This window comes from Anser anser, assembly GCF_964211835.1.
Source record: "Anser anser genome assembly, chromosome: 12".
In the NCBI taxonomy this organism is placed as follows: Eukaryota; Metazoa; Chordata; class Aves; order Anseriformes; family Anatidae; genus Anser; species Anser anser.
Window position 1 is genome coordinate 1009240 of NC_139733.1, and position 72089 is coordinate 1081328.

At 55.5% G+C, this 72089-nt stretch overlaps 1 long non-coding RNA gene across 1 annotated transcript; it reads right to left on the minus strand.

The window, feature by feature from the left end:
• Positions 1-946: 946 nt before the first annotated feature.
• LOC310880206 lies at positions 947-21473 on the minus strand. Its single transcript, XR_014571532.1, has 2 exons — positions 20626-21473; positions 947-1048 (listed from the first exon to the last, which is right to left on the minus strand). It is a non-coding gene; the product is annotated as an uncharacterized lncRNA (long non-coding RNA).
• Positions 21474-72089: the final 50616 nt, after the last annotated feature.

Consider the following 72089-nt stretch of genomic DNA (forward strand, 5'->3'; position numbering starts at 1 on the left):
AATGCACTTCAGTGAGTTCAGAGAGTGCACTTGCACCACTGGGGATGGGTTTCAAGCCAACTGCATTAACCGCTCATGCTTCTTTCTTATGAGACGTTAGTAAACCAATTACATAGCCTTGTCAAGACTAAATCACAGGTAAAAATCCTGTACATCTCATGTGGCCAACCACTCCCAACTAGGATTCCAAGAACCAGGAGTTTCGGTGAAAATAGGGCTAGTGCTATTAGAGGGGTGATTATTAGGGTAAGCCCTAAGCTGTCTTTAATGGAGAAGTATGGGTGGAATGGGATTTTGTCGCAGTCTGATACGATTCCTAGTGGGTTATTTGAGCCTGATTCGTGTAGGAAGGTTAGGTGGACTAGGGTGATTCCTGCAATTAGGAAGGGCAGTAGGAAGTGGATGGCGAAGAATCGGGTTAAGGTTGGATTGTCTTCTGAGAATCCTCCTCAGGCTCATTCTACTAGAGTTTGCCCAATGTACGGGATGGCTGAGAATAGGTTGGTGATTACGGTGGCCCCTCAGAATGACATTTGTCCTCATGGTAGGACATACCCTACGAAGGCAGTTGCTATTAGGGTGAGTAGGAGGGTTACTCCTGTGTTTCAGGTTTCTTTGTATAGGTAGGAGCCGTAGTAGAGGCCTCGTCCGATGTGTAAGTAGATGCAGATAAAGAAGAGCGAAGCACCGTTGGCGTGGAGGTTGCGGATGAGCCATCCGTACTGGACGTCTCGGCATGTGTGAGCTACTGAGGAGAAGGCGAGTGAAGTGTCTGCGGTGTAGTGTATGGCTAGTAGCAGGCCTGTTAGGATTTGTGTGGCTAAGCAGATGGCTAGAAGGGAGCCGAAGTTTCATCAGGCAGAGATGTTGGAGGGGGCGGGTAGGTCGATTAGGGAGTTGTTGATTATTTTTAGTAGGGGATGGGATTTGCGGATGTTAGGGGCCATTAGTGAGTCTGTGTGTTATTAGGATTATTACCAGGATGGAGAGGGCGAAGGATCCTAGGTAGGCCTTAATTAGCCCTGTGTGTATTGAGGTTGCGGCTTTGCTTGCGGCTACTTGTAGTTCAGCAAGGCCCTCTGGCCCTATTTTTTTGAGTCAGGAGAGGTCGATCAAGTGTAGGGCAATGTTTTGTCCCTTTTCTAGTAGGTTTTTGGAGAAGAATCGGTGTACTAGGGGGTTGAAGTACCCTAATGCAGAGGAGAAGTTTATGAGGGGGTTTGGTTTGGGGTGAGTGAGGGTGTGTGTTATGTTCGATAGTTCTAGGGCTAGGATGATTCCTAGGATTGTTATGAGGATGGCAGCGGTTTTGGTGATAAGGGGTATGGTTATTGGGGGGGTTTTGGTTGGTGTGATGAAAGAGGTAATGATTATTCCTGCTGTAATGCTGCCTAGGGCGAGTCGGGTTAGGGGGGCGGTGATTAGTGGGTTGTTTTCGTTTATTGATACTATTGGGGGGATTCGGGTTTGTCCAGCTTGGACTAGGATGGTTATGCGGATGCTGTAGGTTGCGGTGAATGCTGTGGCTATAAGGGTTAGGAGTAGGGCTCAAGTATTTAGGTATGATGTGTTTAAGCTTTCGATGATGAGGTCTTTTGAGTAGAATCCGGCTAGGAATGGGGTTCCTATCAGCGCCAGGTTTCCGATGGTTAGGCAGGAAGTAGTGACTGGGAGTATTTTCTGTAGGCCTCCTATCTTTCGGATATCTTGTTCTCCGTTTAGGTTGTGGATGATAGACCCTGAGCATAGGAATAGTATGGCTTTAAAGAAGGCATGGGTTGAGATGTGTAGGAAGGCTAGTTGTGGGAGGTTTAGTCCGATAGTGACTATTATTAGTCCTAGTTGGCTGGATGTTGAGAAAGCAATGATTTTTTTGATGTCATTTTGGGTTAGGGCGCATGTGGCAGCGAATAGGGTTGATAGAGCACCTAGGCATAGGCAGGCAGTTAGGGCTGTCTGGTTGGTGGCTAGCAGGGGGTGCATGCGGATGAGCAGGAAGATTCCGGCTACTACTATGGTACTGGAGTGCAGTAGGGCTGATACTGGGGTGGGGCCTTCTATTGCTGCGGGCAGTCATGGGTGGAGTCCAAATTGGGCGGATTTTCCTGCGGCTGCGAGGATTAATCCTATGAGGGGGAGGATTGGGGTTTGGTGGGGGTGTACGGCTTGTTGGATCTCTCAGGTGTTGAATGTTGAAGCTAGTCATGCTATGCTCAGGATCAGTCCGACGTCTCCGATTCGGTTGTAGATTACGGCTTGTAGGGCGGCGGTGTTGGCATCTGCTCGGCCTTGTCATCAGCCGATGAGAAGGAAGGACATGATTCGTACTCCTTCCCAGCCTACGAATAGGAGGAATATGTTGTTTGCGGTTGTTAGGAGGAGTATGGCGACTAGGAATGTCAGTAGGTAGGTGAAAAATTTTGTTACGTATGGCTCTGAGGCCATGTATCATATGGCGAATTGTAGGATTGATCATGTTACAAATAGGGCGATTGGAAGAAATGTTATTGAGTATTGGTCTATTTTTAGGCTCAGGGGGATTTTAAAGTTTATAATGAATTTTCACTCCCAGTGGCAGGTGACAGATTCTACTCCCGAGTAGATGAATGCGGTTGTAGGGGCTAGGCTAATTAGGAATGCGGTTTTAACAGCGCGGGTGGTGGCTTGTGGGGTGTTTTTAAAGTTTTTAAATAGAAATGGCAGGATGATTGGGGTTAGGAGGATTGTCAGCGTGAGTAGTGTGAGGGAGTTGATTAGTAGTGTGGGGTTCACTCCTTTTACTTGGATTTGCACCAAGATGGGTGGTTCCTAAGACCAGTGGATTGCTGTTATCCTTTAAAAGTAAGGGGGCTGAGGTTTTAGGCTCAGATGTAAGAGTTAGCAGCTCTTGTTGGTTAAACCCTCCCCTCGGCAGGTAAGAAGGTTTGAACTTCTATTCTTAGAATCACAGTCTAATGTTTGGTTTAAACTATACTTGCATGAGGGGATTCCGGAGATCAGTTCGGGTTTGAGGATTAGGAGGAATATTGGGATAATGTGGAGTGTTATGAGCAGGTGTTCTCGCGTGGTTGAGTTTTGCATAGATGTGATGTGGGAGGGGATTGAGCCTCGTTGGGTCATTAGTAGTATGAATAAGGTGTAGGAGGCGGTTAGTAGGGTTGCGATTCCTGTTAGGATGATCGTGAAGGCAGATCAGTTGAATAAGGTGATTATAATGGTTAGCTCTGCTATGAGGTTTGTTGTTGGGGGTAAGGCTATGTTTGTTAGATTGGCCAGCAATCATCAGGTAGCTATGAGTGGTAGGAGAGGTTGTAGGCCTCGTGTGAGTAGTAGAATTCGGCTGTGCGTACGTTCATAGTTTGTGTTGGCTAGGCAGAATAGTATGGAGGAAGTTAGTCCATGGGAAATTATTAGGATCATTGCCCCTGAGAATGATCAGTGGGTTTGGATTATTCCTGCGGCGATAACTAGGCCTATGTGGCTAACGGATGAATAAGCGATTAGTGATTTTAGGTCTGTCTGTCGTAGGCAGATTGAGCTAGTCATTAGGGCGCCTCATAGGGCCAGGGTTAGGAAGGGGTAGTGCAGGAGGTTGGACAGTGGGCCCATAAATAGAGTGACTCGTATAATTCCGTATCCTCCTAGCTTTAGTAGTAGGGCGGCGAGGAGTATTGAGCCTGCGATGGGTGCTTCTACGTGGGCTTTTGGCAGTCAGAGGTGTAGGCCGTATAGTGGGGCTTTTACTATGAATGCTATGAGCAGTGCTAGACCTGATAGTATTCCTGTCCATGAGGTGGATAGGGTTGGGTGGGTTAGTTGTAGGGTTGGCAGGTGCAGGGTGCCAATTTTCACGTATAGGTGTATGATTGTGATTAGCAGGGGTAGAGAGCTTACTGGCGTGTAGAATAGCAGGTAGATGCCAGCGCTTAGGCGTTCTGGTTGGTTCCCCCATCGGGTGATTAAGATTAGGGTGGGAATGAGGGTTGCTTCAAATGAGATGTAAAATAGTGCTAGTTCTGTGGTGGAAAAGGCTAGTAGGATGAATGGCTGGACTGCGACTAAGGTTGAGATAAAGATTCGTTTGCGTTGTAGGGGTTCTTGTTGCAGGTGGTTTTGGCTTGCTATGATTATGAGTGGGAGTAGTCAGCAGGATAGTACTAGGAGGGGGGATGAGATTTGGTCAATTCCTGTTCAGTTGGATAAAAATTTGTAGGGGTAGTAGGTTGGGATTAATCACTGTAGGCTTAGGGCAGCGATTAGGAGGCTGTATAAGGTGGTGTTAGTCCATAGAAATTTTGGTGGAGACAGCAGGGCTGTTGGAAGAAGTATGATTGTGGGTAGGATGATTTTTAGCATTGCAGGAGGTTTAGGTTGTGTAGATGGTCGGAGCCATGTGTGCGGGTGGAGGCTACTAGGATGGCCAGGCCTGTGCCCGCCTCACACGCTGAGAAGGTTAGCATGAGAATTGGTACCATGGTGAATGAGGAGACTTGGTTTTCGATGGATCATATTGATAGGCCTACGAATATCGATAATATTATGCTTTCAAGGCATAGTAGGGCGGATACTAGGTGGGTTCGGTGGAAGGCTAGTCCTAGTCCGCTGAAAATGAAGGCTGAGTAGAAGCTTAAATGTAGGGGCGACATAAGAAAGTTACAGGGTTGGCTGTAATCTGCTGGGTCGAAACCAGCTATCTTTTTGGTTAGACTAACTTTCTGTTATTCTGCTCATTCTAGGCCCCCTTGAATTCACTCGTAGGCCAGTCCGAGTGTTAGGAGAAGGAGGATCGCTACAGTTCAGGTGAGGGTCATTAGGGGGGATTGGAGTTGGACGGCTCATGGCAGGGGGAGTAGGAGGGCGATTTCTAGGTCGAATAGGACGAACAGGATGGCTACTGAGGAAGAATCGGACTGAGAATGGTAATCGAGCAGATCCAAGTGGGTCGAATCCACATTCGTACGGTGAGAGTTTCTCTGAGTCGGGGTTTATTTGGGCGAGTCAGAAGTTTAATGCGGTTAGGGCGGCGCTTAGGATTGATGATAGGGCGAATATGAACATGAGTGCGTTCATTGCTCTCCTCTGGGTTTATACCAGATTCTAGAGATTGGAAGTCAATTGTAATTAATATACTAGAAGAGCAAGATCCTCATCAGTAGATGGTTATGTAGAGGAATAGTCAGATGACGTCTACGAAGTGTCAGTATCAGGCTGCTGCCTCGAATCCGAAGTGGTGGTCTGATGTAAAGTGGAACTTGATCAGTCGGAAGAGGCAGACGGTCAGGAAGGAGGATCCGATGATTACGTGGAGTCCGTGGAATCCAGTGGCAACGAAGAAGGTAGATCCGTAGACGCTATCGGCGATTGAGAATGGGGCTTCGTGGTATTCTATTGCTTGTAGGGCTGTGAAGTAGAATCCCAGGAGGATCGTTAGGGTTAGGGCGTGGATGGCGTGTTTTCGGTTTCCTTCTGTGATGCTGTGATGGGCTCACGTTACGGTAACGCCTGAGGCTAGTAGGATGGCTGTGTTTAGTAGGGGGACTTCTATCGGGTTGAGTGGTTTAATTCCTGTTGGGGGTCATTGACCTCCTAGTTCTGGGGTTGGGGCCAGGCTCGAGTGGAAGAACGCTCAGAAGAACCCTAAGAAGAAGAATGCTTCGGATGTGATGAAAAGGATTATGCCGTATCGTAGGCCTTTTTGGACTGTGGGAGTGTGATGGCCTTGGAAGGTGCTTTCTCGTACAATGTCTCGTCATCATTGGAGTATTACTAGGAGTATTGAGATGAGGCCTAGGGTTAGTAGTATGGATGAGTTGTAGTGGAATCACATGATTAATCCTGAGGTTGTGAGTAGGGCGGCGGCTGCCCCGAAGATTGGTCAAGGGCTTGGGTCAACTATGTGGTATGAGTGTGCTTGGTGTGCCATTAGATGTTTTCTTGTAAGTATAGGCTTAGAAGGAGCACGAAGACGTAGGCCTGGATTATGGCTACTGCTACTTCTAGGATGGTTAGGAGTAGTAGGATGATTATTGTTAGGATGGATACTGCAGGAAGGGTGGGTATTAATGCAATGGAGGCTGTAGAGATGAGTTGGATGAGTAAGTGTCCTGCTGTAAGGTTGGCTGTAAGGCGGACTCCGAGGGCTAGGGGGCGGATTAGTAGGCTGGTTGTTTCGATCAGGATTAGTGCGGGGATTAGGGGTGTAGGGGTACCTTCGGGTAATAGGTGGGCTAAAGAGGCTGATGGTTGGTTTCGTAGGCCTGTTAGTAGTGTGGCGAGCCATAGTGGGAAGGCTAGGGCTATGTTCATAGATAGTTGGGTGGTTGGGGTGAATGTATATGGAAGGAGGCCTAGAAGGTTGATTGTAAGAAGTATGATTATTAGGGATGTAAATATTATGGCTCATTTGTGGCCATTTTTGTTGAGTGGGACTATTAGTTGTTTTGTGATTAGGTGAAGGAGTCATGTTTGGATAGTAGAAAGGCGGTTGTTGATTCATCGGTTGTTTGGGGACGGGAATAGTAGGGCTGGGAAGTGTAGGGATAGTAGGATTAAGGGGATGCCAAATAGATTGGGGCTGGAAAATTGGTCAAAGAAGCTTAGGTTCATGGTCAGGATCATGGTGTGGGTTTGGTAGTGAGGGAGGTCTTATTTGATGGGGGGTTGGTTGTGGTGAAGGCTAGTAGTTTTGGTTGGATGAGGAGTGCTAGGGTTAATCAGGTTATAATTATGATTGAAAATCATGGTGCGGGGTTAAGCTGTGGCATATCATTAAGGAGGGGGAAGTCCCTCTTTGGCTAGCTTAAAAGGCTAGTGCTGTTGCATAGCTTCTTAATGATTAGGATGATGATAGAAGGGACGATCAGGCCTCGAAATGTGGGAGTGGGGTTGATTCTACTACAATGGGTATGTAGCTGTGATTAGCCCCGCAAATTTCTGAGCATTGTCCGTAAAAAATCCCAGGCCGGGTGGTAATGAATGAAGTTTGGTTTAGTCGGCCTGGGATTGCGTCTGTTTTAACTCCGAGCGTTGGGACTGCTCAGGAGTGGAGTACGTCTCCTGCAGTAATGATCACGCGGATGGGGGATTCTATTGGGATAACTACGCGGTGGTCAACTTCTAGCAGTCGGAAGTGGCCGTTGGGTAAGTCTGGGGTGGGCACTATGTAGGAGTCGAATGATAGGTCTTTGAAGTCTGTGTATTCGTAGCTTCAGTATCATTGGTGGCCGATGGCTTTTAGGGTGAGGTCTGGTTCATCGATTTTGTCCATTATGTAGAGGATTTGTAGGGATGGGAGGGCGAGGAGTACCAGGACGATAGCAGGTAGGATTGTCCAGATCAGCTCTACTTCTTGGGCGTCTACAGCATTGGACGAGAGTTTTTCTGTTAGTATGTGGGCTAAAAGGTAGAGAACTAGGCTGCAGATAGCTAGGGCAACGATTAGGGCGTGGTCGTGGAATTCAACGAGTTCTTCTATGATGGGTGATGAGGCGTCTTGGAATCCTAGTTGGGAGTGGTTGGCCACATGAGATGTACAGGATTTTTACCTGTGATTTAGTCTTGACAAGGCTATGTAATTGGTTTACTAACGTCTCATAAGAAAGAAGCATGAGCGGTTAATGCAGTTGGCTTGAAACCAGCATGTGAGGGTTCGATTCCTTCCTTTCTTGTACTTGGACGAAGGCCGGTTCCTCGAAAGTATGGTATGGGGGAGGGCAGCCGTGGATTCATTCAACGTTTGTGGTAGTTAGTTCTGGTTGTAGGACTTTTCGTTTGGCCGAAAAGGCTTCTCAGATGATGAATATTAGTATGATTACGGCTACTATTGAGATTAGGGAGCCGATGGAGGAAATGGTGTTTCATAGTGTGTAGGCGTCGGGATAGTCCGAGTATCGTCGGGGTATTCCTGCTAGGCCTAGGAAGTGCTGGGGGAAGAACGTTAGGTTTACTCCTGTAAATATTACCCCGAAGTGGGCTTTTGCTCATGTTTGGTGTAGGGTAAACCCAGTGAGTAGTGGGAATCAGTGAGTAAATCCTGCTAGAATGGCAAAGACGGCGCCTATGGATAGGACGTAGTGGAAGTGGGCAACTACGTAGTACGTGTCGTGCAGGGCGATGTCTAGGGAAGAGTTTGCAAGAACGATTCCTGTTAATCCTCCGATGGTAAATAGGAAGATAAATCCTAGAGCTCATAGTATTGGGGGGGTCTCATTTGATTGTTCCTCCGTGCAGGGTGGCTAGTCAGCTAAATACTTTGATTCCGGTAGGGATGGCAATGATTATAGTGGCTGATGTAAAGTAGGCTCGGGTATCAACGTCTATTCCTACTGTAAACATGTGGTGAGCTCAGACGATGAATCCTAGGAAGCCGATGGATAGTATGGCTCAGACTATTCCCATGTAGCCGAAGGGCTCCTTTTTGCCTGAGTAGTACGTGACTACGTGTGAGATGATTCCGAACCCCGGTAGGATCAGAATATAGACTTCTGGGTGTCCGAAGAATCAGAATAGGTGTTGGTACAGGATTGGGTCTCCTCCTCCAGCGGGGTCGAAGAATGTGGTGTTTAGGTTTCGATCAGTTAGTAATATTGTAATACCGGCGGCGAGTACGGGGAGTGATAGAAGGAGTAGGATGGCGGTAATTAGTACGGATCAGACAAATAGTGTCCACTTCCACTACGTCCTATCCATAGGCGCCGTCTTTGCCATTCTAGCAGGATTTACTCACTGATTCCCACTACTCACTGGGTTTACCCTACACCAAACATGAGCAAAAGCCCACTTCGGGGTAATATTTACAGGAGTAAACCTAACGTTCTTCCCCCAGCACTTCCTAGGCCTAGCAGGAATACCCCGACGATACTCGGACTATCCCGACGCCTACACACTATGAAACACCATTTCCTCCTAGTCCTAGGACTTAGAGAAACTCCAGTACTAAAAATAGTAAACACAAGCAATAATTTCATATACTTCACTCTCACTCACCACTCAACTATCAGCTAACCACACCCCCGTCCACATAGCTTAACACAAAGCATGGCACTGAAGTTGCCAAGATGGCATAAAACATGCCTGCGGACAAAAGACTTAGTCCTAACCTTACGGTTGGTTTTTGCTAAATATATACATGCAAGTATCCGCGCCCCAGTGTAAACGCCCTCGACCACCTACCCCCATACAGGCCTTGAGGAGCGGGTATCAGGCACACCCAAGTAGTAGCCCAAGACGCCTCGCTAAGCCACGCCCCCACGGGTATTCAGCAGTAATTAACATTAAGCAATGAGTGCAAACTTGACTTAGTTATAGCAACAGCCTAACTTCAAGGGTTGGTAAATCTTGTGCCAGCCACCGTGGTCATACAAGAAACCCAAATCAACCGTCCTATTGACACAGCGTAAAGAGTGGTAAAATGCCTATCCTAGCTAACTAAGATCAAAATGCAACTGAGCTGTCATAAGCCCAAGATGCACCTAAACACACCATTAAGATGATCTTAGGAACTAACGACTGATTTAAACCCACGAAAGCCAGGGCCCAAACTGGGATTAGATACCCCACTATGCCTGGCCCTAAATCTTGATACTTACTTTACCGAAGTATCCGCCAGAGAACTACGAGCACAAACGCTTAAAACTCTAAGGACTTGGCGGTGCCCCAAACCCACCTAGAGGAGCCTGTTCTACAATCGATAATCCCCGATTAACCCAACCACCCCTTGCCAACACAGCCTACATACCGCCGTCGCCAGCCCACCTCGAATGAGAGCACAACAGTGGACACAATAGCACCCCGCTAATAAGACAGGTCAAGGTATAGCCTATGGAGTGGAAGAAATGGGCTACATTCCCTATTCATAGGGCACACGGAAAGAAGCGTGAAACCACTTCTGGAAGGCGGATTTAGCAGTAAAGTGGGACAATAGAGCCTACTTTAAGCCGGCCCTGGGGCACGTACATACCGCCCGTCACCCTCCTCAAAAGCCACATCCCACATAACTAATACCATAAATACGCTGAAGATGAGGTAAGTCGTAACAAGGTAAGTGTACCGGAAGGTGTACTTAGAATATCAAGACGTAGCTATAACACCAAAGCACTCAGCTTACACCTGAAAGATATCTACTAGACCGGATCGTCTTGAAGCCCCCCCTCTAGCTCAACCACACAAATAGTACACCAAAACTAAAGAATTTACTAAACTAATTAAACTAAAGCATTTTACAGTCTTAGTATAGGCGATAGAAAAGACACTTAGACGCGATAGAGACCCCAGTACCGTAAGGGAAAGATGAAATAGCAGTGAAACAATCAAAGCGACAGACAGCAAAGATCAACCCTTGTACCTTTTGCATCATGGTTTAGCGAGAACAACCAAGCAAAGTGAACTAAAGTTTGCCCCCCCGAAACCCAAGCGAGCTACTTTCAAGCAGTTAAAGAGAGCGAACCCGTCTCTGTTGCAAAAGAGTGGGATGACTTGTCAGTAGAGGTGAAAAGCCAACCGAGCTGGGTGATAGCTGGTTACCTGTGAAACGAATCTAAGTTCCCCCTTAATCCTCCCTACCGGACATCCTGAACCCTAATGAGATGATTAAGAGCTATTTAATGGAGGGACAGCTCCATTAAAAAAGGACACAACCTCGACTAGCGGATAATTCTTACTACTGATCCTACCGTGGGCCCTAAAGCAGCCATCAAAAAAGAGTGCGTCAAAGCTCCACCACCTAAAAATACCAAAATAAGATGATTCCCTTATCACAAACAGGTCAACCTATGAATATAGGAGAATTAATGCTAAAATAAGTAACTCAGGGCCACACCCCTCTAACGGCGCAAGCTTACATAGAAACATTATTAACAGACCTAGACAGATACAAAAACCCCTACAAGACCACGTATTAACTAACCCTGTTAACCCGACTCAGGAGCGCCTATAAGAGCGATTAAAATCTGTGAAAGGAACTCGGCAAATTAATAAGGCCCGACTGTTTACCAAAAACATAGCCTTCAGCAAATTAAACAAGTATTGAAGGTGATGCCTGCCCGGTGACTTAGGTTTAACGGCCGCGGTATCCTAACCGTGCAAAGGTAGCGCAATCAATTGTCCCATAAATCGAGACTTGTATGAATGGCTAAACGAGGTCTTAACTGTCTCTCACAGATAATCAGTGAAATTGATCTCCCCGTGCAAAAGCGGGGATGTGAACATAAGACGAGAAGACCCTGTGGAACTTAAAAATCAACGACCACCGCGAATCCTCAATCAACCCCACTGGGGCCACTACCATCGCAGAGCCTGGTCGATATTTTTCGGTTGGGGCGACCTTGGAGGAGAACAAATCCTCCAAAAACAAGACCATACCTCTTTACCTAGAGCTACCCCTCAAAGTGCTAACAGTGACCAGACCCAATATAATTGATTAATGGACCAAGCTACCCCAGGGATAACAGCGCAATCCCCCTCAAGAGCCCATATCGACAGGGGGGTTTACGACCTCGATGTTGGATCAGGACATCCTAATGGTGCAGCCGCTATTAAGGGTTCGTTTGTTCAACGATTAACAGTCCTACGTGATCTGAGTTCAGACCGGAGCAATCCAGGTCGGTTTCTATCTATGACACACTCTCCCCAGTACGAAAGGACCGGGAAAGTGGGGCCAATACCACAAGCACGCCCCCCCCCTCTAAGCAGTGAAACCAACTAAACCGTGAACAGGGCCTTCCCCCACCACTTTCAATCCTAGAAAAGGACCAGCTAGAGTGGCAGAGCCCGGCAAGTGCAGAAGGCTTAAGCCCTTTCCCCAGAGGTTCAAATCCTCTCCCTAGCTTCACCCATGATTCAAATAACAACACTAAGCTGCCTCATTATATCCCTCCTATACATCATCCCAATCCTGATTGCCGTAGCCTTCCTAACCCTAGTAGAACGGAAAATCCTAAGCTACATACAATCCCGCAAAGGCCCTAACGTTGTCGGGCCTTTTGGCCTACTTCAACCATTTGCGGACGGACTGAAACTATTTACCAAAGAGCCCATCCGACCCTCTACCTCTTCCCCACTTCTATTCATTCTGATACCAATACTAGCCCTTGTCCCAGCCCTCACCACTTGAGCACCACTACCACTCCCATTTCCCCTAGCAGATCTAAACCTCGGAGTTCTCTTCCTAATAGCCATGTCAAGCCTAGCCGTCTACTCAGTCCTATGATCAGGCTGAGCCTCGAACTCAAAATACGCACTAATCGGAGCCCTACGGGCAGTAGCACAGACCATTTCATACGAAGTGACACTGGCCATAATCCTGCTATCAATAATCATACTAAGCGGAAGCTACACACTCAGCTCCTTTGCCGTCGCACAGGAGCCTCTATACTTCATTTTCTCCTCATGACCCCTAGCAATAATATGATACGTATCCACCCTAGCAGAGACAAACCGAGCTCCTTTTGACCTCACAGAGGGTGAATCTGAGCTAGTCTCAGGGTTTAACGTTGAATACGCCGCAGGACCCTTCGCCTTATTCTTCCTAGCTGAATATGCGAACATTATGCTAATAAATACACTTACAGCCATCATATTCCTAAACCCAAGCGCCCTAGGGCCACCCACAGAACTATTCCCCGTCATCCTAGCCACAAAAGTCCTCCTACTATCTTCTGGTTTCTTATGGGTCCGAGCTTCATACCCACGATTCCGATATGACCAACTAATGCACCTACTATGAAAAAACTTCCTACCCCTCACACTAGCTCTGTGCCTCTGACACATCAGCATACCTATCTGCTATGCAGGCCTACCTCCTTACATAAGGAAATGTGCCTGAACTACAAAGGGTCACTATGATAAAGTGAACATAGAGGTATAACAGCCCTCTCATTTCCTGTTGACCTTAGAAAAGTAGGAATTGAACCCACACAAGAGAAATCAAAATTCTCCATACTTCCCTTATATTATTTTCTAGTAGAGTCAGCTAATCAAGCTATCGGGCCCATACCCCGAAAATGATGGTTTAACCCCCTCCTCTACTAATGAACCCTTACGCGACCCCAATCATAACCTTCAGCCTCATCTTGGGCACCACAATCACAATTTCCAGCAACCACTGAGTTCTGGCCTGGACAGGACTGGAGATCAACGCACTAGCCATCATTCCCCTAATTGCCAAATCCCACCACCCACGAGCAGTAGAAGCCGCAACGAAATACTTCCTAACCCAAGCAGCTGCTTCCGCCCTGGTCCTATTCTCTAGCATAACCAATGCCTGAGTCACCGGCCAATGAGACATCACACAAATAAACCACCCAACCTCCTGTCTACTACTGACAGCAGCAATCGCTATTAAACTGGGCCTAGTGCCATTTCACTTCTGATTCCCAGAAGTACTACAAGGATCGCCACTAATAACAGCCCTGCTACTCTCGACCCTCATAAAATTCCCCCCACTAACCCTGCTCCTACTAACATCTAAATCCCTCGACCCAGCTCTACTCACCGCCATGGCCCTAGCCTCAACAGCACTAGGAGGCTGAATAGGACTGAACCAAACACAAACACGCAAAATCCTAGCCTTCTCGTCCATCTCCCACTTAGGCTGAATCGCCATCATCCTAGTTTACAGCCCCAAATTGGCCTTACTTACCTTCTACCTATACTAGGATGGCCTCTAGCAGGATTTACTCACTGATTCCCACTACTCACTGGGTTTACCCTACACCAAACATGAGCAAAAGCCCACTTCGGGGTAATATTTACAGGAGTAAACCTAACGTTCTTCCCCCAGCACTTCCTAGGCCTAGCAGGAATACCCCGACGATACTCGGACTATCCCGACGCCTACACACTATGAAACACCATTTCCTCCATCGGCTCCCTAATCTCAATAGTAGCCGTAATCATACTAATATTCATCATCTGAGAAGCCTTTCCGGCCAAACGAAAAGTCCTACAACCAGAACTAACTACCACAAACGTTGAATGAATCCACGGCTGCCCTCCCCCATACCATACTTTCGAGGAACCGGCCTTCGTCCAAGTACAAGAAAGGAAGGAATCGAACCCTCACATGCTGGTTTCAAGCCAACTGCATTAACCGCTCATGCTTCTTTCTTATGAGACGTTAGTAAACCAATTACATAGCCTTGTCAAGACTAAATCACAGGTAAAAATCCTGTACATCTCATGTGGCCAACCACTCCCAACTAGGATTCCAAGACGCCTCATCACCCATCATAGAAGAACTCGTTGAATTCCACGACCACGCCCTAATCGTTGCCCTAGCTATCTGCAGCCTAGTTCTCTACCTTTTAGCCCACATACTAACAGAAAAACTCTCGTCCAATGCTGTAGACGCCCAAGAAGTAGAGCTGATCTGGACAATCCTACCTGCTATCGTCCTGGTACTCCTCGCCCTCCCATCCCTACAAATCCTCTACATAATGGACAAAATCGATGAACCAGACCTCACCCTAAAAGCCATCGGCCACCAATGATACTGAAGCTACGAATACACAGACTTCAAAGACCTATCATTCGACTCCTACATAGTGCCCACCCCAGACTTACCCAACGGCCACTTCCGACTGCTAGAAGTTGACCACCGCGTAGTTATCCCAATAGAATCCCCCATCCGCGTGATCATTACTGCAGGAGACGTACTCCACTCCTGAGCAGTCCCAACGCTCGGAGTTAAAACAGACGCAATCCCAGGCCGACTAAACCAAACTTCATTCATTACCACCCGGCCTGGGATTTTTTACGGACAATGCTCAGAAATTTGCGGGGCTAATCACAGCTACATACCCATTGTAGTAGAATCAACCCCACTCCCACATTTCGAGGCCTGATCGTCCCTTCTATCATCATCCTAATCATTAAGAAGCTATGCAACAGCACTAGCCTTTTAAGCTAGCCAAAGAGGGACTTCCCCCTCCTTAATGATATGCCACAGCTTAACCCCGCACCATGATTTTCAATCATAATTATAACCTGATTAACCCTAGCACTCCTCATCCAACCAAAACTACTAGCCTTCACCACAACCAACCCCCCATCAAATAAGACCTCCCTCACTACCAAACCCACACCATGATCCTGACCATGAACCTAAGCTTCTTTGACCAATTTTCCAGCCCCAATCTATTCGGCATCCCCTTAATCCTACTATCCCTACTCTTCCCAGCCCTACTATTCCCGTCCCCAAACAACCGATGAATCAACAACCGCCTTTCTACTATCCAAACATGACTCCTTCACCTAATCACAAAACAACTAATAGTCCCACTCAACAAAAATGGCCACAAATGAGCCATAATATTTACATCCCTAATAATCATACTTCTTACAATCAACCTTCTAGGCCTCCTTCCATATACATTCACCCCAACCACCCAACTATCTATGAACATAGCCCTAGCCTTCCCACTATGGCTCGCCACACTACTAACAGGCCTACGAAACCAACCATCAGCCTCTTTAGCCCACCTATTACCCGAAGGTACCCCTACACCCCTAATCCCCGCACTAATCCTGATCGAAACAACCAGCCTACTAATCCGCCCCCTAGCCCTCGGAGTCCGCCTTACAGCCAACCTTACAGCAGGACACTTACTCATCCAACTCATCTCTACAGCCTCCATTGCATTAATACCCACCCTTCCTGCAGTATCCATCCTAACAATAATCATCCTACTACTCCTAACCATCCTAGAAGTAGCAGTAGCCATAATCCAGGCCTACGTCTTCGTGCTCCTTCTAAGCCTATACTTACAAGAAAACATCTAATGGCACACCAAGCACACTCATACCACATAGTTGACCCAAGCCCTTGACCAATCTTCGGGGCAGCCGCCGCCCTACTCACAACCTCAGGATTAATCATGTGATTCCACTACAACTCATCCATACTACTAACCCTAGGCCTCATCTCAATACTCCTAGTAATACTCCAATGATGACGAGACATTGTACGAGAAAGCACCTTCCAAGGCCATCACACTCCCACAGTCCAAAAAGGCCTACGATACGGCATAATCCTTTTCATCACATCCGAAGCATTCTTCTTCTTAGGGTTCTTCTGAGCGTTCTTCCACTCGAGCCTGGCCCCAACCCCAGAACTAGGAGGCCAATGACCCCCAACAGGAATTAAACCACTCAACCCGATAGAAGTCCCCCTACTAAACACAGCCATCCTACTAGCCTCAGGCGTTACCGTAACGTGAGCCCATCACAGCATCACAGAAGGAAACCGAAAACACGCCATCCACGCCCTAACCCTAACGATCCTCCTGGGATTCTACTTCACAGCCCTACAAGCAATAGAATACCACGAAGCCCCATTCTCAATCGCCGATAGCGTCTACGGATCTACCTTCTTCGTTGCCACTGGATTCCACGGACTCCACGTAATCATCGGATCCTCCTTCCTGACCGTCTGCCTCTTCCGACTGATCAAGTTCCACTTTACATCAGACCACCACTTCGGATTCGAGGCAGCAGCCTGATACTGACACTTCGTAGACGTCATCTGACTATTCCTCTACATAACCATCTACTGATGAGGATCTTGCTCTTCTAGTATATTAATTACAATTGACTTCCAATCTCTAGAATCTGGTATAAACCCAGAGGAGAGCAATGAACGCACTCATGTTCATATTCGCCCTATCATCAATCCTAAGCGCCGCCCTAACCGCATTAAACTTCTGACTCGCCCAAATAAACCCCGACTCAGAGAAACTCTCACCGTACGAATGTGGATTCGACCCACTTGGATCTGCTCGATTACCATTCTCAGTCCGATTCTTCCTCAGTAGCCATCCTGTTCGTCCTATTCGACCTAGAAATCGCCCTCCTACTCCCCCTGCCATGAGCCGTCCAACTCCAATCCCCCCTAATGACCCTCACCTGAACTGTAGTGATCCTCCTTCTCCTAACACTCGGACTGGCCTACGAGTGAATTCAAGGGGGCCTAGAATGAGCAGAATAACAGAAAGTTAGTCTAACCAAAAAGATAGCTGGTTTCGACCCAGCAGATTACAGCCAACCCTGTAACTTTCTTATGTCGCCCCTACATTTAAGCTTCTACTCAGCCTTCATTTTCAGCGGACTAGGACTAGCCTTCCACCGAACCCACCTAGTATCCGCCCTACTATGCCTTGAAAGCATAATATTATCGATATTCGTAGGCCTATCAATATGATCCATCGAAAACCAAGTCTCCTCATTCACCATGGTACCAATTCTCATGCTAACCTTCTCAGCGTGTGAGGCGGGCACAGGCCTGGCCATCCTAGTAGCCTCCACCCGCACACATGGCTCCGACCATCTACACAACCTAAACCTCCTGCAATGCTAAAAATCATCCTACCCACAATCATACTTCTTCCAACAGCCCTGCTGTCTCCACCAAAATTTCTATGGACTAACACCACCTTATACAGCCTCCTAATCGCTGCCCTAAGCCTACAGTGATTAATCCCAACCTACTACCCCTACAAATTTTTATCCAACTGAACAGGAATTGACCAAATCTCATCCCCCCTCCTAGTACTATCCTGCTGACTACTCCCACTCATAATCATAGCAAGCCAAAACCACCTGCAACAAGAACCCCTACAACGCAAACGAATCTTTATCTCAACCTTAGTCGCAGTCCAGCCATTCATCCTACTAGCCTTTTCCACCACAGAACTAGCACTATTTTACATCTCATTTGAAGCAACCCTCATTCCCACCCTAATCTTAATCACCCGATGGGGGAACCAACCAGAACGCCTAAGCGCTGGCATCTACCTGCTATTCTACACGCCAGTAAGCTCTCTACCCCTGCTAATCACAATCATACACCTATACGTGAAAATTGGCACCCTGCACCTGCCAACCCTACAACTAACCCACCCAACCCTATCCACCTCATGGACAGGAATACTATCAGGTCTAGCACTGCTCATAGCATTCATAGTAAAAGCCCCACTATACGGCCTACACCTCTGACTGCCAAAAGCCCACGTAGAAGCACCCATCGCAGGCTCAATACTCCTCGCCGCCCTACTACTAAAGCTAGGAGGATACGGAATTATACGAGTCACTCTATTTATGGGCCCACTGTCCAACCTCCTGCACTACCCCTTCCTAACCCTGGCCCTATGAGGCGCCCTAATGACTAGCTCAATCTGCCTACGACAGACAGACCTAAAATCACTAATCGCTTATTCATCCGTTAGCCACATAGGCCTAGTTATCGCCGCAGGAATAATCCAAACCCACTGATCATTCTCAGGGGCAATGATCCTAATAATTTCCCATGGACTAACCTCCTCCATACTATTCTGCCTAGCCAACACAAACTATGAACGTACGCACAGCCGAATTCTACTACTCACACGAGGCCTACAACCTCTCCTACCACTCATAGCTACCTGATGATTGCTGGCCAATCTAACAAACATAGCCTTACCCCCAACAACAAACCTCATAGCAGAGCTAACCATTATAATCACCTTATTCAACTGATCTGCCTTCACGATCATCCTAACAGGAATCGCAACCCTACTAACCGCCTCCTACACCTTATTCATACTACTAATGACCCAACGAGGCTCAATCCCCTCCCACATCACATCTATGCAAAACTCAACCACGCGAGAACACCTGCTCATAACACTCCACATTATCCCAATATTCCTCCTAATCCTCAAACCCGAACTGATCTCCGGAATCCCCTCATGCAAGTATAGTTTAAACCAAACATTAGACTGTGATTCTAAGAATAGAAGTTCAAACCTTCTTACCTGCCGAGGGGAGGGTTTAACCAACAAGAGCTGCTAACTCTTACATCTGAGCCTAAAACCTCAGCCCCCTTACTTTTAAAGGATAACAGCAATCCACTGGTCTTAGGAACCACCCATCTTGGTGCAAATCCAAGTAAAAGGAGTGAACCCCACACTACTAATCAACTCCCTCACACTACTCACGCTGACAATCCTCCTAACCCCAATCATCCTGCCATTTCTATTTAAAAACTTTAAAAACACCCCACAAGCCACCACCCGCGCTGTTAAAACCGCATTCCTAATTAGCCTAGCCCCTACAACCGCATTCATCTACTCGGGAGTAGAATCTGTCACCTGCCACTGGGAGTGAAAATTCATTATAAACTTTAAAATCCCCCTGAGCCTAAAAATAGACCAATACTCAATAACATTTCTTCCAATCGCCCTATTTGTAACATGATCAATCCTACAATTCGCCATATGATACATGGCCTCAGAGCCATACGTAACAAAATTTTTCACCTACCTACTGACATTCCTAGTCGCCATACTCCTCCTAACAACCGCAAACAACATATTCCTCCTATTCGTAGGCTGGGAAGGAGTACGAATCATGTCCTTCCTTCTCATCGGCTGATGACAAGGCCGAGCAGATGCCAACACCGCCGCCCTACGAGCCGTAATCTACAACCGAATCGGAGACATCGGACTGATCCTGAGCATAGCATGACTAGCTTCAACATTCAACACCTGAGAGATCCAACAAGCCGTACACCCCCACCAAACCCCAATCCTCCCCCTCATAGGATTAATCCTCGCAGCCGCAGGAAAATCCGCCCAATTTGGACTCCACCCATGACTGCCCGCAGCAATAGAAGGCCCCACCCCAGTATCAGCCCTACTGCACTCCAGTACCATAGTAGTAGCCGGAATCTTCCTGCTCATCCGCATGCACCCCCTGCTAGCCACCAACCAGACAGCCCTAACTGCCTGCCTATGCCTAGGTGCTCTATCAACCCTATTCGCTGCCACATGCGCCCTAACCCAAAATGACATCAAAAAAATCATTGCTTTCTCAACATCCAGCCAACTAGGACTAATAATAGTCACTATCGGACTAAACCTCCCACAACTAGCCTTCCTACACATCTCAACCCATGCCTTCTTTAAAGCCATACTATTCCTATGCTCAGGGTCTATCATCCACAACCTAAACGGAGAACAAGATATCCGAAAGATAGGAGGCCTACAGAAAATACTCCCAGTCACTACTTCCTGCCTAACCATCGGAAACCTGGCGCTGATAGGAACCCCATTCCTAGCCGGATTCTACTCAAAAGACCTCATCATCGAAAGCTTAAACACATCATACCTAAATACTTGAGCCCTACTCCTAACCCTTATAGCCACAGCATTCACCGCAACCTACAGCATCCGCATAACCATCCTAGTCCAAGCTGGACAAACCCGAATCCCCCCAATAGTATCAATAAACGAAAACAACCCACTAATCACCGCCCCCCTAACCCGACTCGCCCTAGGCAGCATTACAGCAGGAATAATCATTACCTCTTTCATCACACCAACCAAAACCCCCCCAATAACCATACCCCTTATCACCAAAACCGCTGCCATCCTCATAACAATCCTAGGAATCATCCTAGCCCTAGAACTATCGAGCATAACACACACCCTCACTCACCCCAAACCAAACCCCCTCATAAACTTCTCCTCTGCATTAGGGTACTTCAACCCCCTAGTACACCGATTCTTCTCCAAAAACCTACTAGAAAAGGGACAAAACATTGCCCTACACTTGATCGACCTCTCCTGACTCAAAAAAATAGGGCCAGAGGGCCTTGCTGAACTACAAGTAGCCGCAAGCAAAGCCGCAACCTCAATACACACAGGGCTAATTAAGGCCTACCTAGGATCCTTCGCCCTCTCCATCCTGGTAATAATCCTAATAACACACAGACTCACTAATGGCCCCTAACATCCGCAAATCCCATCCCCTACTAAAAATAATCAACAACTCCCTAATCGACCTACCCGCCCCCTCCAACATCTCTGCCTGATGAAACTTCGGCTCCCTTCTAGCCATCTGCTTAGCCACACAAATCCTAACAGGCCTGCTACTAGCCATACACTACACCGCAGACACTTCACTCGCCTTCTCCTCAGTAGCTCACACATGCCGAGACGTCCAGTACGGATGGCTCATCCGCAACCTCCACGCCAACGGTGCTTCGCTCTTCTTTATCTGCATCTACTTACACATCGGACGAGGCCTCTACTACGGCTCCTACCTATACAAAGAAACCTGAAACACAGGAGTAACCCTCCTACTCACCCTAATAGCAACTGCCTTCGTAGGGTATGTCCTACCATGAGGACAAATGTCATTCTGAGGGGCCACCGTAATCACCAACCTATTCTCAGCCATCCCGTACATTGGGCAAACTCTAGTAGAATGAGCCTGAGGAGGATTCTCAGTAGACAATCCAACCTTAACCCGATTCTTCGCCATCCACTTCCTACTGCCCTTCCTAATTGCAGGAATCACCCTAGTCCACCTAACCTTCCTACACGAATCAGGCTCAAATAACCCACTAGGAATCGTATCAGACTGCGACAAAATCCCATTCCACCCATACTTCTCCATTAAAGACAGCTTAGGGCTTACCCTAATAATCACCCCTCTAATAGCACTAGCCCTATTTTCACCGAACCTCCTGGTTCTTGGAATCCTAGTTGGGAGTGGTTGGCCACATGAGATGTACAGGATTTTTACCTGTGATTTAGTCTTGACAAGGCTATGTAATTGGTTTACTAACGTCTCATAAGAAAGAAGCATGAGCGGTTAATGCAGTTAGCTTGAAACCCATCCCCAGTGGTGCAAGTGCACTCTCTGAACTCACTGAAGTGCATTCCCAGTGGTGCCAGTGCACTCTCTGCACTCACTGCACTGCATCCCCAGTGGTGCCAGTGCAATCTCTGGACTCACTGCACTGCATCCCCAGTGCTGCCAGTGCACTCTGTGGACTCACTGTAGTGCATCCCCAGTGGTGCCAGTGCACTCTCTGGACTCACTGCACTGCATCCGCAGTGGTGTCAGTGCAATCTCTGGACTCACTGCAGTGCATCCCCAGTGGTGCCAGTGCACTCTCTGGACTCACTGCACTGCAGCCCCAGTGGTGCCAGTGCACTCTGTGGACTCACTGCAGTGCATCCCCAGTGGTGCCAGTGCACTCTCTGGACTCACTGCAGTGCATCCCCAGTGGTGCCAGTGCACTCTCTGGACTCACTGCACTGCATCCCCAGTGGTGCCAGTGCACTCTCTGGACAAACTGAAGTGCATTGCCAGTGGTGCCAGTGAACTCTCTGGACTCACTGCACTGCATCCCCAGTGGTGCCAGTGCGCTCTCTGGAGTCACAGCACTGCATCCCCAGTGGTGCCAGTGCAATCTCTGGACTCACTGCACTGCATACCCAGTGGTGCCAGTGCACTCTCTGGACTCACTGAAGTGCATCCCCATTGGTGCCATTGCACTCTCTGCACTCACTGCACTGCATCCCCAGTGGTGCCAGTGCACTCACTGGACTGACTACACTGCATCCCCAGTGGTGCCAGTGCGCTCTCCGGAGTCACAGCACTGCATCCCCAGTGGTGCCAGTGCACTCACTGGACACACTGTACTGCATCACAGGTGGTGCCAGTGCACTCTCTGCACTCACTGCACAGAATCCCCAGTGGTGCCAGTGCATTCACTGGACTCACTGCACTGCATCCCCAGTGGTGCCAGTGCACTCTCTGGACTCACTGCAGTGCATCCCCAGTGGTGCCAGTGCACTCTCTGGACTCACTGCACTGCATCCCCAGTGGTGCCAGAGCACTCTCTGGACTCACTGAAGTGCAACCCCAGTGGTGCCAGTACACTCACTGGACTCACTGCACTGCATCCCCATGCACTTCAGTGAGTCCAGAGAGTGCACTGGCACCACTGGGGATGCAGTGCAGTGAGTCCAGAGAGTGCACTGGCACCACTGGGGATGCAGTGCAGTGAGTCCAGAGAGTGCACTGGCACCACTGGGGATGCAGTGCAGTGAGTCCAGAGAGTGCACTGGCACCACTGGGGATGCACTGCAGTGAGTCCAGAGAGTGCTCTGGCACCACTGGGGATGCAGTGCAGTGAGTCCAGAGAGTGCACTGGCACCACTGGGGATGCAGTGCAGTGAGTCCAGAGAGTGCACTGGCACCATTGGTGATGCACTGCAGTTACTCCAGAGAGTGCACTGGCACCACTGGGGATGCGGTGCGGTGAGTCCAGAGAGTGCACTGACACCACTGGGGATGCAGTGCAGTCAGTCCAGTGAGTGTACTGGCACCACTGGGGATGCACTGCAGTGAGTCCAGAGAGTGCACTGGCACCACTGAGAATGCCCTTCAGTGAGTCCAGAGAGTGCACTGGCACCACTGTGGATGCACTGCAGTGAGTCCACAGAGTGCACTGGCACCACTGGGGATGCACTTCAGTGAGTCCAGAGAGTGCACTAGCACCACTGGGGATGCAGTGCAGTGACTCCAGAGAGTGCACTGGCACCACTGGGGATGCACTTCAGTGAGTCCAGAGAGTGCATTGGCACCACTGGGGATGCTGTGCAGTGAGTCCAGAGAGTGCACTGGCACCACTGGGGATGCTGTGCAGTGAGTCCAGAGAGTGCACTGGCACCACTGGGGATGCACTGCAGTGAGTCCACAGAGTGCACTGGTACCACTGGGGATGCAGTGCAGTGAGTCCAGAGAGTGCACTGGCACCACTGGGGATGCACTGCAGTGAGTCCAGAGAGTGCACTGGCACCACTGGGGATGCAGTGCAGTGAGTCCAGAGAGTGCACTGGCACCACTGGGGATGCAGTGCAGTGAGTCCAGAGAGCGCACTGGCACCACTGGGGATGCACTGCAGTGAGTCCACAGAGTGCACTGGCACCACTGAGAATGCACTTCAGTGAGTCCAGAGAGTGCACTGGTACCACTGGGGATGCACTGCAGTGAGTCCAGAGAGTGCACTAGCACCACTGGGGATGCAGTGCAGTGAATCCAGTGAGTGCACTGGCACCACTGGGGATGCAGTGCAGTGAGTCAAGAGAGTGCACTGGCACCACTGGGGATGCACTGCAGTGAGCCCAGAGAGTGCACTGGCACCACTGGGGATGCGGTGCCGGGAGTCCAGAGAGTGTACTGGCACCACTGGGGATGCAGTGCAGTGAGTCCAGAGAGTGCACTGGCACCACTGGGGATGCAGTGCAGTGAGTCCAGAGAGTGCACTGGCACCACTGGGGATGCACTGCAGTGAGTCCAGAGAGTGCACTGGCACCACCGGTGATGCACTGCAATTACTCCAGAGAGTGCACTGGCACCACTGGGGATGCGGTGCGGTGAGTCCAGAGAGTGCACTGGCACCACTGGGGATGCAGTGCAGTCAGTCCAGTGAGTGTACTGGCACCACTGGGGAAACACTGCAGTGAGTCCACAGAGTGCACTAGCACCACTGGGGATGCAGTGCAGTGAGTCCAGAGAGTGCACTGGCACCACTGGGGATGCACTTCAGTGAGTCCAGAGAGTGCACGCGCTCCACTGGGGATGCAGTACAGTGAGTCCAGAGAGTGCACTGGCACCACTGGGGATGCACTGCAGTGAGTCCAGAGAGTGCACTGGCAGCACAGAGGATGCAGTGCAGTGAGTCCAGAGAGTGCTCTGGCACCACTGGGGATGCAGTGCAGTCAGTCCAGAGAGTGCACTGGCACCACTGGGGATGCAGTGCAGTGAGTCCAGAGAGTGCACTGGCACCACTGGGGATGCACTTCAGTGAGTCCAGAGAGTGCACTGGCACCACTGGTGATGCAGTGCAGTGAGTCCAGAGAGTGCACTGGCACCACTGGGGATGCACTGCAGTGAGTCCAGAGAGTGCACTGGCACCACTGGGGATGCAGTGCAGTGAGTCCAGAGAGTGCACTGGCACCAGAGGGAATGCACTGCAGTGAGTCCAGTGAGTGCACTGGCACCACTGGGGATGCAGTGCAGTGAGTGCAGAGAGTGCACTGGCACCACTGGACATGCAGTGCAGTGAGTCCAGAGAGTGCAGTGGCACCACTGGGGATGCAGTGCAGTGAGTCCATAGAGTGCACTGGCACCACTGGGGATGCAGTGCAGTGAGTCCAGAGAGTGCACTGGCAATACTGGGGATGCAGTGCAGTGAGTCCAGAGAGTGCACTGGCACCACTGGGGATGCAGTGCAGTGAGTCCAGAGAGTGCACTGGCACCACTGGGGATGCAGTGCAGTGAGTCCAGAGAGTGCTCTGGCACCACTGGGGATGCACTGAAGTGAGTCCAGAGAGTGCATTGGCACCACTGGGGATGCAGTGCAGTGAGTCCAGAGAGTGCACTGGCAACACTGGGGTTGCAGTGCAGTGAGTCCAGAGAGTGCACTGGCACCACTGGGGATGCAGTGCAGTGAGTCCAGAGTGTGCACTGGCACGACTGGGAATGCAGTGCAGTGAGTCCAGAGATTGCACTGGCACCACTGGGGATGCACTGCAGTGAGTCCAGAGAGTGCACTGGCACCACTGGGGATGCACTGCAGTGAGTCCAGAGAGTGCACTGGCACCAGAGGGAATGCACTGCACTGAGTCCAGTGAGTGCACTGGCACCACTGGGGATGCAGTGCAGTGAGTCCAGAGAGTGCAGTGACACCACTGGGGATGCAGTGCAGTGAGTCCAGAGAGTGCACAGGCAGCACTGGGGATGCAGTGCAGTGAGTCCAGAGAGTGCACTGGCACCACTGGGGATGCAGTGCAGTGAGTCCAGAGAGTGCACTGGCACCACTGGGGATGCAGTGCAGTGAGTCCAGAGAGTGCACTGGCACCACTGAGAATGCACTTCAGTGAGTCCAAAGAGTGCACTGGCACCACTGGGGATGCACTGCAGTGAGTCCAGAGAGTGCACTAGCACCACTGGGAATGCAGTACAGTGAGTCCAGTGAGCGCACTGGCACCACTGGGGATGTAGTGCAGTGACTCGAGAGAGTGCACTGGCACCACTGGGGATGCAGTGCAGTGAGTCCAGAGAGTGCACTGGCACCACTTGGGATGCAGTGCAGTGAGTCCAGAGAGTGCACTGGCACCACTGGGGATGCAGTGCAGTGAGTCCAGAGAGTGCACTGGCACCACTGGGGATGCACTGCTGTGAGTCCAGAGAGTGCACTGGCAGCAGTGGGGACGTACTGCAGTGAGTCCAGAGAGTGCACTGGCACCACTGGGGATGCACTGCAGTGAGTCCAGAGAGTGCAGTGGCACCACTGGAGATGCAGTGCAGTGAGTCCAGAGAGTGCACTGGCACCACTGGGGATGCACTGCAGTGAGTCCAGAGAGTGCACTGGCACCACTGGGGATGCAGTGCAGTGAGTCCAGAGAGTGCACTGGGAGCACTGGGGATGCAGTGCAGTGAGTCCAGAGAGTGCACTGGCACCACTGGGGATGCACTGCAGTGAGTCCAGAGAGCGCACTGGCACCACTGGGGATGCACTGCAGTGAGTCCACAGAGTGCACTGGAACCACTGAGAATGCACTTCAGTGAGTCCAGAGAGTGCACTGGCACCACTGGGGATGCACTGCAGTGAGTCCAGAGAGTGCACTAGCACCACTGGGGAATGCAGTGCAGTGAGTCCAGTGAGTACACTGGCACCACTGGGGATGCAGTGCAGTGAGTCAAGGGAGTGCACTGGCACCACTGGGGATGCACTGCAGTGAGCCCAGAGAGTGCACTGGCACCACTGGGGATGCGGTGCCGGGAGTCCAGAGAGTGCTTTGGCACCACTGGGGATGCACTGCAGTTACTCCAGAGAGTGCACTGGCAACACTGGGGATGCAGTACAGTGAGTCCAGAGAGTGCACTGGCACCACTGGGGATGCAGTGCAGTGAGTCCAGAGAGTGCACTTGCACCACTCAGGGTGCAGTGCGGTGAGTCCAGAGAATGCACTGGCACCAATGGGGATGCAGTGCAGTGAGTCCAGAGAGCGCACTGGCTCCACTGGGGATGCAGTGCAGTCAGTCCTGCCAGTGTACTGGTACCACTGGGGATGCACTGCAGTGAGTCCAGAGAGTGCACTGGCACCACTGAGAATGCACTTCAGTGAGTCCAGAGAGTGCACTGGCACCACAGTGGATGCACTGCAGTGAGTCCAGAGAGTGCACTGGCACCAACGGGGATGCACTGCAGTGAGTCCAGAGAGTGCACTGGCACCACTGGGGATTCAGTGTAGTGAGTGCAGAGAGTGCACTGTGAACACTGGGGATGCAGTGCAGTGAGTCCAGAGAGTGCACTGGCACCACTGGGGATGCACTGCAGTGAGTCCAGAGATTGCACTGGCACCACTGGGGATGCACCTCAGTGAGTCCAGAGAGTGCACTGGCACCACTGGTGATGCACTGCAGTGAGTCCAGAGATTGCACTGGCACCACTGGGGATGCAGTGCAGTGAGTCCAGAGAGTGCACTGGCACCACTGGGGATGCAGTGCAGTGAGTCCAGAGAGTGCACTGGCACCAGAGGGAATGCACTGCAGTGAGTCCAGTGAGTGCACTGGCACCACTGGGGATGCAGTGCAGTGAGTCCAGAGAGTGCACTGGCACCACTGGGGATGCAGTGCAGTGAGTCCAGAGAGTGCACTGGCACCACTGGGGATGCACTGCAGTGAGTCCAGAGAGTGCACTGTCACCACTGGGGATGCAGTACAGTGAGTCCACAGAGTGCACTGATACCAGTGGGGATGCAGTACAGTGAGTCCAGAGAGTGCAGTGGCACCACTGGGCATGCAGTGCAGTGAGTCCAGAGAGTGCACTGGCACCACTGGGGATGCACTTCAGTGACTCCACAGAGTGCACTGGCACCATTGGGGATGCAGTGCAGTGAGTCCAAAGACTTCACTGGCAAAACTGGAGATGCAGTGCAGTGAGTCCAGAGAGTGCACTGGCACCACTGGGGATGCAGTGCAGTGAGTCCAGAGATTGCACTGGCACCACCGGGGCTGCAGTGCAGTGAGTCCAGAGAGTGCACTGGCACCACTGGGGCTTAAGTGCAGTGAGTCCAGAGAGTGCACTGGCACCACTGGTGATGCAGTACAGTGAGTCCAGAGAGTGCACTGGCACCACTGGGGATGCACTGCAGTGAGTCCAGAGAGTGCACTGGCACCACTGGGGATGCACTACAGTGAGTCCAGAGATTGCACTGGCACCACTGGGGATGCAGTGCACTGAGTCCAGAGAGTGCACTGGCACCACTGGGGATGCACTGCAGTGAGTCCAGAGAGCGCACTGGCACCACTGGGGATGCAGTGAAGTGAGTCCAGAGTGTGCACTGGCATCACTGGGGATGCACTGCAGTGAGTCCTGAGAGTGCAATGGCACCACAAGGGATGCACTGCAGTGAGTCCAGAGAGTGCACTGGCACCAGTGGTGATGCAGTGCCGTGAGTCCAGAGAGTGCACTGGCACCAACTGGAGCTGCACTGCTGTGAGTCCTGAGATTGCACTGGCACCACTGGGGTTGCAGTGCAGTGAGTCCAGAGACTTCACAGGCACCACTTGTGATGCAGTGCAGTGAGTCCAGAGAGTTCACTGGCACCACTGGGGATGCAGTTCAGTGAGTCCAGAGAGTGAACTGGCACCACTGGGGATGCAATGCAGTGAGTCCAGAGAGTGCACTGGCACCATCGGGGATTCACTGCAGTGAGTCTAGAGAGTGCACTGGCACCACTGGGGATGCAGTGCAGTGAGTCCAGAGAGTGCACTGGCACCACTGGGGATGCACTGCAGTGAGTCCAGAGAGTGCACTGGCACCACTGGGGATGCACTGCAGTGAGTCCAGAGAGTGCACTGGCAACACTGGGGATGCAGTGCAGTGAGTCCAGAGAGTGTACTGGCACCAGTGGGGAAGCACTGCAGTGAGTCCAGAGAGTGCACTGGCACCACTGGGGATGCACTGCAGTGAGTCCAGAGATTGCACTGGCACAACTGGGGATGCAGTGCAGTGAGTCCAGAGAGTGTACTGGCACCACTGGGGATGCAGTGCAGTGAGTCCAAAGAGTGCACTGGCACCACTGGGATGCAGTGCCGTGAGTCCAGAGAGTGCACTGGCACCACTGGGGATGCAGTGCAGTGACTCCAGAGAGTGCACTGGCACCACTGGGGATGCAGTGCTGTGAGTCCAGAGAGTGCACTGGCAACACTGGGGATGCAGTGCAGTGAGTCCAGAGAGTGCACTGGCACCACTGGGGATGCAGTGCAGTGAGTCCAGAGAGTGCACTGGCACCACTGGGGATGCAGTGCAGTGAGTCCAGAGAGTGCACTGGCACCACTGGGGATGCAGTGCACTGAGTCCAGAGAGTGCACTGGCACCACTGGGGATGCAGTGCAGTGAGTCCAGAGAGTGCACTGGCACCAATGGGGATGCACCCCGGTGAGTCCAGAGAGTGCACTGGCACCAGTGGGGAAGCACTACAGTGAGTCCAGAGAGTGCACTGGCACCACTGGGGATGCACTGCAGTGAGTCCAGAGATTGCCCTGGCACAACTGGGGATGCAGTGCAGTGAGTCCAGAGAGTGCACTGGCACCACTGGTGATGCACTGCAGTGAGTCCAGAGAGTGCACTGTCACCACTGGGGATGCAGTGCAGTGAGTCCAAAGAGTGCACTGGCACCAGTGGTGATGCAGTGCCGTGAGTCCAGAGAGTGCACTGGCACCACTGGGGATGCAGTGCAGTGACTCCAGAGAGTGCACTGGCACCACAGGTGATGCAGTGCAGTGAGTCCAGAGACTGCACTGGCACCACTGGGGTTTTAGTGTAGTGAGTCCAGAGAGTGCACTGGCACAAATGGGGATGCAGTGCTGTGAGTCCAGAGAGTTCTCTGGCACCACTGGGGATGCAGTTTAGTGAGTCCAGAGAGAGCAACGGCTCCAATGGGGATACACTGCAGTGAGTCCAGAGAGTGCACTGGCACCACTGGGGATGCAGTGCAGTGAGTCCACAGAGGGCACTGGCACCACTGGGGATGCAGTGCAGTGAGTCCAGAGAGTGCACTGGCACCAATGAGCTGCACTGCAGTGAGTCCAGAGACTACACTGGCACCACTGGGGATGCACTGCAGTGAGTCCAGAGAGTGCACTGGCTACACTTGGGATGCAGTGCAGTGAGTCCAGAGGTTGCACTGGCACCACTGGGGATGCAGTGCAGTGAGTCCAGAGAGTGCACTGGCACCACTGGGGATGCAGTGCAGTGAGTCCAGAGAGTGCAATGGCACCACAAGGGATGCACTGCAGTGAGTCCAGAGAGTGCACTGGCACCTTGGGGATGCACTGCAGTGACTCCAGAGAGTGCACTGGCACCACTGGGGATGCAGTGCAGTGAGTCCAGAGAGTGCACTGGCACCACTGGGGATGCACGGCAGTGAGTCATGAGAGTGCACTGGCAACACTGGGGATGCAGTGCAGTGAGTCCAAAGAGTGCACTGGCACCACTGGGATGCAGTGCAGTGAGTCCAGAGAGTGCACTGGCACCACTGGGGATGCAGTGCAGTGAGTCCAGAGAGTGCACTGGCACCACTGGGGATGCACTGCAGTGAGTGCAGAGAGTGCACTGGCACCACTGGGGATGCAGTGCAGTGAGTCCAGAGAGTGCACTGGCACCACTGGGGATGCAATGCAGTGAGTCCAGAGAGTGCACTGGCACCACTGGGGATGCAGTGCAGTGAGTCCAGAGAGTGCACTGGCACCACTGGGGATGCACTGCAGTGAGTCCAGAGAGTGCACTGGCACTTCTGGGGATGCAGTGCAGTGAGTCCAGAGAGTGCACTGGCACCACTGGGGATGCAGTGCAGTGAGTCCAGAGAGTGCACTGCCACCACTGGGGATGCAGTGCAGTGAGTCCACAGAGTGCCCTGGCACCACTGGGGATACACTGCAGTGAGTCCAGAGAGTGCACTGGCACCACTGAGGATGCAGTTCAGTGAGTCCAGAGAGTGTACTGGCACCACTGGGGATGCAGTGCAGTGAGTGCAGAGAGTGCACTGGCACCACTGGGGATGCAATGCGATGAGTCCAGAGAGTGCACTGGCACCACTGGGGATGCAGTGCAGTGACTCCAGAGAGTGCACTGGCACCACTGGGGATGCAGTGCAGTGAGTCCAGAGAGTGCACTGGCACCACTGGGGATGCAGTACAATGAGTCCAGAGAGTGCACTGGCACCACTGGGGATGCAGTGCAGTGAGTCCACAGAGTGCACTGGCACCACTGGGGATGCAGTGCAGTGTGTTCAGAGAGTGCACTGACACCACTGGGGATGCAGTGCGGTGAGTTCAGAGAGTGCACTGGCACCACTGCGGATGCAATGCAGTGAGTCCAGAGAGTGCACTGGCACCACTGGGGATGCAGTGCGGTGAGTCCAGAGAGTGCACAGGCACCACTGGGGATGCAGTGCAGTGAGTCCAGAGAGTGCTCTGGCACCACTGGGGATGCAGTGCAGTGAGTCCAGAGAGTGCACTGGCACCACTGGGGATGCAGTGCAGTGAGTCCAGAGAGTGCACTGGCACCACTGGGGATGCACTGCAGTGAGTCCAGAGAGTGCACTGGCACCTTGGGGATGCACTGCAGTGAGTCCAGAGAGTGCACTGGCACCACTGGGGATGCAGTGCAGTGAGTCCAGAGAGTGCACTGGCACCACTGGGGATGCAGTGCAGTGAGTCCAGAGAGTGCACTGGCTCCACTGGGGATGCACTGCAGTGAATCCAGAGAGTGCACTGGTACCACTGGGGATGCACTGCAGTGAGTCCAGAGAGTACACTGGCACCACTGGGGATGCAGTGTCGTGAGTCCAGAGAGTACTCAGGCACCACTGGAGATGCACTGCAATGAGTCCAGAGAGTGCACTGGCACCACTGGGGATGCAGTGCAGTGAGTCCAGAGAGTGCACTGGCACCACTGGGGATGCAGTGCAGTGAGTCCAGAGAGTGCACTGGCACCACTGGGGATGCACTGCAGTGAGTCCAGAGAGTGCACTGGCACCACTGGGGATGCACTCCGGTGAGTCCAGAGAGTGCACTGGCACTAGTGGGGATTCACCCCGGCAAGTCCAGAGAGTGCACTGGCACCACTGGGGATGCAGTGCAGTGAGTCCAGAGAGTGCACTGGCACCACTGGGGATGCAGTGCAGTGAGTCCAGAGAGTGCACTGGCACCACTGGGGATGCACTACGGTGAGTCCAGAGAGTGCACTGGCACTACTGGGGATGCACCCCAGCAAGTCCAGAGAGTGCACTGGCACCACTGGGGATGCACTGCAGTGAGTCCAGAGAGTGCACTGGCAACACTGGGGATGCAGTGCAGTGAGTCCAGAGAGTGCACTGGCACCAATGGGGATGCACCCCGGTGAGTCCAGAGAGTGCACTGGCATCAGTGGGGAAGCACTGCAGTGAGTCCAGAGAGTGCACTGGCACCACTGGGGATGCACTGCAGTGAGTCCAGAGATTGCACTGGCACAACTGGGGATGCAGTGCAGTGAGTCCAGAGAGTGCACTGGCACCACTGGGGATGCACTGCAGTGAGTCCAGAGAGTGCACTGTCACCACTGGGGATGCAGTGCAGTGAGTCCAGAGAGTGCACTGGCACCACTGGGGATGCAGTGCACTGAGTCCAGAGAGTGCACTGGCACCACTGGGGATGCAGTGCAGTGAGTCCAGAGAGTGCACTGGCACCACAGGTGATGCAGTGCAGTGAGTCCAGAGACTGCACTGGCACCACTGGGGTTTTAGTGTAGTGAGTCCAGAGAGTGCACTGGCTCCACTGGGGATGCAGTGCAGTGAGTCCAGAGAGTGCAGTGGCACCATTGGGGATGCAGTGCACTGAGTCCAGAGAGTGCACTGTCAGCACTGGGGATGCACTGCAGTGAGTCCAGAGAGTGCACTGGCACCACTGGGGATGGAGTGCAGTGACTACAGAGAGTGTACTGGCACCAGAGGGAATGCACTGCATTGAGTCCAAAGAGTGCACTGGCACCACTGGGGATGCAGTGCACTGAGTCCAGAGAGTGCACTGGCACCACTGGGGATGCACTGCAGTGAGTCCAGAGAGCGCACTGGCACCACTGGGGATGCAGTGAAGTGAGTCCAGAGTGTGCACTGGCACCACTGGGGATGCACTGCAGTGAGTCCTGAGAGTGCAATGGCACCACAAGGGATGCACTGCAGTGAGTCCAGAGAGTGCACTGGCACCAGTGGTGATGCAGTGCCGTGAGTCCAGAGAGTGCACTGGCACCAACTGGAGCTGCACTGCTGTGAGTCCTGAGATTGCACTGGCACCACTGGGGTTGCAGTGCAGTGAGTCCAGAGACTTCACAGGCACCACTTGTGATGCAGTGCAGTGAGTCCAGAGAGTTCACTGGCACCACTGGGGATGCAGTTCAGTGAGTCCAGAGAGTGCACTGGCACCATCGGGGATTCACTGCAGTGAGTCTAGAGAGTGCACTGGCACCACTGGGGATGCAGTGCAGTGAGTCCAGAGAGTGCACTGGCACCACTGGGGATGCAGTACAGTGAGTCCAGAGAGTGCACTGGCACCACTGGGGATGCAGTGCAGTGAGTCCAGAGAGTGCACTGGCAACACAGGGGATGCAGTGCAGTGAGTCCAGAGAGTGTACTGGCACCAGTGGGGAAGCACTGCAGTGAGTCCAGAGAGTGCACTGGCACCACTGGGGATGCACTGCAGTGAGTCCAGAGATTGCACTGGCACAACTGGGGATGCAGTGCAGTGAGTCCAGAGAGTGTACTGGCACCACTGGTGATGCACTGCAGTGAGTCCAGAGAGTGCACTGGCACCACTGGGGATGCAGTGCAGTGAGTCCAAAGAGTGCACTGGCACCACTGGGATGCAGTGCAGTGAGTCCAGAGAGTGCACTGGCACCACTGGGGATGCAGTGCAGTGACTCCAGAGAGTGCACTGGCACCACTGGGGATGCAGTGCTGTGAGTCCAGAGAGTGCACTGGCAACACTGGGGATGCAGTGCAGTGAGTCCAGAGAGTGCACTGGCACCACTGGGGATGCAGTGCAGTGAGTCCAGAGAGTGCACTGGCACCACTGGGGATGCAGTGCACTGAGTCCAGAGAGTGCACTGGCACCACTGGGGATGCAGTGCAGTGAGTCCAGAGAGTGCACTGGCACCAATGGGGATGCACCCCGGTGAGTCCAGAGAGTGCACTGGCACCAGTGGGGAAGCACTACAGTGAGTCCAGAGAGTGCACTGGCACCACTGGGGATGCACTGCAGTGAGTCCAGAGATTGCCCTGGCACAACTGGGGATGCAGTGCAGTGAGTCCAGAGAGTGCACTGGCACCACTGGGGATGCACTGCAGTGAGTCCAGAGAGTGCACTGTCACCACTGGGGATGCAGTGCAGTGAGTCCAAAGAGTGCACTGGCACCAGTGGTGATGCAGTGCCGTGAGTCCAGAGAGTGCACTGGCACCACTGGGGATGCAGTGCAGTGACTCCAGAGAGTGCACTGGCACCACAGGTGATGCAGTGCAGTGAGTCCAGAGACTGCACTGGCACCACTGGGGTTTTAGTGTAGTGAGTCCAGAGAGTGCACTGGCACCAATGGGGATGCAGTGCTGTGAGTCCAGAGAGTTCTCTGGCACCACTGGGGATGCAGTTTAGTGAGTCCAGAGAGAGCAACGGCTCCAATGGGGATACACTGCAGTGAGTCCAGAGAGTGCACTGGCACCACTGGGGATGCAGTGCAGTGAGTCCACAGAGGGCACTGGCACCACTGGGGATGCAGTGCAGTGAGTCCAGAGAGTGCACTGGCACCAATGAGCTGCACTGCAGTGAGTCCAGAGACTACACTGGCACCACTGGGGATGCACTGCAGTGAGTCCAGAGAGTGCACTGGCTACACTTGGGATGCAGTGCAGTGAGTCCAGAGGTTGCACTGGCACCACTGGGGATGCAGTGCAGTGAGTCCAGAGAGTGCACTGGCACCACTGGGGATGCAGTGCAGTGAGTCCAGAGAGTGCAATGGCACCACAAGGGATGCACTGCAGTGAGTCCAGAGAGTGCACTGGCACCTTGGGGATGCACTGCAGTGACTCCAGAGAGTGCACTGGCACCACTGGGGATGCAGTGCAGTGAGTCCAGAGAGTGCACTGGCACCACTGGGGATGCACGGCAGTGAGTCCAGAGAGTGCACTGGCAACACTGGGGATGCAGTGCAGTGAGTCCAAAGAGTGCACTGGCACCACTGGGATGCAGTGCAGTGAGTCCAGAGAGTGCACTGGCACCACTGGGGATGCAGTGCAGTGAGTCCAGAGAGTGCACTGGCACCACTGGGGATGCAGTGCAGTGAGTCCAGAGAGTGCACTGGCACCACTGGGGATGCAGTGCAGTGAGTCCAGAGAGTGCACTGGCACCACTGGGGATGCAATGCAGTGAGTCCAGAGAGTGCACTGGCACCACTGGGGATGCAGTGCAGTGAGTCCAGAGAGTGCACTGGCACCACTGGGGATGCACTGCAGTGAGTCCAGAGAGTGCACTAGCACTTCTGGGGATGCAGTGCAGTGAGTCCAGAGAGTGCACTGGCACCACTGGGGATGCAGTGCAGTGAGTCCAGAGAGTGCACTGCCACCACTGGGGATGCAGTGCAGTGAGTCCACAGAGTGCCCTGGCACCACTGGGGATACACTGCAGTGAGTCCAGAGAGTGCACTGGCACCACTGAGGATGCAGTTCAGTGAGTCCAGAGAGTGTACTGGCACCACTGGGGATGCAGTGCAGTGAGTGCAGAGAGTGCACTGGCACCACTGGGGATGCAATGCGATGAGTCCAGAGAGTGCACTGGCACCACTGGGGATGCAGTGCAGTGACTCCAGAGAGTGCACTGGCACCACTGGGGATGCAGTGCAGTGAGTCCAGAGAGTGCACTGGCACCACTGGGGATGCAGTACAGTGAGTCCAGAGAGTGCCCTGGCACCACTGGGGATGCAGTGCAGTGAGTCCACAGAGTGCACTGGCACCACTGGGGATGCAGTGCAGTGTGTTCAGAGAGTGCACTGACACCACTGGGGATGCAGTGCGGTGAGTTCAGAGAGTGCACTGGCACCACTGCGGATGCAATGCAGTGAGTCCAGAGAGTGCACTGGCACCACTGGGGATGCAGTGCGGTGAGTCCAGAGAGTGCACAGGCACCACTGGGGATGCAGTGCAGTGAGTCCAGAGAGTGCTCTGGCACCACTGGGGATGCAGTGCAGTGAGTCCAGAGAGTGCACTGGCACCACTGGGGATGCAGTGCAGTGAGTCCAGAGAGTGCACTGGCACCACTGGGGATGCACTGCAGTGAGTCCAGAGAGTGCACTGGCACCTTGGGGATGCACTGCAGTGAGTCCAGACAGTGCACTGGCACCACTGGGGATGCAGTGCAGTGAGTCCACAGAGTGCACTGGCACCACTGGGGATGCAGTGCAGTGAGTCCAGAGAGTGCACTGGCTCCACTGGGGATGCACTGCAGTGAATCCAGAGAGTGCACTGGTACCACTGGGGATGCACTGCAGTGAGTCCAGAGAGTACACTGGCACCACTGGGGATGCAGTGTCGTGAGTCCAGAGAGTACTCAGGCACCACTGGAGATGCACTGCAATGAGTCCAGAGAGTGCACTGGCACCACTGGGGATGCAGTGCAGTGAGTCCAGAGAGTGCACTGGCACCACTGGGGATGCAGTGCAGTGAGTCCAGAGAGTGCACTGGCACCACTGGGGATGCACTGCAGTGAGTCCAGAGAGTGCACTGGCACCACTGGGGATGCACTCCGGTGAGTCCAGAGAGTGCACTGGCACTAGTGGGGATTCACCCCGGCAAGTCCAGAGAGTGCACTGGCACCACTGGGGATGCAGTGCAGTGAGTCCAGAGAGTGCACTGGCACCACTGGGGATGCAGTGCAGTGAGTCCAGAGAGTGCACTGGCACCACTGGGGATGCACTACGGTGAGTCCAGAGAGTGCACGGTCACTACTGGGGATGCACCCCAGCAAGTCCAGAGAGTGCACTGGCACCACTGGGGATGCACTGCAGTGAGTCCAGAGAGTGCACTGGCAACACTGGGGATGCAGTGCAGTGAGTCCAGAGAGTGCACTGGCACCAATGGGGATGCACCCCGGTGAGTCCAGAGAGTGCACTGGCATCAGTGGGGAAGCACTGCAGTGAGTCCAGAGAGTGCACTGGCACCACTGGGGATGCACTGCAGTGAGTCCAGAGATTGCACTGGCACAACTGGGGATGCAGTGCAGTGAGTCCAGAGAGTGCACTGGCACCACTGGGGATGCACTGCAGTGAGTCCAGAGAGTGCACTGTCACCACTGGGGATGCAGTGCAGTGAGTCCAAAGAGTGGACTGGCACCACTGGGATGCAGTGCAGTGAGTCCAGAGAGTGCACTGGCACCACTGGGGATGCAGTGCAGTGAGTCCAGAGAGTGCACTGGCACCACAGGTGATGCAGTGCAGTGAGTCCAGAGACTGCACTGGCACCACTGGGGTTTTAGTGTAGTGAGTCCAGAGAGTGCACTGGCACCAATGGGGATGCACTGCTGTGAGTCCAGAGAGTTCTCTGGCACCACTGGGGATGCAGTTTAGTGAGTCCAGAGAGTGCACCGGCTCCAATGGGGATACACTGCAGTGAGTCCAGAGAGTGCACTGGCACCACTGGGGATGCAGTGCAGTGAGTCCAGAGAGTGCACTGGCACCACTGGGGATGCAGTGCAGTGAGTCCAGAGAGTGCTCTGGCACCAATGAGCTGCACTGCAGTGAGTCCAGAGACTGCACTGGCTCCACTTGGGATGCAGTGCAGTGAGTCCAGAGAGTGCACTGGCACCACTGGGGATGCACTGCAGTGAGTCCAGAGAGTGCAATGGCACCACAAGGGATGCACTGCAGTGAGTCCAGAGAGTGCACTGGCACCTTGGGGATGCACTGCAGTGACTCCAGAGAGTGCACTGGCACCACTGGGGATGCAGTGCAGTGAGTCTAGAGAGTGCACTGGCACCACTGGGGATGCACTGCAGTGAGTCCAGAGAGTGCACTGGCACCACTGGGGATGGAGTGCAGTGAGTCCAGAGAGTGCACTGGCAACACTAGGGATGCAGTGCAGTGAGTCCAGAGAGTGCACTGGCACCACTGGGATGCAGTGCAGTGAGTCCAGAGAGTGCACTGGCACCACTGGGGATGCACTGCACTGAGTCCAGAGAGTGCACTGGCAACACTAGGGATGCAGTGCAGTGAGTCCAGAGAGTGCACTGGCACCACTGGGGATGCAGTGCAGTGAGTCCAGAGAGTGCACTGGCACCACTGGGGATGCACTGCACTGAGTCCAGAGAGTGCACTGGCACCACTGGGGATGCAGTGCAGTGAGTCCAGAGAGTGCACTGGCACCACTGGGGATGCAGTGCAGTGAGTCCAGAGAGTGCACCGGCACCAGTGGGGATGCACTGCAGTGAGTCCAGAGAGTGCACTGGCACCACTGGGTATGCAATGCAGTGAGTCCAGAGAGTACAATGGAACCACTGGGGATGCAGTGCAGTGAGTCCAGAGAGTGCACTGGCACCACTGGGGATGCACTGCAGTGAGTCCAGAGAGTGCACTGGCACCACTGGGGATGCACTCCGGTGAGTCCAGAGAGTGCACTGGCACTACTGGGGATGCACCCCGGCAACTCCAGAGAGTGCACTGGCACCCCTGGGGATGCAGTGCAGTGAGTCCAGAGAGTGCACTGGCACCACTGGGGATGCAGTGCAGTGAGTCCAGAGAGTGCACTGGCACCACTGGGGATGCACTGCAGTGAGTCCAGAGAGTGCACTGGCACCACTGGGGATGCACTACGGTGAGTCCAGAGAGTGCACTGGCACTACTGGGGATGCACCCCGGGAAGTCCAGAGAGTGCACTGGCACCACTGGGGATGCACTGCAGTGAGTCCAGAGAGTGCACTGGCAACACTGGGGATGCAGTGCAGTGAGTCCAGAGAGTGCACTGGCACCAATGGGGATGCACCCCGGTGAGTCCAGAGAGTGCACTGGCACCAGTGGGGAAGCACTGCAGTGAGTCCAGAGAGTGCACTGGCACCACTGGGGATGCACTGCAGTGAGTCCAGAGATTGCACTGGCACAACTGGGGATGCAGTGCAGTGAGTCCAGAGAGTGCACTGGCACCACTGGGAATGCACTGCAGTGAGTCCAGAGATTGCACTGGCACAACTGGGGATGCAGTGCAGTGAGTCCAGAGAGTGTACTGGCACCACTGGTGATGCACTGCAGTGAGTCCAGAGAGTGCACTGGCACCACTGGGGATGCAGTGCAGTGAGTCCAAAGAGTGCACTGGCACCACTGGGATGCAGTGCAGTGAGTCCAGAGAGTGCACTGGCACCACTGGGGATGCAGTGCAGTGACTCCAGAGAGTGCACTGGCACCACTGGGGATGCAGTGCTGTGAGTCCAGAGAGTGCACTGGCAACACTGGGGATGCAGTGCAGTGAGTCCAGAGAGTGCACTGGCACCACTGGGGATGCAGTGCAGTGAGTCCAGAGAGTGCACTGGCACCACTGGGGATGCAGTGCAGTGAGTCCAGAGAGTGCACTGGCACCACTGGGGATGCAGTGCACTGAGTCCAGAGAGTGCACTGGCACCACTGGGGATGCAGTGCAGTGAGTCCAGAGAGTGCACTGGCACCAATGGGGATGCACCCCGGTGAGTCCAGAGAGTGCACTGGCACCAGTGGGGAAGCACTACAGTGAGTCCAGAGAGTGCACTGGCACCACTGGGGATGCACTGCAGTGAGTCCAGAGATTGCCCTGGCACAACTGGGGATGCAGTGCAGTGAGTCCAGAGAGTGCACTGGCACCACTGGTGATGCACTGCAGTGAGTCCAGAGAGTGCACTGTCACCACTGGGGATGCAGTGCAGTGAGTCCAAAGAGTGCACTGGCACCAGTGGTGATGCAGTGCCGTGAGTCCAGAGAGTGCACTGGCACCACTGGGGATGCAGTGCAGTGACTCCAGAGAGTGCACTGGCACCACAGGTGATGCAGTGCAGTGAGTCCAGAGACTGCACTGGCACCACTGGGGTTTTAGTGTAGTGAGTCCAGAGAGTGCACTGGCACCAATGGGGATGCAGTGCTGTGAGTCCAGAGAGTTCTCTGGCACCACTGGGGATGCAGTTTAGTGAGTCCAGAGAGAGCAACGGCTCCAATGGGGATACACTGCAGTGAGTCCAGAGAGTGCACTGGCACCACTGGGGATGCAGTGCAGTGAGTCCACAGAGGGCACTGGCACCACTGGGGATGCAGTGCAGTGAGTCCAGAGAGTGCACTGGCACCAATGAGCTGCACTGCAGTGAGTCCAGAGACTACACTGGCACCACTGGGGATGCACTGCAGTGAGTCCAGAGAGTGCACTGGCTACACTTGGGATGCAGTGCAGTGAGTCCAGAGGTTGCACTGGCACCACTGGGGATGCAGTGCAGTGAGTCCAGAGAGTGCACTGGCACCACTGGGGATGCAGTGCAGTGAGTCCAGAGAGTGCAATGGCACCACAAGGGATGCACTGCAGTGAGTCCAGAGAGTGCACTGGCACCTTGGGGATGCACTGCAGTGACTCCAGAGAGTGCACTGGCACCACTGGGGATGCAGTGCAGTGAGTCCAGAGAGTGCACTGGCACCACTGGGGATGCACGGCAGTGTGTCCAGAGAGTGCACTGGCAACACTGGGGATGCACTGCAGTGAGTCCAAAGAGTGCACTGGCACCACTGGGATGCAGTGCAGTGAGTCCAGAGAGTGCACTGGCACCACTGGGGATGCAGTGCAGTGAGTCCAGAGAGTGCACTGGCACCACTGGGGATGCAGTGCAGTGAGTGTAGAGAGTGCACTGGCACCACTGGGGATGCAGTGCAGTGAGTCCAGAGAGTGCACTGGCACCACTGGGGATGCAATGCAGTGAGTCCAGAGAGTGCACTGGCACCACTGGGGATGCAGTGCAGTGAGTCCAGAGAGTGCACTGGCACCACTGGGGATGCACTGCAGTGAGTCCAGAGAGTGCACTGGCACTTCTGGGGATGCAGTGCAGTGAGTCCAGAGAGTGCACTGGCACCACTGGGGATGCAGTGCAGTGAGTCCAGAGAGTGCACTGCCACCACTGGGGATGCAGTGCAGTGAGTACACAGAGTGCCCTGGCACCACTGGGGATACACTGCAGTGAGTCCAGAGAGTGCACTGGCACCACTGAGGATGCAGTTCAGTGAGTCCAGAGAGTGTACTGGCACCACTGGGGATGCAGTGCAGTGAGTGCAGAGAGTGCACTGGCACCACTGGGGATGCAATGCGATGAGTCCAGAGAGTGCACTGGCACCACTGGGGATGCAGTGCAGTGACTCCAGAGAGTGCACTGGCACCACTGGGGATGCAGTGCAGTGAGTCCAGAGAGTGCACTGGCACCACTGGGGATGCAGTACAGTGAGTCCAGAGAGTGCACTGGCACCACTGGGGATGCAGTGCAGTGAGTCCACAGAGTGCACTGGCACCACTGGGGATGCAGTGCAGTGTGTTCAGAGAGTGCACTGACACCACTGGGGATGCAGTGCGGTGAGTTCAGAGAGTGCACTGGCACCACTGCGGATGCAATGCAGTGAGTCCAGAGAGTGCACTGGCACCACTGGGGATGCAGTGCGGTGAGTCCAGAGAGTGCACAGGCACCACTGGGGATGCAGTGCAGTGAGTCCAGAGAGTGCTCTGGCACCACTGGGGATGCAGTGCAGTGAGTCCAGAGAGTGCACTGGCACCACTGGGGATGCAGTGCAGTGAGTCCAGAGAGTGCACTGGCACCACTGGGGATGCACTGCAGTGAGTCCAGAGAGTGCACTGGCACCTTGGGGATGCACTGCAGTGAGTCCAGACAGTGCACTGGCACCACTGGGGATGCAGTGCAGTGAGTCCAGAGAGTGCACTGGCTCCACTGGGGATGCACTGCAGTGAATCCAGAGAGTGCACTGGTACCACTGGGGATGCACTGCAGTGAGTCCAGAGAGTACACTGGCACCACTGGGGATGCAGTGTCGTGAGTCCAGAGAGTACTCAGGCACCACTGGAGATGCACTGCAATGAGTCCAGAGAGTGCACTGGCACCACTGGGGATGCAGTGCAGTGAGTCCAGAGAGTGCACTGGCACCACTGGGGATGCACTGCAGTGAGTCCAGAGAGTGCACTGGCACCACTGGGGATGCACTGCAGTGAGTCCAGAGAGTGCACTGGCACCACTGGGGATGCACTCCGGTGAGCCCAGAGAGTGCACTGGCACTAGTGGGGATTAACCCCGGCAAGTCCAGAGAGTGCACTGGCACCACTGGGGATGCAGTGCAGTGAGTCCAGAGAGTGCACTGGCACCATTGGGGATGCAGTGCAGTGAGTCCAGAGAGTGCACTGGCACCACTGGGGATGCACTACGGTGAGTCCAGAGAGTGCACTGGCACTACTGGGGATGCACCCCAGCAAGTCCAGAGAGTGCACTGGCACCACTGGGGATGCACTGCAGTGAGTCCAGAGAGTGCACTGGCAACACTGGGGATGCAGTGCAGTGAGTCCAGAGAGTGCACTGGCACCAATGGGGATGCACCCCGGTGAGTCCAGAGAGTGCACTGGCATCAGTGGGGAAGCACTGCAGTGAGTCCAGAGAGTGCACTGGCACCACTGGGGATGCACTGCAGTGAGTCCAGAGATTGCACTGGCACAACTGGGGATGCAGTGCAGTGAGTCCAGAGAGTGCACTGGCACCACTGGGAATGCACTGCAGTGAGTCCAGAGAGTGCACTGTCACCACGGGGGATGCAGTGCAGTGAGTCCAAAGAGTGGACTGGCACCACTGGGATGCAGTGCAGTGAGTCCAGAGAGTGCACTGGCACCACTGGGGATGCAGTGCAGTGAGTCCAGAGAGTGCACTGGCACCACAGGTGATGCAGTGCAGTGAGTCCAGAGACTGCACTGGCACCACTGGGGTTTTAGTGTAGTGAGTCCAGAGAGTGCACTGGCACCAATGGGGATGCACTGCTGTGAGTCCAGAGAGTTCTCTGGCACCACTGGGGATGCAGTTTAGTGAGTCCAGAGAGTGCACCGGCTCCAATGGGGATACACTGCAGTGAGTCCAGAGAGTGCACTGGCACCACTGGGGATGCAGTGCAGTGAGTCCAGAGAGTGCACTGGCACCACTGGGGATGCAGTGCAGTGAGTCCAGAGAGTGCTCTGGCACCAATGAGCTGCACTGCAGTGAGTCCAGAGACTGCACTGGCTCCACTTGGGATGCAGTGCAGTGAGTCCAGAGAGTGCACTGGCACCACTGGGGATGCACTGCAGTGAGTCCAGAGAGTGCAATGGCACCACAAGGGATGCACTGCAGTGAGTCCAGAGAGTGCACTGGCACCTTGGGGATGCACTGCAGTGACTCCAGAGAGTGCACTGGCACCACTGGGGATGCAGTGCAGTGAGTCTAGAGAGTGCACTGGCACCACTGGGGATGCACTGCAGTGAGTCCAGAGAGTGCACTGGCACCACTGGGGATGGAGTGCAGTGAGTCCAGAGAGTGCACTGGCAACACTAGGGATGCAGTGCAGTGAGTCCAGAGAGTGCACTGGCACCACTGGGATGCAGTGCAGTGAGTCCAGAGAGTGCACTGGCACCACTGGGGATGCACTGCACTGAGTCCAGAGAGTGCACTGGCAACACTAGGGATGCAGTGCAGTGAGTCCAGAGAGTGCACTGGCACCACTGGGGATGCAGTGCAGTGAGTCCAGAGAGTGCACTGGCACCACTGGGGATGCACTGCACTGAGTCCAGAGAGTGCACTGGCACCACTGGGGATGCAGTGCAGTGAGTCCAGAGAGTGCACTGGCACCACTGGGGATGCAGTGCAGTGAGTCCAGAGAGTGCACCGGCACCAGTGGGGATGCACTGCAGTGAGTCCAGAGAGTGCACTGGCACCACTGGGTATGCAATGCAGTGAGTCCAGAGAGTACAATGGAACCACTGGGGATGCAGTGCAGTGAGTCCAGAGAGTGCACTGGCACCACTGGGGATGCACTGCAGTGAGTCCAGAGAGTGCACTGGCACCACTGGGGATGCACTCCGGTGAGTCCAGAGAGTGCACTGGCACTACTGGGGATGCACCCCGGCAACTCCAGAGAGTGCACTGGCACCCCTGGGGATGCAGTGCAGTGAGTCCAGAGAGTGCACTGGCACCACTGGTGATGCAGTGCAGTGAGTCCAGAGAGTGCACTGGCACCACTGGGGATGCACTGCAGTGAGTCCAGAGAGTGCACTGGCACCACTGGGGATGCACTACGGTGAGTCCAGAGAGTGCACTGGCACTACTGGGGATGCACCCCGGCAAGTCCAGAGAGTGCACTGGCACCACTGGGGATGCACTGCAGTGAGTCCAGAGAGTGCACTGGCAACACTGGGGATGCAGTGCAGTGAGTCCAGAGAGTGCACTGGCACCAATGGGGATGCACCCCGGTGAGTCCAGAGAGTGCACTGGCACCAGTGGGGAAGCACTGCAGTGAGTCCAGAGAGTGCACTGGCACCACTGGGGATGCACTGCAGTGAGTCCAGAGATTGCACTGGCACAACTGGGGATGCAGTGCAGTGAGTCCAGAGAGTGCACTGTCACCACTGGGAATGCAGTGCAGTGAGTACAAAGAGTGGACTGGCACCACTGGGATGCAGTGCAGTGAGTCCAGAGAGTGCACTGGCACCACTGGGGATGCAGTGCAGTGACTCCAGAGAGTGCACTGGCACCACAGGTGATGCAGTGCAGTGAGTCAAGAGACTGCACTGGCACCACTGGGGTTTTAGTGTAGTGAGTCCAGAGAGTGCACTGGCACCAATGGGGATGCAGTGCTGTGAGTCCAGAGAGTTCTCTGGCACCACTGGGGATGCAGTTTAGTGAGTCCAGAGAGTGCACCGGCTCCAATGGGGATACACTGCAGTGAGTCCAGAGAGTGCACTGGCACCACTGGGGATGCAGTGCAGTGAGTCCAGAGAGTGCTCTGGCACCAATGAGCTGCACTGCAGTGAGTCCAGAGACTACACTGGCACCACTGGGGATGCACTGCAGTGAGTCCAGACAGTGCACTGGCACCACTGGGGATGCAGTGCAGTGAGTCCAGAGAGTGCACTGGCACCACTGGGGATACAGTGCAGTGAGTACAGAGAGTGCACTGGCTCCACTGGGGATGCACTGCAGTGAATCCAGAGAGTGCACTGGTACCACTGGGGATGCACTGCAGTGAGTCCAGAGAGTGCACTGGCACCACTGGGGATGCAGTGTCGTGAGTCCAGGGAGTACTCAGGCACCACTGGAGATGCACTGCAATGAGTCCAGAGAGTGCACTGGCACCACTGGGGATGCAGTGCAGTGAGTCCAGAGAGTGCACTGGCACCACTGGGGATGCAGTGCAGTGAGTCCAGAGAGTGCACTGGCACCACTGGGGATGCACTGCAGTGAGTCCAGAGAGTGCACTGGCACCACTGGGGATGCACTCCGGTGAGTCCAGAGAGTGCACTGGCACTAGTGGGGATTCACCCCGGCAAGTCCAGAGAGTGCACTGGCACCACTGGGGATGCAGTGCAGTGAGTCCAGAGAGTGCACTGGCACCACTGGGGATGCAGTGCAGTGAGTCCAGAGAGTGCACTGGCACCACTGGGGATGCACTACGGTGAGTCCAGAGAGTGCACTGGCACTACTGGGGATGCACCCCAGCAAGTCCAGAGAGTGCACTGGCACCACTGGGGATGCACTGCAGTGAGTCCAGAGAGTGCACTGGCAACACTGGGGATGCAGTGCAGTGAGTCCAGAGAGTGCACTGGCACCAATGGGGATGCACCCCGGTGAGTCCAGAGAGTGCACTGGCATCAGTGGGGATGCACTGCAGTGAGTCCAGAGAGTGCACTGGCACCACTGGGGATGCACTGCAGTGAGTCCAGAGATTGCACAGGCACAACTGGGGATGCAGTGCAGTGAGTCCAGAGAGTGCACTGGCACCACTGGGGATGCACTGCAGTGAGTCCAGAGAGTGCACTGTCACCACTGGGGATGCAGTGCAGTGAGTCCAAAGAGTGGACTGGCACCACTGGGATGCAGTGCAGTGAGTCCAGAGAGTGCACTGGCACCACTGGGGATGCAGTGCAGTGAGTCCAGAGAGTGCACTGGCACCACAGGTGATGCAGTGCAGTGAGTCCAGAGACTGCACTGGCACCACTGGGGTTTTAGTGTAGTGAGTCCAGAGAGTGCACTGGCACCAATGGGGATGCACTGCTGTGAGTCCAGAGAGTTCTCTGGCACCACTGGGGATGAAGTTTAGTGAGTCCAGAGAGTGCACCGGCTCCAATGGGGATACACTGCAGTGAGTCCAGAGAGTGCACTGGCACCACTGGGGATGCAGTGCAGTGAATCCAGAGAGTGCACTGGCACCACTGGGGATGCAGTGCAGTGAGTCCAGAGAGTGCTCTGGCACCAATGAGCTGCACTGCAGTGAGTCCAGAGACTACACTGGCACCACTGGGGATGCACTGCAGTGAGTCCAGAGAGTGCACTGGCTCCACTTGGGATGCAGTGCAGTGAGTCCAGAGAGTGCACTGGCACCACTGGGGATGCACTGCAGTGAGTCCAGAGAGTGCAATGGCACCACAAGGGATGCACTGCAGTGAGTCCAGAGAGTGCACTGGCACCTTGGGGATGCACTGCAGTGACTCCAGAGAGTGCACTGGCACCACTGGGGATGCAGTGCAGTGAGTCTAGAGAGTGCACTGGCACCACTGGGGATGCACTGCAGTGAGTCCAGAGAGTGCACTGGCACCACTGGGGATGGAGTGCAGTGAGTCCAGAGAGTGCACTGGCAACACTGGGGATGCAGTGCAGTGAGTCCAGAGAGTGCACTGGCACCACTGGGGATGCAGTGCAGTGAGTCCAGAGAGTGCACTGGCACCACTGGGGATGCAGTGCAGTGAGTCCAGAGAGTGCACTGGCACCACTGGGGATGCACTGCACTGAGTCCAGAGAGTGCACTGGCACCACTGGGGATGCAGTGCAGTGAGTCCAGAGAGTGCACTGGCACCAGTGGGGATGCACTGCAGTGAGTCCAGAGAGTGCACTGGCACCACTGGGGATGCAATGCAGTGAGTCCAGAGAGTACAATGGAACCACTGGGGATGCAGTGCAGTGAGTCCAGAGAGTGCACTGGCACCACTGGGGATGCACTGCAGTGAGTCCAGAGAGTGCACTGGCACCACTGGGGATGCACTCCGGTGAGTCCAGAGAGTGCACTGGCACTACTGGGGATGCACCCCGGCAACTCCAGAGAGTGCACTGGCACCCCTGGGGATGCAGTGCAGTGAGTCCAGAGAGTGCACTGGCACCACTGGGGATGCACTGCAGTGAGTCCAGAGAGTGCACTGGCACCACTGGGGATGCACTGCAGTGAGTCCAGAGAGTGCACTGGCACCACTGGGGATGCACTACGGTGAGTCCAGAGAGTGCACTGGCACTACTGGGGATGCACCCCGGCAAGTCCAGAGAGTGCACTGGCACCACTGGGGATGCACTGCAGTGAGTCCAGAGAGTGCACTGGCAACACTGGGGATGCAGTGCAGTGAGTCCAGAGAGTGCACTGGCACCAATGGGGATGCACCCCGGTGAGTCCAGAGAGTGCACTGGCACCACTGGGGATGCACTGCAGTGAGTCCAGAGATTGCACTGGCACAACTGGGGATGCAGTGCAGTGAGTCCAGAGAGTGCACTGGCACCACTGGGAATGCACTGCAGTGAGTCCAGAGAGTGCACTGTCACCACTGGGAATGCAGTGCAGTGAGTACAAAGAGTGGACTGGCACCACTGGGATGCAGTGCAGTGAGTCCAGAGAGTGCACTGGCACCACTGGGGATGCAGTGCAGTGACTCCAGAGAGTGCACTGGCACCACAGGTGATGCAGTGCAGTGAGTCCAGAGACTGCACTGGTACCACTGGGGTTTTAGTGTAGTGAGTCCAGAGAGTGCACTGGCACCAATGGGGATGCAGTGCTGTGAGTCCAGAGAGTTCTCTGGCACCACTGGGGATGCAGTTTAGTGAGTCCAGAGAGTGCACCGGCTCAAATGGGGATACACTGCAGTGAGTCCAGAGAGTGCATTGGCACCACTGGGGATGCAGTGCAGTGAGTCCAGAGAGTGCTCTGGCACCAATGAGCTGCACTGCAGTGAGTCCAGAGACTACACTGGCACCACTGGGGATGCACTGCAGTGAGTCCAGAGAGTGCACTGGCTCCACTTGGGATGCAGTGCAGTGAGTCCAGAGGTTGCACTGGCACCACTGGGGATGCACTGCAGTGAGTCCAGAGAGTGCAATGGCACCACAAGGGATGCACTGCAGTGAGGCCAGAGAGTGCACTGGCACCTTGGGGATGCACTGCAGTGACTCCAGAGAGTGCACTGGCACCACTGGGGATGCACTGCACTGAGTCCAGAGAGTGCACTGGCACCACTGGGGATGCACTGCAGTGAGTCCAGAGAGTGCACTGGCACCACTGGGGATGCACGGCAGTGAGTCCAGAGAGTGCACTGGCAACACTGGGGATGCAGTGCAGTGAGTCCAAAGAGTGCACTGGCACCACTGGGATGCAGTGCAGTGAGTCCAGAGAGTGCACTGGCACCACTGGGGATGCAGTGCAGTGAGTCCTGAGAGTGCACTGGCACCACTGGGGATGCACTGCAGTGAGTCCAGAGAGTGCACTGGCACCACTGGGGATGCACTGCAGTGAGTCCAGAGAGTGCACTGGCACCACTGGTGATGCAGTGCAGTGAGTCCAGAGAGTGCACTGGCACCACTGGGGATGCACTGCAGTGAGTCCAGAGAGTGCACTGGCACCACTGGGGATGCAATGCAGTGAGTCCAGAGAGTACAATGGAACCACTGGGGATGCAGTGCAGTGAGTCCAGAGAGTGCACTGGCACCACTGGGGATGCACTGCAGTGAGTCCAGAGAGTGCACTGGCACTTCTGGTGATGCAGTGCAGTGAGTGCAGAGAGTGCACTAGCACAACAGGGGATGCACTGCATTGAATCTAGAGAGTGCACTGGCACCACCGGGGATGCAGCCCGTTGAGCCCAGAGATTGCACTGGCACCACTGGGGATGCAGTGCAGTGAGTCCAGAGAGTGCACTGGCACCACTGGGGATGCAGTGCAGTGAGTGCAGAGAGTGCATTGGCACCACTGGGGATGCAGTGCAGTGAGTCCAGAGAGTGCACTGGCACCACTGGGGATGCAGTGCAGTGAGTTCACAGAGTGCCCTGGCAACACAGGGGATACACTGCAGTGAGTCCGGAGAGTGCACTGGCACCACTGAGGATGCAGTTCAGTGAGTCCAGAGAGTGCACTGGCACCACTGGGGATGCAGTGCAGTGAGTCCAGAGAGTGCACTGGCACCACTGGGGATGCACGGCAGTGAGTTCACAGAGTGCCCTGGCACCACAGGGGATACACTGCAGTGAATCCGGAGAGTGCACTGGCACCACTGAGGATGCAGTGCAGTGACTCCAGAGAGTGCACTGGCACCACTGGAGATGCAGTGCAGTGAGTCCAGAGAGTGCACTGGCACCACTGGAGATGCAGTACAGTGAGTCCAGAGAGTGCACTGGCACCACTGGGGATGCAGTGCAGTGAGTCCACAGAGTGCACTGGCACCACTGGGGATGCAGTGCAGTGAGTTCAGAGAGTGCACTGACACCAGTGGGGATGCAGTGCGGTGAGTTCAGAGAGTGCACTGGCACCACTGCGGATGCAATGCAGTGAGTCCAGAGAGTGCACTGGCACCACTGGGGATGCAATGCAGTGAGTCCAGAGAGTGCACTGGCACCACTGGGGATGCAGTGCAGTGAGTCCAGAGAGTGCACTGGCACCACTGGGGATGCACTGCAGTGAGTCCAGAGAGTGCACTGGCACTTCTGGGGATGCAGTGCAGTGAGTGCAGAGAGTGCACTAGCACAACAGGGGATGCACTGCATTGACTCTAGAGAGTGCACTGGCACCACCGGGGATGCAGCCCGGTGAGCCCAGAGATTGCACTGGCACCACTGGGGATGCACTGCAGTGAGTCCAGAGAGTGCACTGGCACCACTGGGGATGCAGTGCAGTGAGTGCAGAGAGTGCATTGGCACCACTGGGGATGCAGTGCAGTGAGTCCAGAGAGTGCACTGGCACCACTGGGGATGCACTGCAGTGAGTCCAGAGAGTGCACTGTCACCACTGGGGATGCAGTGCAGTGAGTCCAAAGAGTGGACTGGCACCACTGGGATGCAGTGCAGTGAGTCCAGAGAGTGCACTGGCACCACTGGGGATGCAGTGCAGTGAGTCCAGAGCGTGCACTGGCACCACAGGTGATGCAGTGCAGTGAGTCCAGAGACTGCACTGGCACCACTGGGGTTTTAGTGTAGTGAGTCCAGAGAGTGCACTGGCACCAATGGGGATGCACTGCTGTGAGTCCAGAGAGTTCTCTGGCACCACTGGGGATGCAGTTTAGTGAGTCCAGAGAGTGCACCGGCTCCAATGGGGATACACTACAGTGAGTCCAGAGAGTGCACTGGCACCACTGGGGATGCAGTGCAGTGAGTCCAGAGAGTGCACTGGCACCACTGGGGATGCAGTGCAGTGAGTCCAGAGAGTGCTCTGGCACCAATGAGCTGCACTGCAGTGAGTCCAGAGACTACACTGGCACCACTGGGGATGCACTGCAGTGAGTCCAGAGAGTGCACTGGCCCCACTTGGGATGCAGTGCAGTGGGTCCAGAGAGTGCACTGGCACCACTGGGGATGCACTGCAGTGAGTCCAGAGAGTGCAATGGCACCACAAGGGATGCACTGCAGTGAGTCCAGAGAGTGCACTGGCACCTTGGGGATGCACTGCAGTGACTCCAGAGAGTGCACTGGCACCACTGGGGATGCAGTGCAGTGAGTCCAGAGAGTGCACTGGCACCACTGGGGATGCACTGCAGTGAGTCCAGAGAGTGCACTGGCACCACTGGGGATGGAGTGCAGTGAGTCCAGAGAGTGCACTGGCAACACTGGGGATGCAGTGCAGTGAGTCCAAAGAGTGCACTGGCACCACTGGGATGCAGTGCAGTGAGTCCAGAGAGTGCACTGGCACCACTGGGGATGCAGTGCAGTGAGTCCAGAGAGTGCACTGGCACCACTGGGGATGCACTGCACTGAGTCCAGAGAGTGCACTGGCACCACTGGGGATGCACTGCAGTGAGTCCAGAGAGTGCACTGGCACCACTGGGGATGCAGTGCAGTGAGTCCAGAGAGTGCACTGGCACCAGTGGGGATGCACTGCAGTGAGTCCAGAGAGTGCACTGGCACCACTGGGGATGCAATGCAGTGAGTCCAGAGAGTACAATGGAACCACTGGGGATGCAGTGCAGTGAGTCCAGAGAGTGCACTGGCACCACTGGGGATGCACTGCAGTGAGTCCAGAGAGTGCACTGGCACCACTGGGGATGCACTCCGGTGAGTCCAGAGAGTGCACTGGCACTACTGGGGATGCACCCCGGCAACTCCAGAGAGTGCACTGGCACCCCTGGGGATGCAGTGCAGTGAGTCCAGAGAGTGCACTGGCACCACTGGGGATGCAGTGCAGTGAGTCCAGAGAGTGCACTGGCACCACTGGGGATGCAGTGCAGTGAGTCCAGAGAGTGCACTGGCACCACTGGGGATGCACTACGGTGAGTCCAGAGAGTGCACTGGCACTACTGGGGATGCACCCCGGCAAGTCCAGAGAGTGCACTGGCACCACTGGGGATGCACTGCAGTGAGTCCAGAGAGTGCACTGGCAACACTGGGGATGCAGTGCAGTGAGTCCAGAGAGTGCACTGGCACCAATGGGGATGCACCCCGGTGAGTCCAGAGAGTGCACTGGCACCAGTGGGGAAGCACTGCAGTGAGTCCAGAGAGTGCACTGGCACCACTGGGGATGCACTGCAGTGAGTCCAGAGATTGCACTGGCACAACTGGGGATGCAGTGCAGTGAGTCCAGAGAGTGCACTGGCACCACTGGTGATGCACTGCAGTGAGTCCAGAGAGTGCACTGTCACCACTGGGGATGCAGTGCAGTGAGTACAAAGAGTGGACTGGCACCACTGGGATGCAGTGCAGTGAGTCCAGAGAGTGCACTGGCACCACTGGGGATGCAGTGCAGTGACTCCAGAGAGTGCACTGGCACCACAGGTGATGCAGTGCAGTGAGTCCAGAGACTGCACTGGCACCACTGGGGTTTTAGTGTAGTGAGTCCAGAGAGTGCACTGGCACCAATGGGGATGCAGTGCTGTGAGTCCAGAGAGTTCTCTGGCACCACTGGGGATGCAGTTTAGTGAGTCCAGAGAGTGCACCGGCTCAAATGGGGTGCACTGCATTGACTCTAGAGAGTGCACTGGCACCACCGGGGATGCAGCCCGGTGAGCCCAGAGATTGCACTGGCACCAGTGGGGATGCAATGCAGTGAGTCCAGAGAGTGCACTGGCACCACTGGGGATGCAGTGCAGTGAGTGCAGAGAGTGCATTGGCACCACTGGGGATGCAGTGCAGTGAGTCCAGAGAGTGCACTGGCACCACTGGGGATGCAGTGCAGTGAGTCCACAGAGTGCCCTGGCACCACAGGGGATACACTGCAGTGAGTCCGGAGAGTGCACTGGCACCACTGAGGATGCAGTTCAGTGAGTCCAGAGAGTGCACTGGCACCACTGGGGATGCAGTGCAGTGAGTCCAGAGAGTGCACTGGCACCACTGGGGATGCACGGCAGTGAGTCCAGAGAGTGCACTGTCACCACTGGGGATGCAGTGCAGTGACTCCAGAGAGTGCACTGGCACCACTGGAGATGCAGTGCAGTGAGTCCAGAGAGTGCACTGGCACCACTGGAGATGCAGTACAGTGAGTCCAGAGAGTGCACTGGCACCACTGGGGATGCAGTGCAGTGAGTCCAGAGAGTGCACTGGCACCACTGGGGATGCAGTGCAGTGAGTTCAGAGAGTGCACTGACACCAGTGGGGATGCAGTGCGGTGAGTTCAGAGAGTGCACTGGCACCACTGCGGATGCAATGCAGTGAGTCCAGAGAGTGCACTGGCACCACTGGGGATGCAATGCAGTGAGTCCAGAGAGTACAATGGAACCACTGGGGATGCAGTGCAGTGAGTCCAGAGAGTGCACTGGCACCACTGGGGATGCACTGCAGTGAGTCCAGAGAGTGCACTGGCACTTCTGGGGATGCAGTGCAGTGAGTGCAGAGAGTGCACTAGCACAACAGGGGATGCACTGCATTGACTCTAGAGAGTGCACTGGCACCACCGGGGATGCAGCCCGGATGAGCCCAGAGATTGCACTGGCACCACTGGGGATGCACTGCAGTGAGTCCAGAGAGTGCACTGGCACCACTGGGGATGCAGTGCAGTGAGTGCAGAGAGTGCATTGGCACCACTGGGGATGCAGTGCAGTGAGTCCAGAGAGTGCACTGGCACCACTGGGGATGCAGTGGAGTGAGTCCACAGAGTGCCCTGGCACCACAGGGGATACACTGCAGTGAGTCCGGAGAGTGCACTGGCACCACTGAGGATGCAGTTCAGTGAGTCCAGAGAGTGCACTGGCACCACTGGGGATGCACTGCAGTGAGTCCAGAGAGTGCACTGGCACCACTGGGGATGCACGGCAGTGAGTCCAGAGAGTGCACTGTCACCACTGGGGATGCAGTGCAGTGACTCCAGAGAGTGCACTGGCACCACTGGAGATGCAGTGCAGTGAGTCCAGAGAGTGCACTGGCACCACTGGAGATGCAGTACAGTGAGTCCAGAGAGTGCACTGGCACCACTGGGGATGCAGTGCAGTGAGTCCACAGAGTGCACTGGCACCACTGGGGATGCAGTGCAGTGAGTTCAGAGAGTGCACTGACACCAGTGGGGATGCAGTGCGGTGAGTTCAGAGAGTGCACTGGCACCACTGCGGATGCAATGCAGTGAGTCCAGAGAGTGCACTGGCACCACTGGGGATGCAGTGCAGTGAGTCCAGAGAGTGCACTGGCACCACTGGGGATGCAGTGCAGTGAGTCCAGAGAGTGCTCTGGCACCACTGGGGATGCAGTGCAGTGAGTCCAGAGAGTGCACTGGCACCACTGGGGATGCAGTGCAGTGAGTACAGAGAGTGCACTGGCACCACTGGGGATGCACTGCAGTGAGTCCAGAGAGTGCACTGGCACCTTGGGGATGCACTGCAGTGAGTCCAGACAGTGCACTGGCACCACTGGGGATGCAGTGCAGTGAGTCCAGAGAGTGCACTGGCGCCACTGGGGATGCAGTGCAGTGAGTCCAGAGAGTGCTCTGGCACCACTGGGGATGCAGTGCAGTGAGTCCAGAGAGTGCACTGGCACCACAGGGGATGCAGTGCAGTGAGTCCAGAGAGTGCACTGGCACCACTGGGGATGCAGTGCAGTGAGTCCAGAGAGTGCACTGGCACCTTGGGGATGCACTGCAGTGAGTCCAGACAGTGCACTGGCACCACTGGGTATGCAGTGCAGTGAGTCCAGAGAGTGCACTGGCGCCACTGGGGATGCAGTGCAGTGAGTCCAGAGAGTGCACTGGCTCCACTGCGGATGCACTGCAGTGAATCCAGAGAGTGCACTGGTACCACTGGGGATGCACTGCAGTGAGTCCAGAGAGTGCACTGGCACCACTGGGGATGCAGTGCCGTGAGTCCAGAGAGTACTCAGGCACCACTGGAGATGCACTGCAATGAGTCCAGAGAGTGCACTGGCACCACTGGGGATGCAGTGCAGTGACTCAAGAGAGTGCACTGGCACCACTGGTGATGCAGTGCAGTGAGTCCAGAGAGTGCACTGGCACCAATGGGGATGCACTGCAGTGAGTCCAGAGAGTGCACTGGCACCACTGGGGATGCACTCCGGTGAGTCCAGAGAGTGCACTGGCACTACTGGGGATGCACCCCGGCAAGTCCAGAGAGTGCACTGGCACCACTGGGGATGCAGTGCAGTGAGTCCAGAGAGTGCACTGGCACCACTGGGGATGCACTGCCGTGAGTCCAGAGAGTGCACTGGCACCACTGGGGATGCACTGCACTGAGTCCAGAGAGTGCACTGGCACCACTGGGTATGCAGTGCAGTGAGTCCAGTGAGTGCACTGGCACCACTGGGGATGCACTGCAGTGAGCTCAGAGAGTGCACTGGCACCAATGGGGATGCAGTGCGCTGAGTCCACAGAGTGCACTGGCACCACTGGGGATGCAGTGCAGTGAGTCCACGGAGGACACTGGCTCCACAGGGGATGCAGTGCAGTAAGTCCAGAGAGGTCACTGGCACCACTGGGGATGCACTGCAGTGAGTCCAGAGAGTGCACTGGCACCACTGGGGATGCACCCCGGTGAGTCCAGAGAGTGCACTGGCACCACTGGGGATGCACCCCGGCAAGTCCAGAGAGTGCACTGTCACCACTGGGGATGCAGTGCAGTTAGTCCAGAGAGTGCACTGGCCCCACTGGGGATGCAGTGCAGTGAGTCCACAGAGGGCACTGGCACCACTGGGGATGCAGTGCAGTGAGTCCAGAGAGTGCCCCGGCACCACTGGGGATGCAGTGCAGTGAGTCCAGAGAGTGCACTGGCACCACTGGGGATGCAGTGCAGTGAGTCCAAAGAGTGCACTGGCACCACTGGGGATGCACTGCAGTGAGTCCAGAGAGTGCACTGGCACCACTGGGGATGCACTGCAGTGAGTCCAGAGAGTGCACTGGCACCACTGGGGATGCACTGCAGGGAGTCCAGAGAGTGTACTGGCACCACTGGGGATGCAGTGCAGTGAGTCCATAGAGTGCACTGGCACCACTGGGGATGCACTGCAGTGAGTCCAGAGAGTGCACTGGCACCACTGGGGATGCAGTGCAGTGAGTCCAGAGAGTGCACTGGCACCACTGGGGATGCACCCCGGTGAGTCCAGAGAGTGCACTGGCACCACTGGGGATGCACACCGGCAAGTCCAGAGAGTGCACTGTCACCACTGGGGATGCAGTGCAGTGAGTCCAGAGAGTGCACTGGCACCACTGGGGATGCAGTGCACTGAGTCCAGAGAGTGCACTGGTACCACTGGTGATGCAGTGCAGTGAGTCCAGAGAGTGCACTGGCACCACTGGAGATGCACTGCAGTGAGTCCAGAGAGTGCACTGGCACCACTGGGGATGCAGTGCAATGAGTCCAGAGAGTGCACTGGCACCACTGGGGATGCAGTGCAGTGAGACCAGAGATTGCAGTGGCACCACTGGGGATGGAGTGCAGTGAGTCCAGAGAGTGCACTGGTACGATTGGGGATGCAGTGCAGTGAGTCCAGAGAGTGCACTGGCACCACTGGGGATGCAATGCAGTGAGTCCAGAGAGTGCACTGGCACCCTGGGGATGCACTGCAGTGAGTCCAGAGAGTGCACTGGCACCACTGGGGATGCAGTGCAGTGAGTCCAGAGAGTGCACTGGCACCACTGGGGATGCAGTGCAGTGAGTTCAGAGAGTGCACTGGCACCACTGGGGATGCACGCCGGCAAGTCCAGAGAGTGCACTGGCACCACAGGGGATGCAGTTCAGTGAGTCCAGAGAGTGCACTGGCACCACTGGGGATGCACCCCGGTGAGTCCAGAGAGTGCACTGGCACCACTGGGGATGCACCCCGGCAAGACCAGAGAGTGCACTGTCACCACTGGGGATGCAGTGCAGTGAGTCTAGAGAGTGCACTGGCACCACTGGGGATGCAGTGCAGTGAGTCCAGAGGGTGCACTGGTACCACTGGGAATGCCCCCCGGTGAGTCCAGAGAGTGCACTGGCACCACTGGAGATGCACTGCAGTGAGTCCAGAGAGTGCACTGGCACCACTGGGGATGCAGTGCAATGAGTCCAGAGAGTGCTCTGGGAACACTGGGGATGCAGTGCAGTGAGACCAGAGATTGCAGTGGCACCACTGGGGATGGAGTGCAGTGAGTCCAGAGAGTGCACTGGTACGATTGGGGATGCAGTGCAGTGAGTCCAGAGAGTGCACTGGCACCACTGGGGATGCAATTCAGTGAGTCCACAGAGTGCACTGGCACTACTGGGATGCAGTGCAGTGACTCAAGAGAGTGCACTGGCACCACTGTTGATGCAGTGCAGTGAGTCCAGAGAGTGCACTGGCACCCTGGGGATGCACTGCAGTGAGTCCAGAGAGTGCACTGGCACCACAGGGGATTCAGGGCAGTGAGTCCAGAGAGTGCACTGGCACCACTGGGGATGCACCCCGGCTAGTCCAGAGAGTGCACTGGCACCACTGGGGATGCACACCGGTGAGTCCAGAGAGTGCACTGGCACCACTGGGGATGCACCCCGGCAAGTGCAGAGAGTGCACTCTCTGGACTCACTGAACTGCATCCCCAGTGGTGCCATTGCACTCTCTGGACTCACTGCACTGCATCCCCAGTGGTGCCAAAGCACTCTCTGGACTCACTGCACTGCATCCCCAGTGGTGCCAGTGCACTCTCTGGACTCACTGCAGTGCATCCCCAGTGGTGCCAGTGCACTCTCTGGACTCACTGCACTGCATCCCCAGTGGTGCCAGTGCACTCTCTGGACTCACTGCAGTGCATCCCCAGTGGTGCCAGTGCACTATCTGGACTCACTGCACTGCATCCCCAGTGGTGCCAGTGCACTATCTGGACTCACTGCAGTGCATCCCCAGTGGTGCCAGTGCACTCTCTGGCCTCACTGCACTGCACTCCCAGTGGTGCCAGTGCACTCTGTGGTCTCACTGCACTGCATCCCCAGTGGTGCCAGTGTACTCAGTGCACTGCATCCCCAGTGGTGCCAGTGCACTCTCTGGACTCACTGCATTGCATCCCCAGTGGTGCCAGTGCACTCTCTGGACTCACGGCAGTGCATCCCCAGTGGTGCCAGTGCACTCTCTGGAGTCACACACTGCATCCCCAAGGTGCCAGTGCACTCTCTGGACTCACTGCACTGCATCCCCAGTGGTGCCAGTGTAGTCTCTGGACTCACAGCAGTGCAGATCAGTGGTGCCAGAGCACTCTCTGTACTCACTGCACTGCATACCCAGTGGTGCCACTGCACTCTCTGGACTCACTGCAGTGTATCCCCATTGGAGCCGGTGCACTCTCTGGACTCACTAAACTGCATCCCCAGTGGTGCAAGAGAACTTCCTGGACTCACTGCAGTGCATCCCCAGTGGTGCCAGTGCACTCTCTGGACTCACTGCAGTGCATCCCCAGTGGTGCCAGTGCACTCTCTGGACTCACTGCAGTGCATCCCCAAGGTGCCAGTACACTCTCTGGACTCACTGCAGTGCATCCCCAGTGGTGCCAGTGCACTCTCTGGACTCACTGCACTGAATCCCCAGTGGTGCCAGTGCACTCTCTGGACTCACTGCACTGCATCTCCAGTGGTGCCAGTGCACTCTCTGGACTCACTGCAGTGCATCCCCAGTGGTGCCAGTGCACTCTCTGGACTCACTGCACTGCATCACCATTGGTGCCAGGGCACTCTCCGGACTCACTGCAGTGCATCCGCAGTGGTGCCAGTGCATTCTCTGGACTCACTGCAGTGCATCCCCAGTGGTGCCAGAGCACTCTCTGGTCTCACTGCACTGCATCCCCAGTGGTGCCAGTGCACTTTCTGGACTCAGTGCAGTGCATCCCAAGTGGAGCCAGTGCACTCTCTGGACTCACTGCAGTGCATCTCCAGTGGTGCCAGTGCACTCTCTGGACTCACCGGGGTGCATCCCCAGTGGTGCCAGTGCACTCTCTGGACTCACTGCACTGAATCCCCAGTGGTGCCAGTGCACTCTCTGGACTCACTGCAGTGCATCCCCAGTGGTGCCAGTGCACTCTCTGGACTCACTGCAGTGCATCCCCAGTGGTGCCAGTGCACTCTCTGGACTCACTGCAGTGCATCCCCAAGGTGCCAGTACACTCTCTGGACTCACTGCAGTGCAGCCCCAGTGGTGCCAGTTCACTCTCTGGACTCACTGCTGTGAATCCCTGGTGGTGCCAGTGCACTCTCTGGACTCACTGCACTGCATCCCCAGTGGTGCCAGTGCACTCTCTGGACTCACTGCACTGCATCACCAGTGGTGCCAGTGCACGCTCTGGACCCACTGCAGTGCATCCCCAGTGGTGCCAGTGCACTCTCTGGACTCACTGCAGTGCATTCCCTATGGTGCCAGCGCACTCTCTGGAGTCACTGCGCTGCATCCCCAGTGGTGACAGTTCACTCTCTGGACTCACTGTGCTGCATCCCTAGTGGTGCCAGTGCACTCTCTGGACTCACTGCAGTGTATCCCCTGTGGTGCCAGTGCACTCTGTGGACTCACTGCACTGCATCCCATTGGTGCCAGTGCACTCTCTGGACTCACTGCATTGCATCCCCAGTGGTGCCAGTGCACTCTCTGGACTCACTCCAGTGCATCCCCAGTGGTGCCAGTGCACTCTCTGGACTCACTGCAGTGCAGCCCCTGAGGTGCCAGTGCACTCTCTGGACTCAATGCAGTGCATTCCCAGTGATGTCAGTGCACTCTCTGGACTCACTGCAGTGAATCCCCGGTGGTGCCAGTGCACTCTCTGGACTCACTGCACTGCATCCCCAGTGGTGCCAGTTCACTCTCTGGACTCACTGAACTGCATCCCCAGTGGTGCCAGTGCACTCTCTGGACTCACTGCAGTGCATCACCAGTGGTGCCAGTGCACTTTGTGGACTCACTGCACTGCATCCCCAGTGGTGCCAGTGCAATCTCTGGACTCACTGCACTGCATCCCCAGTGGTGCCAGTGCACTCTCTGGGCTCACTGCACTGCATCTCCAGTGGTGCCAGTGCACTCTCTGGACCCACTGCAGTGCATCCCCAGTGGTGCCCGTGCAATCTCTGGACTCACTGCACTGCATCCCCAGTGGTGACAGTGCACTCTCTGGACTCACTGCAGTGCATCCCTTGTGGTGCCATTGCACTCTCAGGACTCACTGCACTGCATCCCCATTGGAGCCAGTGCACTCTCTGGACTCACCGGGGTGCATCCCCAGTGGTGCCAGTGCACTCTCTGGACTCACTGCACTGCATCCCCAGTGGTGCCAGTGCACTCTCTGGACTCACTGCAGTGCATTCCCAGTGCTGACAGTGCACTCTCTGGACTCAGTGCACTGCATCCCCAGTGGTGCCAGTGCACTCTCTGGACTCAGTGCAGTGCATCCCCAGTGGAGCCAGTGCACTCTCTGGACTCACTGCACTGCATGCCCAGTGGTGCCAGTGCACAATCTGAGCTCACTGCACTGCATCCCCAGTGGTGCCAGTGCACTCTCTGGACTCACTGCAGTGCAGCCCAAGTGGTTCCAGTGCACTCTCTGGACTCACTGCAGTGCAGCCCCTTAGGTGCCAGTGCACTCTCTGGACTCCTTGCAGTGAATCCCCGGTGGTGCCAGTGCACTCTCTGGACTCACTGCACTACATCCCCAGTGGTGCCAGTTCACTCTCTGGACTCACTGAACTGAATCCCCAGTGGTGCCAGTGCACTCTCTGCACTCACTGTACTGCATCCCCAGTGGTGCCTGTGAAGTCTCTGGACTCACTGCAGTGCATCCCCAGTGGTGCCAGTGCACTCTCTGGACTCACTGCACTGCATCCCCAGTGGTGCCACTGCATTCTCTGGACTCACTGCACTGCATCCCCAGTGGTGCCAGTGCACTCTCTGGACTCACTGCACTGCATCCCCACTGGTGCCAGTGCACTTTCTGGAGTCACTGCAGTGCATCCCCTGTTGTGCTAGTGGACTCTCTGCATTCACTGCACTGCATCCCCAGAACTGCCAGTGCACTCTCTGGACTCACTGCAGTGCATCCCCAGTGGTGCCAGTGCACTCTCTGGACTCACTGCACTGCATCCCCAGTGGTGCCAGTGCACTCTCTGGACTCACTGCAGTGCATCCCTTGTGGTGCCTTTGCACTCTCAGGACTCACTGCACTGCATCCCCAGTGGTGCCAGTGCACTCTCTGGACTCACTGCACTGCATCCCCAGTGGTGCCAGTGCACTCTCTGCACTCACTGCACTGCATCCCCAGTGGTGCCAGTGCACTCTCTGGACTCACTGCACTGCATCCCCAGTGGTGCCACTGCACTCTCTGGACTCACTGCAGTGCATCCCCAGTGGTGCCAGTGCACTCTCTGGACTCACTGCACTGCATCCCTATTGGAGCCAGTGCACTCTCTGGACTAACTGCATTGCATCCCCAGTGGTGCCAGTGCACTCTCTGGACTCACTGCACTGCATCCCCAGTGGAGCCAGTGCACTCTCTGGACTCACTGCAGTGCATCCCCAGTGGTGCCAGTGCACTCCCTGGACTCACTGCACTGCATCCCCAGTGGTGCCAGTGCACTCTCTGAGCTCACTGCACTGCATCCCCAGTGGTGCCAGTGCACTCTCTGGACTCACTGCAGTGCAGCCCCTGAGGTGCCAGTACACTCTCTGTACTCAATGCAGTGCATTCCCAGTGGTGTCAGTGCACTCTCTGGACTCACTTCAGTGTATCCCCAGTGGTGCCAGTTCACTCTCTGGACTCACTGAACTGCATCCCCAGTGGTTGCAGGGCACTCTCTGTAGTCACTGCGCTGCATCCCCAGTGGTGCCAGAGCACTCTCTGGACTCACTGTGCTGCATCCCCAGTGGTGCCAGTGCACTCTCTGGACTCACTGCAGTGTATCCCCTGTGGTGCCAGTGCACTCTGTGCTCTCACTGCACTGCATCCCAGTTGTGCCAGTGCACTCTCTGGACTCACTGCAGTGCATCCCCAGTGGTGCCAGTGCACCCTCTGGCCTCACTGCACTGCATTCCCAGTGGTGCCAGTGCACTCTCTGGACTCACTGCACTGCATCCCCAGTGGTGCCAGTGTACTCAGTGCACTGCATCCCCAGTGGTGCCAGTGCACTCTCTGGACTCACTGCATTGCATCCCCAGTGTTGCCAGTGCACTCTCTGGACTCACGTCAGTGCATCCCCAGTGGTGCCAGTGCACTCTCTGGAGTCACACACTGCATCCCCAAGGTGCCAGTGCACTCTCTGGACTCAGTGCACTGCATCCCCAGTGGTGCCAGTGTAGTCTCTGGACTCACAGCAGTGCAGATCAGTGGTGCCAGAGCACTCTCTGTACTCACTGCACTGCATACCCAGTGGTGCCACTGCACTCTCTGGACTCACTGCAGTGTATCCCCATTGGAGCCGGTGCACTCTCTGGACTCACTAAACTGCATCCCCAGTGGTGCCAGAGAACTTTCTGGACTCACTGCAGTGCATCCCCAGTGGTGCCAGTGCACTCTCTGGACTCACTGCAGTGCATCCCCAGTGGTGCCAGTGCACTCTCTGGACTCACTGCAGTGCATCCCCAAGGTGCCAGTACACTCTCTGGACTCACTGCAGTGCATCCCCAGTGGTGCCAGTGCACTCTCTGGACTCACTGCACTGAATCCCCAGTGGTGCCAGTGCACTCTCTGGACTCACTGCACTGCATCTCCAGTGGTGCCAGTGCACTCTCTGGACTCACTGCAGTGCATCCCCAGTGGTGCCAGTGCACTCTCTGGACTCACTGCACTGCATCACCATTGGTGCCAGGGCACTCTCCGGACTCACTGCAGTGCATCCGCAGTGGTGCCAGTGCATTCTCTGGACTCACTGCAGTGCATCCCCAGTGGTGCCAGAGCACTCTCTGGTCTCACTGCACTGCATCCCCAGTGGTGCCAGTGCACTTTCTGGACTCACTGCAGTGCATCCCCAGTGGTGCCACTGCACTCTCTGGACTCACTGCAGTGCATCCCCAGTGGTGCCAGTGCACTCTCTGGACTCACTGCACTGCATCCCTATTGGAGCCAGTGCACTCTCTGGACTAACTGCATTGCATCCCCAGTGGTGCCAGTGCACTCTCTGGACTCACTGCACTGCATCCCCAGTGGAGCCAGTGCACTCTCTGGACTCACTGCAGTGCATCCCCAGTGGTGCCAGTGCACTCCCTGGACTCACTGCACTGCATCCCCAGTGGTGCCAGTGCACTCTCTGAGCTCACTGCACTGCATCCCCAGTGGTGCCAGTGCACTCTCTGGACTCACTGCATTGCAGCCCCTGAGGTGCCAGTACACTCTCTGTACTCAATGCAGTGCATTCCCAGTGGTGTCAGTGCACTCTCTGGACTCACTTCAGTGTATCCCCAGTGGTGCCAGTTCACTCTCTGGACTCACTGAACTGCATCCCCAGTGGTTGCAGGGCACTCTCTGTAGTCACTGCGCTGCATCCCCAGTGGTGCCAGAGCACTCTCTGGACTCACTGTGCTGCATCCCCAGTGGTGCCAGTGCACTCTCTGGACTCACTGCAGTGTATCCCCTGTGGTGCCAGTGCACTCTGTGCTCTCACTGCACTGCATCCCAGTTGTCCCAGTGCACTCTCTGGACTCACTGCAGTGCATCCCCAGTGGTGCCAGTGCACCCTCTGGCCTCACTGCACTGCATTCCCAGTGGTGCCAGTGCACTCTCTGGACTCACTGCACTGCATCCCCAGTGGTGCCAGTGTACTCAGTGCACTGCATCCCCAGTGGTGCCAGTGCACTCTCTGGACTCACTGCATTGCATCCCCAGTGTTGCCAGTGCACTCTCTGGACTCACGTCAGTGCATCCCCAGTGGTGCCAGTGCACTCTCTGGAGTCACACACTGCATCCCCAAGGTGCCAGTGCACTCTCTGGACTCAGTGCACTGCATCCCCAGTGGTGCCAGTGTAGTCTCTGGACTCACAGCAGTGCAGATCAGTGGTGCCAGAGCACTCTCTGTACTCACTGCACTGCATACCCAGTGGTGCCACTGCACTCTCTGGACTCACTGCAGTGTATCCCCATTGGAGCCGGTGCACTCTCTGGACTCACTAAACTGCATCCCCAGTGGTGCCAGAGAACTTTCTGGACTCACTGCAGTGCATCCCCAGTGGTGCCAGTGCACTCTCTGGACTCACTGCAGTGCATCCCCAGTGGTGCCAGTGCACTCTCTGGACTCACTGCAGTGCATCCCCAAGGTGCCAGTACACTCTCTGGACTCACTGCAGTGCATCCCCAGTGGTGCCAGTGCACTCTCTGGACTCACTGCACTGAATCCACAGTGGTGCCAGTGCACTCTCTGGACTCACTGCACTGCATCTCCAGTGGTGCCAGTGCACTCTCTGGACTCACTGCAGTGCATCCCCAGTGGTGCCAGTGCACTCTCTGGACTCACTGCACTGCATCACCATTGGTGCCAGGGCACTCTCCGGACTCACTGCAGTGCATCCGCAGTGGTGCCAGTGCATTCTCTGGACTCACTGCAGTGCATCCCCAGTGGTGCCAGAGCACTCTCTGGTCTCACTGCACTGCATCCCCAGTGGTGCCAGTGCACTTTCTGGACTCAGTGCAGTGCATCCCCAGTGGAGCCAGTGCACTCTCTGGACTCACTGCAGTGCATCTCCAGTGGTGCCAGTGCACTCTCTGGACTCACCGGGGTGCATCCCCAGTGGTGCCAGTGCACTCTCTGGACTCACTGCACTGAATCCCCAGTGGTGCCAGTGCACTCTCTGGACTCACTGCAGTGCATCCCCAGTGGTGCCAGTGCACTCTCTGGACTCACTGCAGTGCATCCCCAGTGGTGCCAGTGCACTCTCTGGACTCACTGCAGTGCATCCCCAAGGTGCCAGTACACTCTCTGTACTCACTGCACTGCATACCCAGTGGTGCCACTGCACTCTCTGGACTCACTGCACTGAATCCCCAGTGGTGCCACTGCACTCTCTGGACTCACTGCACTGCATCCCCAGTGGTGCCAGTGCACTCTCTGGAATCACTGCAGTGCATCCCCAGTGGTGCCAGTGCACTCTCTGGACTCACTGCACTGCATCACCATTGGTGCCAGGGCACTCTCCGGACTCACTGCAGTGCATCCGCAGTGGTGCCAGTGCATTCTCTGGACTCACTGCAGTGCATCCCCAGTGGTGCCAGTGCACTTTCTGGACTCAGTGCAGTGCATCCCCAGTGGAGCCAGTGCACTCTCTGGACTCACTGCAGTGCATCTCCAGTGGTGCCAGTGCACTCTCTGGACTCACCGGGGTGCATCCCCAGTGGTGCCAGTGCACTCTCTGGACTCACTGCACTGAATCCCCAGTGGTGCCAGTGCACTCTCTGGACTCAATGCACTGCATCACCAGTGGTGCCAGTGCACGCTCTGGACCCACTGCAGTGCATCCCCAGTGGTGCCAGTGCACTCTCTGGACTCACTGCAGTGCATTCCCTATGGTGCCAGCGCACTCTCTGGAGTCACTGCGCTGCGTCCCCAGTGGTGACAGTTCACTCTCTGGACTCACTGTGCTGCATCCCTAGTGGTGCCAGTGCACTCTCTGGACTCACTGCAGTGTATCCCCTGTGGTGCCAGTGCACTCTGTGGACTCACTGCACTGCATCCCATTGGTGCCAGTGCACTCTCTGGACTCACTGCATTGCATCCCCAGTGGTGCCAGTGCACTCTCTGGACTCACTCCAGTGCATCCCCAGTGGTGCCAGTGCACTCTCTGGACTCACTGCAGTGCAGCCCCTGAGGTGCCAGTGCACTCTCTGGACTCAATGCAGTGCATTCCCAGTGGTGTCAGTGCACTCTCTGGACTCACTGCAGTGAATCCCCGGTGGTGCCAGTGCACTCTCTGGACTCACTGCACTGCATCCCCAGTGGTGCCAGTTCACTCTCTGGACTCACTGAACTGCATCCCCAGTGGTGCCAGTGCACTCTCTGGACTCACTGCAGTGCATCACCAGTGGTGCCAGTGCACTTTGTGGACTCACTGCACTGCATCCCCAGTGGTGCCAGTGCAATCTCTGGACTCACTGCACTGCATCCCCAGTGGTGCCAGTGCACTCTCTGGACTCACTGCACTGCATCCCCAGTGGTGCCAGTGCACTCTCTGGACCCACTGCAGTGCATCCCCAGTGGTGCCCGTGCAATCTCTGGACTCACTGCACTGCATCCCCAGTGGTGACAGTGCACTCTCTGGACTCACTGCAGTGCATCCCTTGTGGTTCCATTGCACTCTCAGGACTCACTGCACTGCTTCCCCATTGGAGCCAGTGCACTCTCTGGACTCACCGGGGTGCATCCCCAGTGGTGCCAGTGCACTCTCTGGACTCACTGCACTGCATCCCCAGTGGTGCCAGTGCACTCTCTGGACTCACTGCAGTGCATTCCCAGTGCTGACAGTGCACTCTCTGGACTCAGTGCACTGCATCCCCAGTGGTGCCAGTGCACTCTCTGGACTCAGTGCAGTGCATCCCCAGTGGAGCCAGTGCACTCTCTGGACTCACTGCACTGCATGCCCAGTGGTGCCAGTGCACAATCTGAGCTCACTGCACTGCATCCCCAGTGGTGCCAGTGCACTCTCTGGACTCACTGCAGTGCAGCCCAAGTGGTTCCAGTGCACTCTCTGGACTCACTGCAGTGCAGCCCCTTAGGTGCCAGTGCACTCTCTGGACTCCTTGCAGTGAATCCCCGGTGGTGCCAGTGCACTCTCTGGACTCACTGCACTACATCCCCAGTGGTTCCAGTTCACTCTCTGGACTCACTGAACTGAATCCCCAGTGGTGCCAGTGCACTCTCTGGACTCACTGTACTGCATCCCCAGTGGTGCCTGTGAAGTCTCTGGACTCACTGCAGTGCATCCCCAGTGGTGCCAGTGCACTCTCTGGACTCACTGCACTGCATCCCCAGTGGTGCCACTGCACTCTCTGGACTCACTGCACTGCATCCCCAGTGGTGCCAGTGCACTCTCTGGACTCACTGCACTGCATCCCCACTGGTGCCAGTGCACTTTCTGGAGTCACTGCAGTGCATCCCCTGTTGTGCTAGTGGACTCTCTGCATTCACTGCACTGCATCCCCAGAACTGCCAGTGCACTCTCTGGACTCACTGCAGTGCATCCCCAGTGGTGCCAGTGCACTCTCTGGACTCACTGCACTGCATCCCCAGTGGTGCCAGTGCACTCTCTGGACTCACTGCAGTGCATCCCTTGTGGTGCCTTTGCACTCTCAGGACTCACTGCACTGCATCCCCAGTGGTGCCAGTGCACTCTCTGGACTCACTGCACTGCATCCCCAGTGGTGCCAGTGCACTCTCTGCACTCACTGCACTGCATCCCCAGTGGTGCCAGTGCACTCTCTGGACTCACTGCACTGCATCCCCAGTGGTGCCACTGCACTCTCTGGACTCACTGCAGTGCATCCCCAATGGTGCCAGTGCACTCTCTGGACTCACTGCACTGCATCCCTATTGGAGCCAGTGCACTCTCTGGACTAACTGCATTGCATCCCCAGTGGTGCCAGTGCACTCTCTGGACTCACTGCACTGCATCCCCAGTGGAGCCAGTGCACTCTCTGGACTCACTGCAGTGCATCCCTTGTGGTGCCAGTGCACTCCCTGGACTCACTGCACTGCATCCCCAGTGGTGCCAGTGCACTCTCTGAGCTCACTGCACTGCATCCCCAGTGGTGCCAGTGCACTCTCTGGACTCACTGCAGTGCAGCCCCTGAGGTGCCAGTACACTCTCTGTACTCAATGCAGTGCATTCCCAGTGGTGTCAGTGCACTCTCTGGACTCACTTCAGTGTATCCCCAGTGGTGCCAGTTCACTCTCTGGACTCACTGAACTGCATCCCCAGTGGTTGCAGGGCACTCTCTGTAGTCACTGCGCTGCATCCCCAGTGGTGCCAGAGCACTCTCTGGACTCACTGTGCTGCATCCCCAGTGGAGCCAGTGCACTCTCTGGACTCACTGCAGTGTATCCCCTGTGGTGCCAGTGCACTCTGTGCTCTCACTGCACTGCATCCCAGTTGTGCCAGTGCACTCTCTGGACTCACTGCAGTGCATCCCCAGTGGTGCCAGTGCACCCTCTGGCCTCACTGCACTGCATTCCCAGTGGTGCCAGTGCACTCTCTGGACTCACTGAACTGCATCCCCAGTGGTGCCAGTGTACTCAGTGCACTGCATCCCCAGTGGTGCCAGTGCACTCTCTGGACTCACTGCATTGCATCCCCAGTGTTGCCAGTGCACTCTCTGGACTCACGTCAGTGCATCCCCAGTGGTGCCAGTGCACTCTCTGGAGTCACACACTGCATCCCCAAGGTGCCAGTGCACTCTCTGGACTCAGTGCACTGCATCCCCAGTGGTGCCAGTGTAGTCTCTGGACTCACAGCAGTGCAGATCAGTGGTGCCAGAGCACTCTCTGTACTCACTGCACTGCATACCCAGTGGTGCCACTGCACTCTCTGGACTCACTGCAGTGTATCCCCATTGGAGCCGGTGCACTCTCTGGACTCACTAAACTGCATCCCCAGTGGTGCCAGAGAACTTTCTGGACTCACTGCAGTGCATCCCCAGTGGTGCCAGTGCACTCTCTGGACTCACTGCAGTGCATCCCCAGTGGTGCCAGTGCACTCTCTGGACTCACTGCAGTGCATCCCCAGTGGTGCCAGTACACTCTCTGGACTCACTGCAGTGCATCCCCAGTGGTGCCAGTGCACTCTCTGGACTCACTGCACTGAATCCCCAGTGGTGCCAGTGCACTCTCTGGACTCACTGCACTGCATCTCCAGTGGTGCCAGTGCACTCTCTGGACTCACTGCAGTGCATCCCCAGTGGTGCCAGTGCACTCTCTGGACTCACTGCACTGCATCACCATTGGTGCCAGGGCACTCTCCGGACTCACTGCAGTGCATCCGCAGTGGTGCCAGTGCATTCTCTGGACTCACTGCAGTGCATCCCCAGTGGTGCCAGAGCACTCTCTGGTCTCACTGCACTGCATCCCCAGTGGTGCCAGTGCACTTTCTGGACTCAGTGCAGTGCATCCCCAGTGGAGCCAGTGCACTCTCTGGACTCACTGCAGTGCATCTCCAGTGGTGCCAGTGCACTCTCTGGACTCACTGCAGTGCATCCCCAGTGGTGCCAGTGCACTCTCTGGACTCACTGCACTGAATCCCCAGTGGTGCCAGTGCACTCTCTGGACTCACTGCAGTGCATCCCCAGTGGTGCCAGTGCACTCTCTGGACTCACTGCAGTGCATCCCCAGTGGTGCCAGTGCACTCTCTGGACTCACTGCAGTGCATCCCCAACGTGCCAGTACACTCTCTGGACTCACTGCAGTGCATCCCCAGTGGTGCCAGTGCACTCTCTGGACTCACTGCACTGCATCCCCAGTGGTGCCAGTGCACTCTCTGGACTCACTGCACTGCATCCCCAGTGGTGCCAGTGCACTCTCTGGACTCACTGCACTGCATCACCATTGGTGCCAGGGCACTCTCCGGACTCACTGCAGTGCATCCGCAGTGGTGCCAGTGCATTCTCTGGACTCACTGCAGTGCATCCCCAGTGGTGCCAGTGCACTTTCTGGACTCAGTGCAGTGCATCCCCAGTGGAGCCAGTGCACTCTCTGGACTCACTGCAGTGCATCTCCAGTGGTGCCAGTGCACTCTCTGGACTCACCGGGGTGCATCCCCAGTGGTGCCAGTGCACTCTCTGGACTCACTGCACTGCATCCCCAGTGGTGCCAGTGCACTCTCTGGACTCACTGCACTGCATCACCACTGGTGCCAGTGCACGCTCTGGACCCACTGCAGTGCATCCCCAGTGGTGCCAGTGCACTCTCTGGACTCACTGCAGTGCATTCCCTATGGTGCCAGCGCACTCTCTGGAGTCACTGCGCTGCGTCCCCAGTGGTGACAGTTCACTCTCTGGACTCACTGTGCTGCATCCCTAGTGGTGCCAGTGCACTCTCTGGACTCACTGCAGTGTATCCCCTGTGGTGCCAGTGCACTCTGTGGACTCACTGCACTGCATCCCATTGGTGCCAGTGCACTCTCTGGACTCACTGCATTGCATCCCCAGTGGTGCCAGTGCACTCTCTGGACTCACTCCAGTGCATCCCCAGTGGTGCCAGTGCACTCTCTGGACTCAATGCAGTGCATTCCCAGTGGTGTCAGTGTACTCTCTGGACTCACTGCAGTGAATCCCCGGTGGTGCCAGTGCACTCTCTGGACTCACTGCTCTGCATCCCCAGTGGTGCCAGTTCACTCTCTGGACTCACTGAACTGCATCCCCAGTGGTGCCAGTGCACTCTCTGGACTCACTGCAGTGCATCACCAGTGGTGCCAGTGCACTTTGTGGACTCACTGCACTGCATCCCCAGTGGTGCCAGTGCAATCTCTGGACTCACTGCAGTGCATCCCCAGTGGTGCCAGTGCACTCTCTGGACTCACTGCACTGCATCCCCAGTGGTGCCAGTGCACTCTCTGGACCCACTGCAGTGCATCCCCAGTGGTGCCCGTGCAATCTCTGGACTCACTGCTCTGCATCCCCAGTGGTTCCAGTGCACTCTCTGGACTCACTGCAGTGCATCCCTTGTGGTGCCATTGCACTCTCAGGACTCACTGCACTGCATCCCCATTGGAGCCAGTGCACTCTCTGGACTCACCGGGGTGCATCCCCAGTGGTGCCAGTGCACTCTCTGGACTCAGTGCAGTGCATCCCCAGTGGAGCCAGTGCACTCTCTGGACTCACTGCACTGCATGCCCAGTGGTGCCAGTGCACAATCTGAGCTCACTGCACTGCATCCCCAGTGGTGCCAGTGCACTCTCTGGACTCACTGCAGTGCAGCCCAAGTGGTTCCAGTGCACTCTCTGGACTCACTGCAGTGCAGCCCCTTAGGTGCCAGTGCACTCTCTGGACTCCTTGCAGTGAATCCCCGGTGGTGCCAGTGCACTCTCTGGACTCACTGCACTACATCCCCAGTGGTGCCAGTTCACTCTCTGGACTCACTGAACTGAATCCCCAGTGGTGCCAGTTCACTCTCTGGACTCACTGTACTGCATCCCCAGTGGTGCCTGTGAAGTCTCTGGACTCACTGCAGTGCATCCCCAGTGGTGCCAGTGCACTCTCTGGACTCACTGCACTGCATCCCCAGTGGTGCCACTGCACTCTCTGGACTCACTGCACTGCATCCCCAGTGGTGCCAGTGCACTCTCTGGACTCACTGCACTGCATCCCCACTGGTGCCAGTGCACTTTCTGGAGTCACTGCAGTGCATCCCCTGTTGTGCTAGTGGACTCTCTGCATTCACTGCACTGCATCCCCAGAACTGCCAGTGCACTCTCTGGACTCACTGCAGTGCATCCCCAGTGGTGCCAGTGCACTCTCTGGACTCACTGCACTGCATCCCCAGTGGTGCCAGTGCACTCTCTGGACTCACTGCAGTGCATCCCTTGTGGTGCCTTTGCACTCTCAGGACTCACTGCACTGCATCCCCAGTGGTGCCAGTGCACTCTCTGGACTCACTGCACTGCATCCCCAGTGGTGCCAGTGCACTCTCTGCACTCACTGCACTGCATCCCCAGTGGTGCCAGTACACTCTCTGGACTCACTGCACTGCATCCCCAGTGGTGCCACTGCACTCTCTGGACTCACTGCAGTGCATCCCCAGTGGTGCCAGTGCACTCTCTGGACTCACTGCACTGCATCCCTATTGGAGCCAGTGCACTCTCTGGACTAACTGCATTGCATCCCCAGTGGTGCCAGTGCACTCTCTGGACTCACTGCACTGCATCCCCAGTGGAGCCAGTGCACTCTCTGGACTCACTGCAGTGCATCCCCAGTGGTGCCAGTGCACTCCCTGGACTCACTGCACTGCATCCCCAGTGGTGCCAGTGCACTCTCTGAGCTCACTGCACTGCATCCCCAGTGGTGCCAGTGCACTCTCTGGACTCACTGCAGTGCAGCTCCTGAGGTGCCAGTACACTCTCTGTACTCAATGCAGTGCATTCCCAGTGGTGTCAGTGCACTCTCTGGACTCACTTCAGTGTATCCCCAGTGGTGCCAGTTCACTCTCTGGACTCACTGAACTGCATCCCCAGTGGTTGCAGGGCACTCTCTGTAGTCACTGCGCTGCATCCCCAGTGGTGCCAGAGCACTCTCTGGACTCACTGTGCTGCATCCCCAGTGGTGCCAGTGCACTCTCTGGACTCACTGCACTGCATCCCCAGTGGTGCTAGTGTACTCAGTGCACTGCATCCCG